At 43.2% G+C, this 53109-nt stretch overlaps 1 protein-coding gene and 1 pseudogene across 1 annotated transcript; both read right to left on the bottom strand.

Moving 5' to 3' along the window:
* Window positions 1-7800: 7800 nt before the first annotated feature.
* Window positions 7801-34680, bottom strand: HDAC10 (histone deacetylase 10). The gene is made up of 21 exons (XM_063134087.1): window positions 34620-34680; window positions 31915-31986; window positions 30433-30567; window positions 28296-28392; window positions 27332-27429; window positions 27130-27234; window positions 26971-27039; window positions 25769-25895; window positions 25135-25200; window positions 23134-23193; window positions 22912-23001; window positions 21352-21458; window positions 18853-18920; window positions 16473-16758; window positions 14004-14094; window positions 12341-12426; window positions 11325-11378; window positions 10773-10854; window positions 9819-10004; window positions 8794-8953; window positions 7801-8584 (listed from the first exon to the last, which is right to left on the bottom strand). Exons 2-21 carry the CDS (start codon window positions 31977-31979, stop codon window positions 8559-8561), a joined length of 2058 nt encoding a protein of 685 aa, XP_062990157.1. The 5' UTR covers window positions 31980-31986; window positions 34620-34680; the 3' UTR covers window positions 7801-8558.
* Window positions 34681-41875: 7195 nt separating this feature from the next.
* Window positions 41876-51621, bottom strand: LOC134404295 (phospholipase A2 inhibitor and Ly6/PLAUR domain-containing protein-like; annotated as a pseudogene).
* Between the last annotated feature and the right edge of the window lie 1488 nt (window positions 51622-53109).

Below are 53109 nucleotides of genomic sequence, written 5' to 3'. Positions count from 1 at the left end.
CCATATGCAAAAGAGTACAGGGCTCCTGTATCTTTAACAGTTGCATAGAAAAGGGAATTTCAGCAGAGGGGAACCTGGTGAAGTTCCCTCTTCATCACACCAGTTAAAGGTGCAGGAGAAAAATATATTTTTTACTTAATTAACATTAAAGAATGCACAATGGTGCATTGTGCATTCTTTAATGTTAATTAAGTAAAAAATATAATTTTTTTACAGTTATATTTATAAATATAAATTTCAGCAGATATCATTTGTATATATGGAGAACCTGGTGAAATCCCCTCTTCGTCACAACAGTTAAAGCTGCAGGAACCCTGCCATCTTGACCAGATACAAAAGAGGCAAGGCTCCTGCGACTTTAAATGTTGTGATGAAGAGAGAATTTCACCAGGTGCTACATGCATACAAATGACACCTGCTGAAATTCCCTTTTCTATGCAACTATTAAGCATACAGGAGCCCTGTACTCTTTTGCATATGGCCTCCCTAGCCACATGAAAAGGAAGACAGGGCTCCTGCATTTTTAACAGTTGCCTAGAAAAGGGGATTTCAGCAGGTGTCATTTGTATATATGGAGAACCTGGTGAAATTCCCTCTTCGTCACAACAGTTAAAGCTGCAGGAACCCTGCCATCTTGACCAGATACAAAAGAGGCAAGGCTCCTGTGACTTTAAACATTGTGATGAAGAGAGAATTTCACCAGGTGCTACATGCATACAAATGACACCTGCTGAAATTCCCTTTTCTATGCAACTATTAAAAATACAGGAGCCCTGTACTCCTTTGCATATGGTCACAAGGTGGGGCTGGTGACTCCGATGTCAGTGGGTCTATGAATCTGTGGGTATTTGCATAGAATTGTAGGATTTTATGTCTAACCTTGCATAGGATTGTAGGATTTATGTACCCACAGATTCATAGCCCCACCCACATCGGAGTCACCAGCCCCCTGCCCCTGTGACCATATGAAAAGGAGCACAGGGCTCCTGTATCTTTAACAGTTGCATAGAAAAGGGAATTTCAGCAGAGGGGAACCTGGTGAAGTTCCCTCTTCATCACACCAGTTAAAGGTGCAGGAGAAAAAAATATTTTTTACTTAATTAACATTAAAGAATGCACAATGGTGCATTGTGCATTCTTTAATGTTAATTAAGTAAAAAATATAAATTTTTTACAGTTATATTTATAAATATAAATTTCAGCAGATATCATTTGTATATATGGAGAACCTGGTGAAATCCCCTCTTCGTCACAACAGTTAAAGCTGCAGGAACCCTGCCATCTTGACCAGATACAAAAGAGGCAAGGCTCCTGCGACTTTAAATGTTGTGATGAAGAGAGAATTTCACCAGGTGCTACATGCATACAAATGACAGCTGCTGAAATTCCCTTTTCTATGCAACTATTAAAGATACAGGAGCCCTGTACTCTTTTGCATATGGTCTCCCTAGCCACATGAAAAGGAACACAGGGCTCCTGCATTTTTAACAGTTGCCTAGAAAAGGGGATTTCAGCAGGTGTCATTTGTATATATGGAGAACCTGGTGAAATCCCCTCTTCGTCACAACAGTTAAAGCTGCAGGAACCCTGCCATCTTGACCAGATACAAAAGAGGCAAGGCTCCTGTGACTTTAAACATTGTGATGAAGAGAGAATTTCACCAGGTGCTACATGCATACAAATGACACCTGCTGAAATTCCCTTTTCTATGCAACTATTAAAAATACAGGAGCCCTGTACTCCTTTGCATATGGTCACAAGGTGGGGCTGGTGACTCCGATGTCAGTGGGTCTATGAATCTGTGGGTATTTGCATAGAATTGTAGGATTTTATGTCTAACCTTGCATAGGATTGTAGGATTTATGTACCCACAGATTCATAGCCCCACCGACATCGGAGTCACCAGCCCCCTGCCCCTGTGACCATATGAAAAGGAGCACAGGGCTCCTGTATCTTTAACAGTTGCATAGAAAAGGGAATTTCAGCAGAGGGGAACCTGGTGAAGTTCCCTCTTCATCACACCAGTTAAAGGTGCAGGAGAAAAAAATATTTTTTACTTAATTAACATTAAAGAATGCACAATGGTGCATTGTGCATTCTTTAATGTTAATTAAGTAAAAAATATAATTTTTTTACAGTTATATTTATAAATATAAATTTCAGCAGATATCATTTGTATATATGGAGAACCTGGTGAAATCCCCTCTTCGTCACAACAGTTAAAGCTGCAGGAACCCTGCCATCTTGACCAGATACAAAAGAGGCAAGGCTCCTGCGACTTTAAATGTTGTGTTGAAGAGAGAATTTCACCAGGTGCTACATGCATACAAATGACACCTGCTGAAATTCCCTTTTCTATGCAACTATTAAGCATACAGGAGCCCTGTACTCTTTTGCATATGGCCTCCCTAGCCACATGAAAAGGAAGACAGGGCTCCTGCATTTTTAACAGTTGCCTAGAAAAGGGGATTTCAGCAGGTGTCATTTGTATATATGGAGAACCTGGTGAAATTCCCTCTTCGTCACAACAGTTAAAGCTGCAGGAACCCTGCCATCTTGACCAGATACAAAAGAGGCAAGGCTCCTGTGACTTTAAACATTGTGATGAAGAGAGAATTTCACCAGGTGCTACATGCATACAAATGACACCTGCTGAAATTCCCTTTTCTATGCAACTATTAAAAATATAGGAGCCCTGTACTCCTTTGCATATGGTCACAAGGTGGGGCTGGTGACTCCGATGTCAGTGGGTCTATGAATCTGTGGGTATTTGCATAGAATTGTAGGATTTTATGTCTAACCTTGCATAGGATTGTAGGATTTATGTACCCACAGATTCATAGCCCCACCGACATCGGAGTCACCAGCCCCCTGCCCCTGTGACCATATGAAAAGGAGCACAGGGCTCCTGTATCTTTAACAGTTGCATAGAAAAGGGAATTTCAGCAGGTGTCATTTGTATGCATGTAGCACCTGGTGAAATTCTCTCTTCATCACAATGTTTAAAGTCACAGGAGCCTTGCCTCTTTTGTATCTGGTCAAGATGGCAGGGTTCCTGCAGCTTTAACTGTTGTGACGAAGAGGGAATTTCACCAGGTTCTCCATATATACAAATGACACCTGCTGAAATCCCCTTTTCTAGGCAACTGTTAAAAATGCAGGAGCCCTGTCTTCCTTTTCATGTGGCTAGGGAGGCCATATGCAAAAGAGTACAGGGCTCCTGTTTGCTTAATAGTTGCATAGAAAAGGGAATTTCAGCAGGTGTCATTTGTATGCATGTAGCACCTGGTGAAATTCTCTCTTCAACACAACATTTAAAGTCGCAGGAGCCTTGCCTCTTTTGTACCTGGTCAAGATAGCAGGGTTCCTGCAGCTTTAACTGTTGTGAGGAAGAGGGGATTTCACCAGGTTCTCCACACACCCCACCCACCCACACACTCCACACACACACACACCCCACCCACCCACACACACACCTCCACCCACACACACCACACACACCACCCCCCCACATCCCCCCCCACACCCGCACATCCACCCCCCCACACCCCACCCCCCCACCCCACCCCACACCCACCCACACCCACACCCCACACACCCACCCACACCCACACCCACCCCACCCACACACACCCACACACCCCACCCCCACACCCCACACCCCCACCCACACCCCACACCCACACACACCACACACCCACACCCCCCACCCACACCCACCACCCACCCACACACACACTCCACACACACACACACCCCACCCACCCCCCCACCTCCACCCACACACACACTCCACACACACACACACCCCACCCCCCCACCTCCACCCACATACACCCCACCCCCCCACATCCCCCACCCACACCCACACATCCACCCCCCCACACCCCACCCCACCCCACACACACCTCCACCCACACACACACACACCCCACACCTCCCCAACCCCCACCCCCCCACACACACCCCACCCCCCCACCCACACCCCACCCACCCCCACACACACAACACCCCCAACACCCCCCCACACCCCCCCACACACACTCCACACACACACACACACCCCCACACCCCCACACCACACCCACACACACCACACACACCACCCCCCACACCCCCCACCCACCCACACCCCACACCCACACCCACACTCCACCCACACACACCCCACCCACCCACACACCTCCACCCACACACACCACACACCCCACCCCCCCACATCCCCCACCCACACCCACACACCCCCACCCCCCCACACACACCTCCACCCACCCACACACACCCCACACACCTCCCCACCCCCCCACCCCCCCACCCCCCCCACACACACACTCCACCCCCCACCCACCCACACACACACAACACCCCCAACACCCCCCCACACCCCCCCCACACACACTCCACACACACACACACACACACACACACCACCCCCACCCCCCACCCCCACCCCCCACCCACACACACACTCCACACACACACACACCCCACCCACCCACACACCTCCACCCACACACACCACACACCCCACCCCCCACATCCCCCACCCACACCCACACATCCACCCCCCCACACCCCACCCCACACACCCACACCCCACCCCCCCCACCCCCACCCCACCCCCCCACACACACACACACGCCACACACCCACCCCCACACCCCACCCACCCCCACACCCCCCACCCACACACCCACTCCACACACACACACACACCACCCCCCCCACACACACACCTCCACCCACACACACCACACACACCACCCCCCCACATCCCCCACACACACCCACACATCCACCCCCCCCACCCCACACACACACACACCCCACACACCTCCCCACCCACACACACACCCCCACCCACCCCCACACACACTCCACCCCCCACACACACCCCACCCACCCACAACACCCCCAACACACCCCACACACCCACACCCCACACACCCACACACACGCACGCGCGCGCGCGCGCCATGGGAGAGGAAGGACTTCCCTTACCTTCCTCTTGCTGCTCTGGTGGAGAAATGGGCTTCCCTGCTGGAAACAGAAGTGACGTCACTTCTGTTTCCGTCAGGGAAGCCCATTTCCCCACCAGAGCAGCAACGAGGAAGGTAAGGGAAGTCCTTCCTCTTCTTCCCCCTCTCCCCCGCCCAAGTCGGCTGCAAGCCGGCTGTGTGTGTGTGTGTGTGTGTGTGAGTGAGTGAGTGAGTGAGTGAGTGATTGACTCCCTAGCCTCCGGCCGCTGCCGCGGTTGGCAGCAGCAGAGACCAGGGAATCAATCTCTCTCTCTCTCTCTCTCTCTCACACACACACACACACACACACCAGCGGCGCGGCTCTTCCCTGCCCTCGCCGCCGCAGTTCGAGCTGCGGCGAGGCTAGGGAAGGTCCCCCCGCACCCCCACCCCAGCGACGCGGGCCCCCCTCTCCTCCCCCCCCTCCGCCCAAGTCGACTGCAGCCCGGGGTTTCAAGTGAGCGCCCGGCTTGCTTTCGGGTGCAGCCGGGCGCTCAATTGAAACCCCGGGCTGCAGCCGACGGACAAGGTGAAACCGGGGGGTGGGGGGCGACTTCCCCCCCCCGATTTCCCCCCCCCGCTACGCCTGGGCCCGCCGCTGCACGAATGCAGCAGCGGCTCCAGGCAAGCTCCCCTAACCCCACTTACCTGGCCCATCGCGCTCTCCCTGCTCTCCGTTTCCCTCTGGGGATTCTGGTGCTCACGCGCATGCGTGAGCTTATCAGATTCCCCATTGAGAAACATGGGGATTTTAAAAATTAATTAAAAATTGATGGAACGGTCTTTTGAAAAAAGAAAGGCCATTCCATCAATCGGATGGATAGGGGAATTTAATCCTGTTTTTGGATTCCACCGGGAGGCTTCCCCTTTTGCGCTACGAGTGCGCAAAAAAAAAGTCGCCACCCCCCCGAGAAAAACAAAGCAGATTGTGACGGACAGAGTTTCTCTCCCTTTTTCTCCTTTAAACTCCCACCCAGACCTCAATATTTCAGGAATCTCCCTGAAACGCGCAGGGAATGTAAAGCCAGCATTTCTTTCTGGCAGTACCCGCGTTTCAGAAAGATTCCTGAAATATTTTTCATTTTAGGGTCCTAGGTTCCCCTCCCCCCCCCGCTAAATAAATATAATGGTGGAATGCTCAACTTACTCATCAGCCTTAACAACAGGAATCACTACAGTGATTCCTGTAATATAAGCCATGCTGAATCAGGCCAAAGGCTCACTGAGTCTAGCATTTTATTTCCCAAAGTGGTCAAACAAATGACTATGGGAAGCTTATCAACAGGATGTGCAGGTTCTCTCCTGTTGTTCCCCAGTATTCAGAGGCATGCATTGCTGCATGTAGCAAATAGCCACCAAAACTACTAGCCATTGATAGCCTTAGGGTGCAATCTTGTGCATTTTTAAACAGAAAAAGTCCTACAACTATGCTGGCTGGGGCATGCTGGGAGTTGTAGGACTTCCACTACTTTGTCTTATGCCCTTTTAAAGCCATCCAAATTGGTGACTATCACCACATCTTGTGGAAGCAGATTCCGCAGTTTAACTATGCGCTGTGTGAAGAAGTGTTTCCTTTTGTCTGTTCTGAATCTCCCACCAAACAGCTTCATGGGATGGCCTTGGGTTTCTAGTTTTGTGTATCCACTTCCTCTACACCATGCATAATTTTATACACCTCTATCATGTCTCCTCATTACTTGCCCTGTTCTCTAAAATTAACTGCCTGAAACATATCCTTTCCACATAGAGGAGTTGCTCTTTTGCCCCTTTCTGCACCTTGAGATCATAGAAGTCACTGCCTAACTCTGGCCTCCATCACTACAGGCTAGGTTAAACCTCAATAAATTGTAGTCTCAAATAACCAGCGAATGGTTTCAGAACTACCTCAGACCTGTCCCTGGGAGCCTTCAGTAAGCTTACATCCAAAATATAATAAGTTCCAATATTAATGTGGTAACATAAATTTCATATGAACATAGGAAACTGCATTATACTAAGTGAGACCATTGGTCCATCTAGCCCAGTATTGTTGAGGCTGACTGGCAAGATTTTTCCAGCGCTAACTGGAGATGCTGGGGATTAAACCTGGGACTTTCTGCATGCAAAGCATGTGCTCTACCACTGAGCCACCACTCTTCCATTTTCATCCTTTGCTTGATCAGTATCTGGACACATCTGGCCCTTCTACAGCCATAGCTATCTCCAGTATTCGAGGCAGAAGCCTCTGTGCACCGGTTGCTGGGGAACATGGGTGGGAGGGTGCTGTTGCACCATGTCCTGCTTTGTTGGTCCGTGGTCGACAGCCGGTTGGCCACTGTGTGAACAGACTGCTGGACTAGATGGACCCTTGGTCTGATCCAGCATGGCACATACGTTCTTATAGCCAAATATTTATTTATTTTTATTTATTTATTTAAGCATTTTTTTATCCCGCCATTCAGCCATTCTCATGGCGGCTTACAAAAATATTTCTTGACAGTCCCTGCCCACAGGCTTACAATCTAAAAGACATGACACAAAAGGAAAAGGGATTGGGAGGGGGGGGAAGGAAAGCAAATTCAGGCACCACATTCTTAGTTTCAAAGTTCAGCAGTGACAGTTGACAATTGGCAGCAGGAGGGAGGGGGCTCTCAGCTGGAGCTGGACCCAGGCACGATGGAGAGGTGCCTGGCTGCTGCTTCCTCCCCCACTGGTGGCCTCTGCAGAGACAGTTGGCAGCAGGAGGGAGGGGGCTGGAGCTGGACCCAGGCACGATGGAGAGGTGCCTGGCTGCTTCCTCCCTCATTGGTGGCCTCCGCAGAGACAGTTGGTAGCAGGAGGGAGGGGGCTCTCAGCTGGAGCTGGACCCAGGCACGATGGAGAGGTGCCTGGCTGCTGCTTCCTCCCCCTATTACTTGCAACCACTGTTTTCTTAGGTGCTGTCAAAACAATATGTAAATATGATGGTGTAACATCACATTTCTTTTTGAGAGGCTGTCTAATAAAAATAGGTGACTTGAACATTTTCATATTTCCAACCTCCACTTTCTTTTTTAACCACAATCAAAATTACATTTGGCTACTCTGAGAATAATTAAATGGCTGAAAACTGTGCCAGGCAGCAACAACAGGGATGAATGAACCTGTTTTGGCAGCATCTTCACTGCAAGTATAACATGTAAATTGGCCCCAACCATCAGCATTGCTCTGTTAAGGGATTTCATGAAGTTATCTGGCTGGGATGGGGGTGGGTGGGTCTCTCTACAATTTCCAATTCAAAGACAAAGCTGCACATTTGAGGCAAGACAGCACCATTTCTACAAACTCGATGTAATCAGCTATATATACCAAAATACTAAGTATATATATACACGCACAGTTTAACAACATATTCATATCTAAAAATAATATAGTTCTAAATGAATCTTGTAGTGCCATTCCTGATGTGTAGCTTCACACGTTATTCTATTTGTTGATTTTCCAGACAGTTTAATTTCCTTCACCTTTTTGTTCTATGCGTGTAGGTCAAAGGAGAGCACCAAAATGGCAGCCAAATGAATTTCATCTTTCAGCAATGGAGACCTTTGCTACACGAAGCAAGGGGAAAAAATGGAATAGGATTAGTCAGATTTTACTGCTGAAGCCCCCCCCCCCCCCAATAATCCCTTTTCTCCTGAGCTTCTCTGTTGGTAGATAATTCAACAACAGCAAACATGTTAAAAAGAGCAGGACTTAATTTAGTGACCGTTTTTCATTTTGTTTTCCTCCTATAATCGATACATATCTGATTACTTGCCTGAACACTGGAGCATTTTCCATTCCTGCTGAAGTTGCTGTCTTAATTCTTTTAGCATTTGTATGTTCTGTCTTAAAACTGGTGCGTGAGTTCCAAAGTAAGGTGTAAAGTCACCTACCAGGGTTTTGGCTATATCTTGCAATAGTGTTACCTCTGTTTCCTTTAAAAGGCAAGACAAGATATGACAAAGAACACAGTGTTTTGATAAATCTGTGCTGAATAGTTTCAAAAATATAGTGTGTTACTTTAAAATATCGTTCAGTAATCGGCCCAAGCATGTAAGTGACATCTATGAGGATCTTCCTGCAGTGTAGTCTTTTCTGCGGTCATTTCCCTCAAATATCAACTGTATGTGAAAGTTACACATCCTGATCACCGCAACAGGCTGGCTCACTTTGGTTTCACCAGTATGAGGATAGGGAAAGCTAGATAGCACTTGCTGACAAATAGACATCCTCTAGTCTGAGGGTCAAATTCAATTTTGGAGGTGGATTTCAGTGGTGCATAGGCCAAAGGCAAAAGGGGTGGAGCCAAAATATATCCATCCCACCCAGCATATTGTCGCTCTCACTGCCAGTAACTAGGCCTTAGGAGAGATATTTCAACCATTTAGAATGGAGAAAAACTGCACAGAAGCTGGGAAAGCACCAAAGAAATAGGGATGGGGCCAGGGGAAGGGAACATGGCTATTTGGGGAACTCTGGGTATTTGGGGAACTCCTGGGGCTGAGGTTGCTATCCCCTGTCCCCCAGTGAATGTGGAAATGTGAAAAGATGTAGTCATACCCCAGAAGAAAAGTAGCACCATTCCAGGGGACACACGCTTTAATATGAAAGTATAGTTTTGCACTGGGAACAGACAAGTGGACTAAGTAGTGAATAAAAACTTTGTTCACCATTTTATCCAATGTAAAGTTGTAGCAAAAGTAAAATACGGGGAAAGACACAATGAGGCATGTTCTCTCTCGATTGCTTATAATTGAAAACCTACTTTTATATTGACATAAATTCAGTGCAATCCTTTACCTGAATCAGAACAAGAATTTGAGACTGTGCCAGCCCTTGTAGTAAACTGACAAGCAAGGAAATCCCGTTTTTGCCAAGGCTCTGATTTGGTCCAGCTACTACAACGGTTAGGTCAGGCTGATAGCTGTATGCTACTGGAAGGATGAATCCAAGGACAGCGGAGAAGAAGTTGTTTGTTTCAACATCCTTCAATTAAAAAAAATCAAAAATCAAAAGTTTCCTAAAAGTCATACATCTATAACAATCAATTCATTTTTGTTTTTAAAAATCTACACTTAGCAACCACTAGATACAAGAGCAGCTGCACATGCATGGGGTGGTGGTGGTGAAGTGTGTAAAAAAGAGCTGCAGAGTCATGCCCATATAGCCATGCCTCCAATAACGTGCAGCTCCTTTCAGCCCAACCCTGCCATTCATGGCTTCTGAGACAGACACATCTACCCATGCAGATGTCTACATTTTCCTGGAACCCGGAATCTGAGTAACCTTCTTTGCATAGATGTGGATGGGATAGTGGTGTGGGAGGATCCGTGCATAGTTGGGGGCCTGGTTACAATCCTGCCCCCACAATCCTTTTCTATGTGTAACATGTGAAGGGATAAGGTTGCATACTAAATTCAATGCGACACTCCCAGACAGTAATTTTTCAAACACTTTTACACCTGTTATCCCACATGTTTTACATGTCAGATGTGCTCGCAGCACATATATTGGGATTTCCTGCAGCAAACAAGTAAAATGCAGATTGCATACATGCATGTCCTTAAAAACATAGACACATATTTGGGATCCCTGATTGATTCAGAGTTCCCAAATGCATGTATGTCATCATCCACACTTTAATTTAGGGGATCTTGCTGCATTCATGTATAGCTCAGCTCCAAGCTTGGGCTCTTTCATCATCAATAAAACATGCCTGGGGTTGAAAAAGGATCAGAAAAATATTCAGCGTACCTCTTTCCAGTTTAGAGATATATTGTATTTGGTGTTAGTTTCTTCAGGTTGTTTAGTAGAGATATTGATCAAGAGGACTTTGCTGTAAAATAAAAGTCATTTCAAAACATTGAAGAAGGTAAATTGGACTAGCTGCCAAAATAAATACTTTATCAATCATAGTAATATCAAAATCAAGCAAATGGGGATGTCACATTTGGGGAAGAAATAAGAGAAACTGGCCATAAAGAATTGCTATAACAACTGGTTTCTTTCTTTTATTTTTAGTAGAACTGTTTTCAAGGTATGTTGTAGAAAGCAGCTATTCTGACAGCAGTAAAACAAGCTTACAGTTCAACCCCATGCACATTTACCAAGAAGTCTCATTGATTTTAATAGGACTTACTCCCAGGTAACACTGGACAAGATTACAGCCTTAGTAATGGGCCTATCTATGTTCTCCTAAATGTCCTTCCAAAACTGTCCTAACTCACCAGCAGCAGCTCAGCTCTAGATTCATTAGGTTTGTAGTTTGCAAATTTAAAGCAAATAGACAAAGGAGGGGACCCTTACCCATCATCCAAGTCAATTTTCATATCCCTGTCACCAGCAAATACACACAGGACTCTAGGAGAAAAAAAACACTATAAATGTTATAACTTGATAGGCTCATTAAAAGATATGGATCATTTAAAGCAAGCAGCATACCATACATGAAATGGGTTGAAATATCTGTCTGAGCTACACATTAAAATTTGATATAGTAGGCAGTACAAGAAAATTAACAAAATATAGCCAGCTAATAATAATTCCCTAGGAAAACAATGTGCCAGAACACATGGGGAATAAACTGCTAGCAGATGCCAATTAATTAGGCGGTGCCTTTATATTCTAGGACACATATCCAAAGTTATACTTTTAAATAGCAATCTAGTCTACAGAAAACAATTTTTAGGAATGCAATGTCTAAAGCAAAAAGTTTTTCAGTCCATGGAATGCTCTCCAGAATTATTGTGCATCAAGCACATGAGAAGTGCCAAATGTGAAATGTGTGTGCACCAAAGTAACATAGCGAGGGCCTCTTCACACATTTCTCAACACGTCTAATCTTGTCCCCTGAACCCATCAAACCTCACACATACCTCTGAAAAATACACATTTGTCGTCATGCACATGACAGCAAAGTTTGTTCCTAGTAGAACACCACATGTTAACTGCCAGTGCAACCTTATGCATCTCTGCTTAGATGGAAGACCTATTATGTTCAATTGGAGTTACCTAATGCAACTTTACAGTACAATCCTATACATGTCAGAAATAGGTCCCTTTGAACTCGTGGGGCTTACTTCTGAGTAGATGTGGATAGGATTACACTGATAAAAATATTAACATGTGAATGGCGTAAATCAGGACAGGTATTGTCAAGAATTATCCCAAGTCAAAGAATAGAAGACATCACTTCCTTCAGTTTTATTGCAAACATTCACAGTAAACAGAAATAAAGAGTTATAGAAGTTAGCCTTTAATTGTAACTGCACCACATGAATTGCACACACAAATGGTACTGGATATAAAATACTTTTACCCACTTTGGTACCTTCAGGTTATTACAGTGTTTTAAAGCAATGGCACACGAAAGTGAAGCTATAGACGATACTGCAAGACCATTGGTCACCTAAAAACAAAACAAAAAATACTTTAACTGTCATTTTTATCATGACCAAGTCAAGGTATATTTATAAGCAAAGGTAAAGGGAGAGGCGGGTAAGAAATAAATTTATTATTATTATTATTATTATTATTATTATTAATTATTATTATTATTATTCTTATTATTATAAGTTACCCTCATAGCCATTTACCACATGAGTATCTAGATTGATTCCCCCCACCCAAATCTTTCTGCTGAAGGAGCAATAAAACCATCTTTTCCATTAGAAATATGCCCCTATTTGGAAGCATGAACACAATTTTCTGTAGATTTGTCCGGAAGTCAAAATAAGTAGGAAGCTGGGATAGAAATGTAGCTATTGCCTCCTACTAAACAAAGTGCTGAAATGAAATGGGAAATGTCTTTCACAATGGCCATACTTGAACTACTGCAACATTTATCTCAGAACAAAGTGTTTTGAAGTGAATGCTATATAGCTAGGGCTCTCTATTTTCTACTATCTCTGGCACACAAGGGCTCATTTACCCATTACTGCATTCATTTCAGAGTATTCCAAAATGGAGAATAAGGCAAGGAGGTGAAAATGGAGGGATCAGGACTCGGACATCAGGACATCACTGCTCCTGAAAAAACAACTTTCCTGAAATGAACAGACCATGAAAAATAAAAAAGCTAACCTCAGTGGCCCTCAGGAATCAGCTCAACATAAAGGTGGGACATTGGTGATATAGTTCTGAGGTACATATATTTTAGGGACCAATCCACTACATGCAAACATTGGCCTGCGAGGATCAGGAAGAGACAGGAGCTTCCTTTAGTAACTATGTGTGCTTCTTTAGAAAAGGGACACCTCCCATTTTGAAAACCCTGGTCCTATGTCCATTGCAGCTATAAACAGTGATGCATCTATATCAGCAACTGAATTAAGTCCAGAAAAATTACTAGTAGAAAGAGGTGTTACTGGCCTGGTGGCCCAGGCATACCCATTTAGTTCATTTGGGGCACACTAACAGCCTCAAAAAGTATGGGGAGAAAAGTACCATTTAGAAAAACCATCAGTATTTTCTTAGATGATCCCTTTCAACTCCATGATCCTATTCTTTTGCAGTCCTCTTCAACTCTATGATCCTGTCTTATCAGGGATAATTAGCAGCAGTTTTCCTGCACTGGCATGGATTTGGACTAGATGAACTTTGAGATTTCTTCCAACTTTATGATTCCCCACAAGTGAGTAGGTAGGATGTACAAACCTGCTGTACACTAATGAAATATTTAATGCTGGAACTCAAGAAGTTTGTAACACTGGTTATAAATAACAGTGATTCTCTGTTATGAGAAAATAGCTCTTATTGCAGCCTAAGCTTGCCTTCTCTCCATGTGGTTGTTTATGAAATACAGTGGAATATTATTATTTATTACAGTTAAAAGGATTTACATCCTGCTGTTCAACTGCAGAACAATGTCCAAGGCAGGAATACACATTCAACCAGATTTGAGCATAACAAAGTAAAGCGGAATAATTGCTAGACTGCGGAAGGATCAGAAAGCCTAAGTTGCACAATAATGATTGCAGATATTACCTCCTTTTTAATTATTTTGTCAAGAACAGCCAACATGTTCATAAGCGATTTAAAAATCTTTTCTTCTTTCACAAGCTCAGCATCAAATCCACTGTAAAACATATTTTTTGAATGCTGGTTATAAATTAGAAAGTTTGGAAGAACTATACATATGCTGATCAACACGTAGAGCTTTTCGGCTATAATCCTCTACCCACAAGTAAGGGTAGTAAGTCCCATGGAACTCACTGGTACTCCAAGTACACATGTATAAGATTATTACACTGTTAATCATATACCAGGATATACAACCTGTTTATGTTGTTCCTCCTCCTCAATAAGCAGCCTGATTTTAATTACAGAATGTTAAGCACCATTTGGGCCCATTTTACAAACTGAGAAAAAAATCAAGCCTGAGAGATGTTAAGCAGTCCTGAGAAGTAGTGAGCATGTGTTCTACAACTGCACATTGCATGTCAATAGCAGGGAAACCGCCAATGACGTTTGTTACATGTGCTGCCTTAACTCCCGACCCAGATTAGGTATATTGTGAGAAAACCAAAAATGCATTGCTGAGAACTTGTGGCCAGTCTGAGACTCTAATGTATGATGGCGTTGTCAAAAAGTGGGGGCTTTCCAGCCAATGGTGATAAAAGAGATGGAGAATGTCCTGATCTATACATACAACAGGGCGAGGTGGTGTAGTAGGTGGGACCACTTCAGATAGTAGATGGGCAATAGCACCTTGAAAAGTTCTCCCATGTGAACAGAAAACTAGCACATCAGGAAGGAAAGGTAACTGGAGGTAATACAATATTCTCTTTGCTGTGCTGATTTTCTATTTGAAGAGAGTTTAGTTACGATAGACTATTATCCATTGCTTTTACTGAATGAACCATAGAGCTTGACAAAATGTTGTAGTGTGAAGTGCAGCCACTGCATCTCCCTGACACCCCCCCCTCTGCCCCAGTTTCTAGGTTCCTTCCTCCAAATAGCCAGCCAGCATTATGTGGCTGTTGAGCATCCTCAATCTCCATAAGGCTATAGGGGAGGTGGGTGGGTGGGTTAGAAGCTTTCCACCTAAAGACTTCTTGTACTTTGAGGTTCCCCCAAACTTGCAGGTACCTCCCTCCTCTGCGTGGGTGTTGCCATTTTAGCTACATAAGCAACGACACTCAGTGCCTTGACATCAGAACTAGAGAGACTATTAAAGACAAACTAGGTATGTCAGTGACAGAAACCCAGAATGCAGGGGCGGATGGTCTGACACAAGGAGCAAAAAGGATGTGCAGGTGAGAGAAACTGAACACACACACCTGCTTGAGACACACACACAGCTCCCCAAGTGCTTTTCTCTGAGCTAGGCTCAGATCTGGCGTCAGAACTCCCAACTGGAAAATGGGTCTGGGGAGAGGGGCTATGGAAATATACATGGCAGGTGAATCGATCTATACTCCTCACCCACAAGGTCCTTAAATCAGACACAATACACAAATGCACACACAACACACTTTCTGCATGACTGTTATGTCTAGTTTGGCCATTACTTATTATTGCAAACATGGCTTTTAGCTTTAAAATGGGCATCGCTTACCTAAAGCCAGTGGTACGAAATAATACTGGAAGGCGGGGCTAGCCTGGGATATGATGTCAGGGTGGGGCCAACAGTCCAGCGTGCTTCTGCTCTTTACACACACATAGTGAGTGAATAGGTGTATGGCCTGGTGGCTTGCAAAACCATGGCTGCCTGCAAAGGCTTCTGGGTGAATGGCTGCTTCTGCCTTTAAGCTAGCAAGCTGTTATTATGCTTCTGTACCAGTCAGCAACATTCCTTTGTGTTATGGGAAAGATGAATCAAAGTACAGATACAGTGATCTCATGAGAACAGCAAGATGTTTATCTGTGTAGGCTGGAAAGCTCTAACGAGCTGACATTCCAGCCCATTCATCCAATTAGTAAGTGCAACTGGGTGAAGAGAAGAGCCTTATGTGTGCCAAGGAAATGTCAAGTGATGACAACAGCATAGACTAATGCCATAGTCTAGTATTATGAGAAGAGTTGCTTTGTTATGAATCCACATGTATGATTGATCACTCTTTGAAGTTGGCAGCAATGCCATACTGTAACTAAACTTGTGCCCAGAGGGTGGGTGTCTAGATTTCGCTGAAGGGTCTTCTGTGCAGGAAGCTTTTGCAGCCTAGTCCACCTTTATGTAGAATATGCCTGTAATGTGCTGAAATATTCTAGTAAAGACTGTCTCCTTGTGAGTAAACCCTGAGTCTGAAATACTTTCATCGCCCTGGCAACCCTGAAAAAGCCTAAAACTCACGGCCGGAGTTTGAAGGCTTGTTACAAGGGAAACAATAGGTGGTTAGAGCTTCTACTCATTTCAACGGGGAGTGGGTTGAGCATATGAAGTGTGGTATGTACAAATAGTGTTAACTACTTCATGGAAAGCTCCGTGGTTGTCCTGGTGAAAGTATGGCTAACCTGATTGTGCTTTTGAGCTCTTTCGTATCCATTCCTTTCTCAGTCTGAACGGATGCTGGTAGCATGTGTGAATCATTTTCATCAACAGCTACTACCGTTTTAACAGGAGGCCTCGGAAGCATAATGTTTTTCATATGCAGCTCCAAAAACCTGTCTGTTCTGACGACTTCCTCACTATTCGCTTTTCCAGCAACCTGTGGAGATAGGAGCTGTGTACCAGTTGATGTAGTCTCGGTGTCTCCCATCTGGTTGGATCTGGTACTGAGGTCTTGCAATGGAGATGAGTCTGGGGGAAAAGAACAAAATCTGAGCAACACAAAACACAGCTTGTATCATAACAGAAGACATTCTATGCTATGAACACTGCTTATATCTGCCGAACTGAGGCTGGACGTTGTGACTTTTCCAAGACAACTAGATGCCTTCAAGACTGAGCTGCTTTCTGAAATCCAGCACTTTAGCCGAATATCATATTAGTTTAGACAGCTCGGCAGAAAGAAACACATAGAATCATCGAATAGCAGAGTTGGAAGGGGCCTACAAGGCCATTGAGTCCAACCCCCTGCTCAATGCAGGAATCCACCCTAAAGCATCCCTGACAGATGGTTGTCCAGCTGCCTCTTGAAGGCTCTAGTGTGGGAGAGCCCACAACCTCCCTAGCTAACTGATTCCATTGACATACTGCTCTAACAGTCAGGAAGTTTTTCCTGATGTCCATCTGGAATCTGGCTTCCTGTAACTTGAGCCCGTTATTCCGTGTCCTGCACTCTGGGAGGATCGAGAAGAGATCCTGGCCCTCTGTGTGACAACCTTTTAAGTATTTGAAGAATGCTATCACGTCTCCCCTCAATCTTCTCTTCTCCAGGCTAAACATGCCCAGTTCTTTCAGTCTCTCTTCACAGGGCTTTGTTTCCAGACCCCTGATCATCCTGGTTGCCCTCCTGTGAACATGCTCCAGCTTGTCTGCGCCCTTCTTGAATTGTGGAGCCCAGAACTGGACGCAATACTCTAGATGAGGCCTAACCAGGGCTGAATAGAGAGAAACCAGTACTTCACGTGATTTGGAAGCTATACTTCTATTAATGCAGTCCAAAATAGCATTTGCCTTTCTTGCAGCCATATCGCACTGTTGGCTCATATTCAGCTTGCAATTTACAACAATTCCAAGATCCTTCTCATTTGTAGTATTGCTGAGCCAAGTATCCCCCATCTTGTAACTGTGCATTTGGTTTCTATTTCCTAAATGTAGAACTTGGCATTTATGCCTATTAAATTTCATTCTGTTGTTTTCAGCCCAGCACTCCAGCCTATCAAGATCACTTTGAAGTTTGTTTCTGTCTTCCAGGGTATTAGCTATCCCACCCAATTTTGTGTCATCTGCAAATTTGATCAGCGTTCCCTGCACCTCCTCGTCCAAATCGTTAATAAAAATGTTGAAGAGCACTGGGCCCAGGACTGAGCCCTGCGGTACCCCACTCATTGCCTCTCCCCAGTTTGAGAAGGTTCCATTGATAAGTACTCTTTGAGTCCGATTCTGTAGCCAACTCTGAATCCACCTAATAGTTGTTCCATCTAGCCTACTTTTGGCTAGTTTGTTAATCAGAATGTCATGTGGTACTTTGTCAAAAGCTTTGCTGAAGTCAAGATATATGACGTAGTCTTCCACAAAGTAGTCTTCCACAAAGAATAAATTAAACATTATGTACGTTTTGCTCAGAGTTCTGTTGTAGCCTTACCTTTAAAAATCTGAAGCCATATCCTATGATCTACAAGCCTCATGAAATGTACTTATTAAACTTATTTAGCCCCAATGATTTTAATCCAAGTATGGGTTTAGCCCATTTTTTTAGATTAAGCTATCCATCGTAACATGGTGTTCATTTCCTTTGTACCTTAAATCATCCGTTTGAGTACTGAACAGGGAGGTGAGAAATAACAAATTGAGAACAATTCTTGTTCACTCAGTCAATTATATTGTCTTATAAACAATGGCAACTACATCCTGTGACATCAGAGTCTAGCCAAGAGTTCAACTGTTCCACCTAAATTGATGAAAGAGCTTAAGAATTTACTCCAATTAAGGATCTACTCCAGAATATCTAAGCCTGACAACATTTCTGTGAGTTAGGCTGCAATCCTGTACATGTCTAGACAAAATAAAGTCCTACAATTCCCAGCATATCCCAGCCACCATGGCTGATTGGAGAATACTGGGAGTTGTAGGACTCCCCCCCCGCCCCCCGTTTAAACATGTATAGGATTGTTCCTTAATAAATACAACAGTTTTGCTTTTAATCTGGAAATGGTTTAAACACCTTTTCTGCATCCATGTTATCAATTGTATTATATCTGAGAATAAAATAGAGAAGTCTGCCATTACCTTCATACTTTAAACACTTCCAGTATGGTTTGTGTGCAGCTCTCACATTGTGGATTGATTCTACCGCACTACAGAAAACAGAGCACAGGAAATGTTATCTATAAAAATGCAATAAAATAAAAATTCTAACTGCCAGGGGAAAAAAAGATAATAATCTGCAAAGATGTTGCATTAGTGACTTGTAGTGGCACAGGATGGAAAAGCAGAAGACAGCTGAAACAAGAAATAGTCTTGTGGCACTTAGTGATCCTTGTTTTTGGGACCTTGTGCTATTTCAGGGTGGGTGTGTGTGTGTGTGTGTGTGTGTGTGTGTGTGTGTGTGTGTGAGAGAGAGAGAGAGAGAGAGAGAGAGAGAGAGAGAGAGAGAGAGAGAGAGAGAGAGACTGTGACGTTTTCTGTGATATCTGAACGGGCCTGTCTTGCATAGCACAATTGTGCTCCCCTTTGCGTCACTTCATTTCTGGTCAGTATAGTACAAGCACAGCTGTATCCCCCTCATTTTTTTTACCTTGGTAACACAATGCTTGCACACTTTTGGAGTTACCTCCTTTCAAAAATGCACATTTGCAAACTTCCACTAAAACAGTCTTGCACAATTCTTCCTCATTTTTGTGTGTGCACACCAATGACTTGACTCACCTGCACACATGCCCACAGAGGGAGTGGAGGGGTGGGGAAGAGATGGCAATGGGAAGGATGAAAGGTAGGTGTATGAATGGGTGATTGCACTAGATACCATTGGGCAGGAGAAAAGCTTTGCCAGCCTGATAAATACCATGACATTTCTGTAGTTAAAGAAAAAACGAAATATAACAAGCTGTGCCCGCAAGAAGGCTACTGTATGATCAGACAAGGTTATTATGGCATAATAAGCTAGGCATTTTAGCATGTAGCGTAGCTACCTAGGATTGCAGTGACTCTTTGCACCTGTAATGTTCAGGATTCGCTTTCTAACTTGCTCAGAAACATCTCTGCAAAAACCTCTGCAGTGGTTGAAATGCCTCCCCTAAGGCTTAATTACTAACAGTAAGAGTTGTAAACCAAAATATACTGGTATTTCAGCCCCTCCCCTTTTGCCCTTGGCCCCACACATCACTGGAATTGGCCCTCAAGAATTCCTTTGAAATTGAATTCACCCCTGAACTAGACTTACAACACTGCAGTTTTGATTTAACTGGATTACATTAATTAAGGGATGCAATCTGATGCATATTTAGACAGAAAAAATCCTACAAGTCCCAGCATTCTCCAGCCAACACACTAAATAACCAGGAAACTCCATTCAGTGAAGAGGAGGACTCACCATATCTAAGGTGGAGTCCCAATTGGGTGTGTGCTTCCTTCACTCCCCGGATGGAGCCATTATGGAACTCTACCACATTGGGAAAGATTACATACTTGGTTGATTAACTATGGCCACAAGCAAAACTGTGCACTAACAAAAAGACCCCCATATTTGTCATTTGCTCAGAATAAGCTGTGTTCACATTTTTCTTTTTGAGGCGTCATTCGACTACCTGCAGCTGGTACATCTATTTGTGTGCTGGACTGATTAGAGTGTTCACTGTAAGCATACCAAGTGTAAGAGCTTCCTTATTGGCTCTTCTTTCCAAGACGCAGATTTTCAGAAAATTTGCCAGGGCGGAACAAAATAAAGACAAGGACAAATGACAAAAGAGGGAGAGGTAGAGATACTGGTGGTGGGAGAAGAATAGGATTTGAGGTCTCTCCGAATGCTGCCCACATTTTTAAGCCATTTGGTGATTGAGGGGGACGGATGGGAGAAAGAAATCACTAGAAACCTCAGTTCTCAGGAACAGTGAACTTTGCATCTTACATGAATTTCTGCATTTGGGTTGCAAAACCCAGGGGTGCAGAAACCCTAGTACACTAGCATGCCAGAATTTGCACTGGCTTTCTGTCTCCTCTTTGTGACACAAACTAAGCTAAATTGGCTGTAAGCTAGGAAACCTGAAACAGTTTGGGCCCTACGTATGCTACAGACTACCTTATTTTATGTATTCCATCCTAATCCTTTACTAGAATGGCCCTCCTGTCTCTACCTAATATGGATATCCCTTTTGACTACCATATACAACATATTTGATTCATATGCAAGGGACAAGCAGGTAAACATGCATACAGACACACACATACACCCCTCATCTCATGCAGGTTAGAGTTTGGTTTCAGTATAGGCAATACTTGATTTATGTCATTAAGTCTAGATTTGAAAAGAAGCTTTCATTTCAACTTCTTCATTAAATAATGAGTATAAAATTCCAAATCTCTTCCAAAAAGAGAAGCCCCAGACATGAATATCGCATACAACCCAGCCAACTTTAAGCACAAGTCTTGCTGATTTCACTTGGAAACAGCTACGCACGTGATGAGCATCTTCATTGAAATCAGTGGGACTTAAAAGTGCAGACATTTGGTGCCATTAAATTTGGCACATATGTAGATCAGGTTTACACATTCACATATACATGCATATACCTTAAGCATGGTGCCATTGCTCCAGACAAACAGGGTAAAGGATCTCCAAGCAAAGTTTTTATAGTCATGCACACTGATTCAGACAGTGACCTCAAATGATATCCACCCTAAGTGTGAACAAACAGATGTAAAGCACAACGAAGCATATCAAACACAAAAATACAGATAAAGGAAGATGTTGCAATGTCAGAGTGTTGGGCGTTATGTAATAAAAGAACTTGTATTCACAAGGCAACCAACGCATAATGGTCTCAAGGCATTGTCTGAAGGCACATGATGTGAGTCTAGTCAGGATGGGGGACTAACTTGGAAACCCAGTGTAAACCACTTTAAGTTCTATGAAGGAAGAGCAGAGTGATATAAATGTTGTTGTTGTTGATGATAATGATGTTGTTGATGATAATGATGTTGTTGATGATGATATCATCATCATCAAGAGTTGGCATTTAATGATAAACACAATGCTGAGTGTAGAACTGACAACCATCTTCATGCAATACTGCAATCACATGGCCACTGACAACAGGCACATGATGGTAGTGTGCAAAACAGACTGCCAGCAGTGGCCCTGAGCATGTGGTCACGAGCACCCACTACTAGGGGTAGTGAGAACATTTTGCCCTCACTGGACTACTGTACCCAAGATCAGCAGTTTATTCTGATTAGGTGGGAATGGCAGCCACTGAATTATGGTAGAGAAGGGGAAAAAGGGTGCACTTGGCAGCACAGTTGGGCTAGGGGTGCATCTTGCCCCCTCTGTTACCCCTTTCAGTGGTGTCCCAGACTGACACCCTGTAACGCTCACCAGGAATTGCTTAGAATTGAGCTGACTCCAAGCTGCGTAGCCCCATCCCTTCAAAGGCTTATCTCCCCTGGGTTCCATTTCTTAGCATGATGCTAGAATTCAGTGGACACCTAAGGGCTGGCTTATTTTTATTTATAGTGAACAGTGGAAGTTTGGCGAATGTCGAGAGTCACGTGCAAATGTCGACCTAGACAAATCTGGCAAATGTTGAAAAATCATCCAGGAAAGTTAAAATGGTCAGCTTCACTTCATGCCATAACTATGGGCAGAGCATAGAAGGAGGGGGGAAATAGAATAAAAAAGGCCAGAAAAGCTCAGAATAATGCAGCGTAGCACCCACAAAATGCCTGCGTCTTGAGCAGGTATGGCCAAAACTGAAGCTTCCTTCCAACCAACACGTTAAAGTTGCCTGATTTGCACAAGTCCTGCCATATGAATTAGTGGCACAAGATAACCCACTCAAGATTCCCTTCTCCACTCACCGAGGAAAACTGACGAATGTTGACAAACACCACAGCATTCACTGGTACCCTTTAAAAGTGGAGAATTATATATACGTTCATACATTTGTCTGGGATTGTTTGTCAGCATTCACATGGGAATGTCAACTTATGCCAAAACCTTGGATCTTTATTGGGACATATATATGCTAGCCTGTGCACTTCTAAAGTGTTGCTGTTAGTAGCCAGATAAGCTTACTAAATAAGCATACTATAGCGAAATGCATATAGACCCTCATATTATTCAAAACTTACCTCTAGAACCAGGCATAACTTTCCTTTAGCTAAACGCATTAGAAAATTAGTAAGATGGGAAAAACACTCCGGTGTAGCACTCATATGACCCTAAAAAAATTGAAAAATAAAGAAATGAACACTTTGTCTTTCACGCTTCCCTGTGTATTCTTGTATGACATCAGATTTTAATATTAAAATAGGGGAAAAGATACAGAAAAAAATCCTACAGGACTTACTTACCTCTGGGTCACCAATGCCAGAGTCATAACCAGCAGAAACCAAAACAAGTTCTGGATCAAACTGCAGTTAAAAACAAATAAATAAATTCCAGACAAAACTTTCAGTGCATTATAGTTTTATTCAGTTTTATTTACTGAATAAATTTATATACTGCTCTTTATAACAAACCTTCCAAATAAAAACAACAATAGAGAACACAAACACTAATAAAGCAATTCTACAAAACTCTAAATGTACTTGGATGAAGTTATAGATTTGTAATTTTGCATTGCTGCTGTTTTTATCTGGTTGAGCTTTTATATTGTATTTTATACTATGGTTTTATACTGTTGTTTTATACTTTGAATGTTTTTAATTTTTGTGAACCGCCCAGAGAGCTCCAGCTATTGGGCGGTATAGAAATGTAATAAATAAATAAATAAATAAATAAATAAATTAAATATAGAAATCTTCTATAAATTCAGTTCTTTAATGCACTCTGATTATAGAAAGTTATAGAAATCTTCCAGTAATGCATCGAGGGAGGCTTCACAAATGCCATATTAGTACATTATTATAGAAGATCCATTGAACTGGACTGAGTATTCTGCTATGTCTCTCAGTGGAGTTCCCTTATTCAAGCTCTGTAGATCTATGCTATTCCAGAAACAATCATTTCCATTCATTTCAGGCTACCCTGGAAATGCTAAATCGCTGCTCCACAAGCGACGGGAGCTGATCACAGAACAGAATTGGCAGACTGGCTGTACACACAAGGGCAGTGTTGGATTCTGCCCCAGGTGTGGGCAACTTGTTATCTTCCGACTGTTTTTGCTTCTAACTCCAATAGGCAGAATAGCCCATGGTGAGGGATCATGGAAATTGTAGGCATTGGGAGGGCCACCAGTTCCCCATTTGTGCTTTAAACTGTGCAGAACATATAAACACACAAAGCTGCCTTGCACAGGCTGAAGCTTTCCCCAGCCCTGCTGTCTGCAGTCCTTTTGACTCAGTGGAGAGGAACATTTTTTTTCTGCCAAGGATTGCATTTCACTGGGGCTGGTCTTTCGGAAGAGGGGGATACATGCTGGTGTTGATTATCTTAACTTAAGTTCATCTTCACCCCACACTTTCTCTTTCACATCCCTTCATCCCGCCCTTCCCTCGGTGTGCCACATCCATCCAAAGGAAATCGCAGGGATTGAATGTAGGACCTTAATAATACAAAGTATGTACTCTTCAGCTAACCTATGACATCACCCTTAAAAAATGATCCTCAAATTATTACCACCTCAATTTATTTCCATCTGGGCCAGTTAATAATAGTTATATATTCGTATAAACTCCTGAACTAGTATATAGAAGAGTGCTATCATGTCTCATGAAGAGTGCTATCATGTCTCCCTTCAACCTTCTCTTATCCGGGCTAAACTGGGCATGTTTAGCCTGGTTAAGAGAAGATTGAGGGAAGACATGATAGCACTCTTCAAATATTTAAAAGGTTGTCACACAGAGGAGGGCCAGGATCTCTTCTTGATCATCCCAGAGTGCAGGACACAGAATAATGGGCTCAAGTTACAGGAAGCCAGATTCCATCTGGACATCAGGGAAAACTTCCTGACTATTAGAGCAGTATGACAATGGAACCAGTTACCTAGGGAGGTTGTGGGCTCTTCCACACTTGAGGCATTCAAGAGGCAGCTGGACAACCATCTGTCAAGTATGCTTTAGGGTGGATTCCTGCATTGAGCAGGGGGTTGGACTTGATGGCCTTATAGGCCCCTTCCAACTCTAGTATTCTATGACTCTATATCTGACAACTATCATCACCCACACAGATATTTTTTTCCTAGAAACAACCACATAAACTTTTAAAATAGGCACTTGTTTTTCTATAGCTGAAGATTATTTTTGACGTTGCCAGTATGAGGAATACCTTGCAATTGCTTTGAGATACTTTCTAGTCATGCAAGTGCTATTTTAAAATCTATATCTATATATCAGATTTTTTAAAAAAATTACCTCAAAAGCCAATGGAAGCAACACATGAAGAAATACGGCTATATAATCTGAATTTCCCATTCCAACCTGCAAAGCCAATGCATAAAACAAAATAAAGAGTTACTTTTAAAACTGCCAAGTAGGCCTATGATCCCATTAAGATCTATGTGTAAATGATATGAAACTTTGAATAGAGAGGCAGAGTTGTAATTCATACAATTACTGATAGGATCAACCCTAAAGTTGCATACTGAATGGGAAAAGCGTATGCACCTGTTTAGTGCTGGGCTGCGTTCCAGCTGACAGGTAGAAGAATGTGAATCCGTGATTCAGACACGGGAGTAGTTTTGTTTGTCTTCATTGCATCATCTCTACGGAAGTCATGTTTTCTCAGCGTACAATTTCTTAGCCTACGTGGGAAGTGCCTGTCTCTGCTAATTATGAGTGGGATCTGTGCTAAGTACTAAATAAATATGTAATGAGGATTTTATGTTAAAGAAAAAGAAATTGCACCCAATGCACACCTGATAGACCTTATTGCAGCTGTGCAGACTGGAGCATGCTGGGATTTGTAGTCCAACATGTTTGGAGGACACTAGCTCAGGGAAAGCTGCTTAACTGGATTTGTATTATTAAGCTTCCAAGTGACATTTACCTTGTTCCAAGGTACATTTATGTTGAATCCTCTCCCTTTCCCTTGACCAACGGCATCGTAATTAGACTCACTGAGGGACGGCCAGAATTGCTGGTGTTCAAACCGATGCCAGGAAAAATAGAGAACACTGACAACACGAACAAAGTACGACAAATGACGTTATTATAGTTCACCTGAAACTTTTGTACTGTGCACAATTGCCTTGTTCAGAACTCCAGAGAGAATTGGGAACATTACAACGTTGCACATTTATAACATGTATCAAGCTTGTTGTCACAACACCGACAACCATAAGTCATTCATCATTATTATAGCAAACAGGCAAGCCACTCTCAGCCTTGGCTCTCCAAATTCAGCCAGCAAGTTTACAGCTGAGTTGGGATTTCAATCCCAGGGTTTCGAAGCGTAGCATTCTATCCACTGGCTATACACACCCCAACCAGAAAAAGGGCTTTAATTTTTAATACCCCATACAGTTTATATAAGAGAGTGATTCCCAGAAGAATTACAAGATATGTTGGAAGACTGAATCAACATGATAAAAAATGATGAATTCCAACAGTAGGTACCAAGTATACAAAAAATAAAGCATGATGCAAGATATGTAAGGATAAATAATTATTTTATTACTGAACATCATTCTAAAGGTGTGTTATCTCTCTCACGTGCACACATGTGTATGTATGCGTGTCTATGTCTGTCTGTTTGTAAGACCCCCTGACTTGAACACCGCAATTCGTACAGTGACTGTTGAGATGTCCAAAGCATTGTCTTGTGCTGTTTTGTGGGATCGGTTTTACTTTAGTTTTTATTGTAATGTTTATTTTTTATATTGTTTTTACATTATTTTTATTGTGTTACATATGCATTTTACTGAAAACTGCTTAGAGATGTTATTCTATTAAGCAGTATTATATATGTATTATACATAATGATATACATACATACAGAAATATACTCTCTCTCTCTCTCTCTCTCTCTCTCTCTATATATATATATATATATATATAAGAATGATGTTCAGTTTTAATGGTTTGTGCATTTTCAGTTTAAGAATATCCCCTTGTGAAAAGAACCAAAATGCACTTTTCTATTAAATGCCATTCTCTGTGAAAGATACTTGAGGACTCACTTCCAGAAGAATTACAAGCATATTAAAAACAAATATGCAAAAACTCCAAATAAGCAAGTGAACAACAAACCTTGGATCTTCGTCGAATTGATACTGAATTCCTTGTCCATGGTGCACATCCCAGTCAACAATGAGAACTCTGCATGAACCAACAATAACGATATTCACCAGAGAACCAAGAAATTTTCAAGGCAAGAAGGTAATAAATAGAGACAAATATATACTCAACCTTTGCAGGCCATATTTTCTTTGGGCATATTTTGCTGCAATGGCAACATTGTTGAATATGCAAAAACCATTGGCTGCATTCCTCTGGCTGTGATGTCCTGGAGGCCTGTAACCAAGCATAACGTGTCACGTAGCCATTAGCTGAACTGGAGAATTCCCAGGGTTGTTTTTTTTTCTGTCAAGAAACGTTTCCACATTGTTACCTTACAAGAGCCATCCCATTGCGTGTTTTCCCTGACATCACAGCATCCACCAGTTCCAATGCTGCTCCAACAGCCAGTTTGGCACAACGATATGTGGTCTGAGGAACAGGAGATGTCACAATTCAAATTCTACGCTGCAGTTTCTGAGAGGAATGAGCATTTGGAAGCACACAAATGGGACCTGCAACAAAATGTTGCACTGAGGAGTGCTCTTGTTCATGGCTTGGATCCTGCTCTCTTCCAGGATACTCCATTCCATTCCCCCCCCTCTTGGTTTTCCATTTACTCCCTCCAACAGCCAGTCAGCTAGTGTAGTGTAGTGGTTAGAGTGTTGGACTGGGACTTGGGCGGTGGAGGCTAGTGACACCGATTTCAGAGGGGCTGTGATTCCCTTCTGGGCTTTAGTCAGAACTGTCCAGGCCAATAAAGGAGCTGTGCAAAGTGCTGAGCCTATTTTGGGGATAGAATTCAGCACCTTCGATAGCAGTTTTAGAGTACTGACTGAAACCCAGAGTGGATTCATAGCCCCACTGAAATCGAAGCTACCAGCCTCCACTGGGCTCAGGCAATCTGGGTTCTAGTCCCCATTTGCCCATAAAGCTCACTGGGTGACTTTGGGCCAGTCACTGACTCTCAGCCTAACTGATCTCACAAAGTTGTTGGGAGGATAAAATGGAGAGGAGAGTCATGTAAGTTGCCTGTTGCTGAAGGAGATGCAGCTTCTGCAACGTGATGAGTTACTCCTGGGATAACTTGCCTACAGCTTTAATCTGGCCCAGCGACAGGGCCTGCATGTGGATCTGTGGAACTTGCATTTGGCCCACAACCTGCCGCGGCTGCCACCACCACTGAAGCTGGACGTGAGCAGAGGTGATAGTCTTTCCTGAAAGCTGCATGATTTATAAAGCAATTAATGAAAGTGGAACATTATATATAGGAAATGACCATGATCGTGCCTACATACCGGATGAAAGTAAACAGAATCATAATCAGCGGAGGTTTTTTTGAGTTCTTCTTCCATCATTACCTGAGTCCTCTTTACAACTTCCAAGTAATCCAAACTGGAAACAACAACAAAACCCTTGTCAGACCTTTTAAGAGTGACCTGGCCTGCCAGCTGGTTTGGCTAAGGCTGCAGTCCCATGGAAGTTAGCGCCTTGAACACAGGGAGACTTGCTACGAAGGAAACATTCATACTGGACTGTAAGCACCCATCGGTTTTTGTGGCCAATCATTCTCACAGGCAGCCACCTACCGAAAGCTCAAATGAGACCCAGTCCGACACAGTGAACCTGTGTGGAGAAACTGGACTGCATGTGTCCCAAGACTGAAACAATATGAATGGGTCTGATTCTCTGTCAGAAACCTATAGCTCAGTCAGTTGAACTTAAATTTGAATTTTTAGTAAGGTAAGTGGTTTGGGGCCTTAGCTCAAAGTCACATTTCGGTTAAACCCTGTTGAGACACACGAAGCATTTTGAACTAAACATTATGGCTTAGAGTGTTGTGTGAACGATTTCTAACCATGGTGGCTACATAACTACTGTTTAAACATGCTCACTAACCACTTGCTGCAAAAGGGTTTAGTGTGTTGTCTTAACAGGCCCAGTGACATATCAAAATACCATTCTTTATTGGTACATTGTTCTTGAGAATCACTACTATTGGTCAGTGCAGACACAGGAACTCCTACCTACAATTAGGAGCCATGGGGGGCAGGCCTCGGGTTATACTCATCCCCTTTCTTTTCCACATGCAGATTGCCCTCTCCCATCCCCCTTTCGCAGCTAACCATGGTGCAGTCTACCATCGAGGTATTAAACCTCAGGCCCTGACCCTCGATCATATTTGGTGGTTTCCCAGCTTTTCCTCATTCTAAAAGGTTGTGATGCCCCCCTCTAAGGCTTAATTACAGTCAGTAAGATCTTTAAGCCAAAAGATGTTGGTATTTTTGGCCCCACCCCCTTTGCCTTGGCCCTGCTCACTATTGGAATGTGGCTCCCAAGAGCTCCTCCAAAATTGAATTCGGACCTCGGGCTGAAAGAGGTTCAACACCCCTGGTCTAGAACAACATTAGTGCTAATCCTGGTTAGGTTTAAGCAGGGTTTGCTACTATGGTTAGAAATGGGTTTGCAATTAACTCCAAAAATGGGAAAGGAAGGGAGAGTTATGTAAGAGTGGCAAAGGAGCTGTGGAAGGTGTACCCACTGTAAACTAGGTGTGAACCAAGGTCACCCAGTGAGCTTCATGGCTGTGCTGGGAAACGGAGGGGCCTAAAAAAAAGATGAGGGCCTGAATTAGCCTTATTAATCTAATGGTTAATCCAACCCTGTTTCCATCATTCCAATGAAAGAATTTCAAGATGGGATTTAGGCTAACTTGTATTGGGATTGGGTTGCCACCAGCATCTTTCCCATGAACCCGATCAGCAAGATGTATTCCCAATATTTCACTCTGGACCTCATCTACTTTTCACAGTTAAGGAGGGATTGCATTTCCCATCTAGAGTCATAGAACTATAGAATAGTAGAGTTGGAAGGGGCCTATAAGGCCATCGAGTCCAACCCCCTACTCAATGCAGGAATCCACCTTAAAGCATACCTGACAGATGGCTGTCCAGCTGCCTTTTGAATGCCGCTAGTGTGGGAGAGCCCACAACCTCCCTAAGTAATTAGTTCCAATGTCGTACTGCTCTAACCATCAGGAGGCTTTTCCTGATATCCAGACGGAATCTGACTTCCAGTAACTTGAGCCCATTATTCCGTGTCCTGCACTCTGGGATGATCGAGAAGAGATCCTGGACCTCCTCTGTGTGACAACCTTTCAAGTACTTGAAGAGTGCTATCATGTCCCCCATCAGTCTTCTCTACTCCAGACTAAACATGCTCAGTTCTTTCAGGCTCTCCTCAAAGGGCTTTGTTTCCAGACCCCTGATCATCCTCGTTGCCCACCTTTGAATCTAAGGGGATTAGCTCTTAGCTTGGGCTTTTTCATTATAGGAACAAATTGTATGTGTAACGTTCAAGAAAAATATCAAGGACTGAAGGCCTTTTGTATTATTTCTCTAATGGGGACAGGGATGGAAATACACTACAGCAGACCTGTGAACCAGCATGATCTCATCCTCAGTTCCTTCTCTGACAGGCAGAGTTATGCATCTTTCAACCAGATTATAGTGTAGAAGTTGCTCAAAGCAGGAAGACAGCCTCTCAGGGACTTCAATATTACAGATTGGGCTAAAAAACAGACAAAATATTTACTTTTTGCAGTAGAAATATCAAGAAACAATCCATATTTCTTTCTTTCCTAGAAGGAAAAACTAAAATATATATGTGTGTGTACATATAGTGTATACCTTTCATCACATGATCTGGAGTCCCTAATGAGTTGGGGTTTTTTTATTAACTTTTAAAATGCTTTCAAACTGGGGTTCCCAACACAGCATCTGTGAGTGCTGAGGTACCAGTGGCCAGGTCTTACAGCACCCATGAAGACCCTACCCCCACTTTTTACACTTTTTAAAGGAATCAACCTGATGGCCAAGGCACACTGGGAAGCCACCATCTTCATTTCGCCAGAATGCTAGGTAGGCTGTAGCAGAGGCAAATTTAAAACACCTCCTCTCAGCCATAACTGTTAACATTAGCCAGTGTGGTGTAGTGGCTGAAGTGTTGGACTGGGAGTCAAAAGATGCGGGTTCTAGTCCCTACTCGGCCATGGAAACCCACTGGGTGACTTTGGGCCAGTCACAGACTCTCAGCCCAACCTACTTCACAGGGTTGTTGTTGCGAGGATAAAATGGAGAGGAGGAGGATTATATACGCTGCCTTGGGTTCGTTGGAGGAAAAAGGCATTATATAAATGCAATAAATAATAATAACAACAACATTTTCAGTATAATTCACAACTGACAAGACAGGGAATTCACAGAATTATGCTTTGCAATGGTAAGTTACGTGGGGACGGAGGCATGCTCCCTGATGAAAGACTAGAAATGTAAGGGCAAAGTAAGCAACCTCTAGCTTATGCAAGACTAGGCTACTGACTAAGAACACTGCGCAGAGCGGTGGTAGTGGGCAACCTAGATGGGTGTAGAAATGCAGGACTGTATTTAATGTGCACATTTTTTAAAAAATGTAAACAGCAGTGCTCATCATGGGAAGGGAGCAGGACTGAGTCCACAGCTGGCAGGGAGTGGGAGTTTAATTCTTCCTTCACCATGATCCTGATGATAAATCAGCTTTCCCCCCCTCCCCACAGACACAACATTTGCACTGGAAAGAAAGCTCCCGTTGATTTCATCAAGAGATATCAGTTCAGAGTTAATTCTGGACTGACGCTAATACTCCCTCCCTGCAGCTCTAAGCCTGGATTTATTAGAGAATGGTTTATTAGAGGACCTCTATCCCACATCTTTCCAGTTCTAAAGAAGCACACACGATGGTTCACAGAAATGATAACACTGGAGAACTGCTATCAGTCATGGGTTGCTTAGCAAGAAACAGGATCACCCATGTGATTCTCTTTCATTTTTAAAACGTTAGTGGCTGTTGAAAATGACATCTTAAACATAATGAACTTACTCATCCCAAAGTAGCTTATGACTTGTCATTTCCTCATCATAAACCAGTGCTGTTCCAGAAGCCATGGCTCTTCTTAAGAGAAATATAGAAACATATCACAGAACATTTGCACATGTTTCAAGCAGAACCAGAAAGTGTTTCCAAAATGGAAGAGGCAAAAGAAAATCAGATGTCCATAATTATTCTGTGTAGTACAGCCTAAAGCGATGTGGAAGACCACAGGCACAAGGAGAACAATAGTTACATTATCCCTGTTTGGACATTAATGCTAAACCAGCTTCCCCAACTTGGTGCCCTCCAGATGTATGGGACTCAACTTTTCTCATTCCCAGCCAGCATAGGGTATGGGAAGGCTGTGCTAAAGCATACTTTAGCCTTGGAGGAACAAGTCTGCTTGATCCTCAGCTCAAGCGCTCCTCTCTGCCCTTTCCTCTTCTGGCATGTGCCAGAGGAGGAGACTGGAAGCATCCTCTTTCAAACTAGCCACGGCTTTGTTGTTACATCTGATAAAGGACAAACTATGGCTAGCTGAACTATGGTTTATAGAACAATCCAAGATCAACCCATAATTTCTGATAGTGGCTTGATTCAATAAACTATAGTTTAAACTTACCTCATTTCCAGCATTGGAAGTAACTTATTAGATTGTAAGCCTATGCGGCAGGGTCTTGCTATTTACTGTTTTACTCTGTACAGCACCATGTACATTGATGGTGCTATATAAATAAATAATAATAATAATACAAATAGCCATTAATTTAAACCAGGAAATGTATGCTTTCAATTTCCTTATCTGCCATGTGTCTGAAGTGGGAAAGGGGGCAGGAAAGCTTGAACAAGTTCATTCCTATAACCCTAAAGTATGGTTTAGCACAGGGGTAAGTAATGTGGTGCCCTCTGAATGTATTGGACTCCAACTCCCATAAGCCCCAGCCAGCATAGCTAATGGTCAGGGACTAGGGGAGTTATAGTCCAAAGCATCTGGTGGGCATTATATCTGAACCAAGCCCCTGGTTTAGTATTATGTACAAAATGGGCCATAGAAATGGAAGAGTATGAAATTTGGGACCTGCCCATACAAGCCCCCCACATACGAATGATATTGCTGTAAAATGATGTGTGGAAAAAGGCGTAAGAAAATATCCATGGATTATTGAGGTGCAACAATTCACTATAGGATTTCAATGAGGGAAGGACTTCATACAAATTACTGATACTAGCCGGAATGCAGAGCAGGAATAAAAAGTTATTCTTTCTTTTAAATAATTATTAAAGGCGAAGCACCCTAGAATGAGCACAGGGCAGTGGTTTCTCAAGCCCTTGCATCAGTATCCAGCCATGCTGACTCCTAACATTTCTCAGCATTCTCTTTCCTGTCAGGGGCGATGCACACGGCCAGAAACTGATTTCAGTACCACAGCCAGGTAGCCCAGAATATAGGAAGGACTAATACAAAAGAGTACCTCTGAACATGTCTGGAACATTTCCCCCTTGCCACTGAGAGACTACAACATGTGTCCCAGTTGTTTTAGGTTTCTACCAGCGCAGAATGCATAATTTAAGAGCCAGCATCTCTGAAATGTCTATGCATTCTACAGCAAGGGTTGGGAGAAGATAGATCTCCAAACGTTTTGGACTTCAGCTCCCAGCATTCTGGACCGATGGCCATGCTGGAAGGGGCTTATTGGAGTTGAAGTCCAAAACATTTGCAGAGCTTCCTTCTGCCCACCCCTGTTCTACAGGGCCGGCCCTACCATTAGGCAGAATGAGGTGGCAGCCTCAGGCAGTAGAATTTTGGTGCCATGAAAAGGCAAGAATTGGTTAGTTATTAATATTGTGGTTATATTTTTTACTGGGATGGGGAAAAGGTGCTTGTGGGACTTTCTGCTTCAGGTGCCAAAATAACTTAGTTTGCTTTGGGAACAATTCACTTTGTCAGGCACAGGGGTGGTGGGGAGGGCAACCGTTTGCTGTTCTGCCCTAGGCAACAAAACGTCTTGGGGCAGAGCAGGCATTCTATAAGCGAAAGCATGAGAAGGGGCCCTAGATACAAGGATCTCCACGCACGTACATCGGTACTTGCACAATATGGCTTGCACAGAATGCAAAGTGGCAACATTCTCTTTGGGTTGAAACAGTCACATGAAGGATCGCCCCAAATATGACACCCAGCCCCTCACTAAAGGGGCTTTAAAGGCTAGGAAAAGGATACAAAAGATGACAAGGACTGCACTTATGGACACGTTTCATGTATTTCTTAGGGCTTCCCAGAACTTTTCCTCCCCTTTTCTCAGGTAAGGCTAAGAGCCTGGAATGTGCGATGGTAATCAAAAGAGAGACGTGCCTCTGAGCACATGCAGAGAGCAATCTCCCCCCTCCTCCAGTAACCTCAAGTAACCTATTATTAATTAATTAATATAGCACCAATGTACATGGTGCTGTATATAGTAAAAGAATAAAACAGCAACACCCTGCCACATAGTCTTACATTCTGTCCCGAAATATTTGAGATTAGGAGCTCAGAGTTACCGTTGCTCTAGCATTTCTCTTTGCATGCCCCTGATTTTATTCCAAACTTAACTTCCACCGGCCTAAGAGTGGCAAAGACCGAGCCTGTTCTCTGGTCCCAACGAAAGCGATACAATGTTAATCGACAAGCGCCGATTAAGAGTTCTAGATACATATACACATACATGCATACATACCCAATATGGGTCCTCTGCTAACCCTCGAAGAGACTTTCCCCCCTTGCAGCGCGGGGTGGGACGGGACAGCTTGAAGGGCGGAGAGGAAAACCTACAGTTCTTGATTGGTTTGGGGAGAGCATAAAGTATGCTTAGCTGGACCAATCAGAATCAGCAATGCAAAGAAGAAACGGAGATGGGAAACAGGGAGCGACAATCTACAGAAAAGAAAGGAGTCACAGTCCCGCCTCTCCCTATGCTCCACTGTCCTGATTGGGCCAGAGGACTGCCAACCAAACCAACTTTTTGCTTATGGAAGAGGGAGAGACAATGGGAAAGGAAAGTAGTACTTTGCTCCCTGACGGCAAAGGATCTAAGGTTAGGGAAGCTGCAGAATTAACTGTATTTGCTGCATTTATTTCCTGCCTTTTCCAGCAAGGAGGCCTGGGCGGTGTACATGATCCTCCTCCTCTCCATTTTATCCTCACAACAACCCTGTAAGGTAGGTTAGACTGAGAGTCATGGCCAAGTGGGGATTTGAACCCAGGTCTTCCCAGTTCTAGTTCAACACTCTAATCACTACACCGTTATAACCATCATGTGATCTGGAGTTCCTAAACTTTTCTTGCCTCATTGTCTTGGGACTCTGAACATGCCGGCAGGTCGATGCTAGGCATGGTCGGACACCTCCCAAAGGCTTACAACCCACCAGGAGCCACTGAAAAACCCACGGTGTGGTCGAAAGGTGTGTGATGCTGCAACCTTGATGAAGCTAAGCTGGTCTAGGCATGGTCAGTAACTCGAAGGGTGACTACCTGGGAACCCCATGTACATTTCCTGCAATGAGCAGGGGGTTGGACTTGATGGCCTTGTAGGCCCCTTCCAGCTCTACTATTCTATGATTCTATGACAAGAGCCCCCTGGACTTGCGCATCCTCTTCACCTTTGCAAACTGCTTCTTCACCTACCTCTTGTTCTAACCCAGACAATGATGGTGGTCAGAAGGGGAGGAGTAGATAATGCTGGTCTTGTTCAGAAGACACCTTAAACCACGGCTTTAACCATGGTGAATAAGGCAGAAAGCCTTATTCACTGTGGTTAAAGCCATGGTTTAGGTGTCTTCTGAACAGGGCCACTGCCTACTTGCTCCCTGGCTCTCTTCTTGTCAAGCAAGGAAACAGTAGCAATGATGAGAAAGAGGTGAAGAGCAAGAGAAAAAGGTGTTAATAGTTGTTAGAAGGTAGGTTCACTAAGGGAGAGGGGCCCATTGACGCTACCTTGCCCCCAGCTTGGGGCACTATGACTTCACCATCAAGTCAGATTTGCCCCCTCCTTTATTCCCCACCTCAAAACCTGCTTTTTCTAACATCTTGCCTAATGAAGAGATCTAGAGATCTTGAAAGCTTGCACATGTTTTGTGATCTTTTCGTGGGTTTAATAAAGGTATGTCCCTAGTACAGATTTTGGATTTTTTCTTACAATCAAATATAGCTACACTTCTTTGTGTGTTTTTTTCTCGTAATATACGTTCTTTCTTTATGAGGTGTGTCATTTTTCGTTAGAATTGGTTCATGTGCCACCTTTGGCTCAAGGCTTTTCTGGATATTTGTCCTAATCCAGCTAAGAAAGTTGAGAACCACAAGTAAAAATTGAATGCAAGAGCATATCCTCTGAATATCTGGGTACTTCCACATGGAGGACTCCTAGCACTGACCCTGTTCAGATGACACGCTAAGCCATGGTGGTTAAGCATTTTGAGCTAAACATTATGGCTTAGCGCAGAGCTTTCCAAACTGTGTGTCAGCTGCAGTGTGTAGGTGTGTCACGCGAACGTAACGAGAAACCTCTGAGTCTATGTGAAATAAGCAATACCGACTTGCATGCATTTTTACGCAGCAAAGGTGCCGATTAGTATGGTGCACTAGTATATTCCCCTTCCGTCGTATCAGTGTATGCACACCACGGTCGAGGGATCATACAGGTACTGCACATGTGCAGTATGCATAATCGAGTCAAAACAGCTGATTCCGCGTCACTTCCGGTGTCGTGGCTGCACCTGAAGTGACGCATTCGAGAAATTCCATGGGTCCAGTTTTTTTGATAGAACACCGTCTCAATCGCCGCTCGATCGCAGCTCGACAAAATTGGTTCAATGTGAAAAGTCTTGAAAATGTATGTTATTATCTTGCAAATCATATATTTTAAAAAATATAAATGAAAGGTTTTCATGAGATATGTTGTGTCCCCATACATTTCGTTATTACAATTTATGTATGTGTCCGTATCTCTTATAAGGGGTTAGTTTAACCTCCGGTTTGCTAGTGAAACTGAATTACTGTGTCGCGAAAAGATGCATTTCTAAAAAGTGTGTCACCAACATGAAACATTTGGAAAGCTCTGGCTTAGCGTGTCATGTGAACCATTCCTAACTATGGTGGCTTCATAACAACGGTTTAAACATGCTTGCTAAACATTTCCTGCAAAAAGGTTAGCATCCTAACCATGGCTTAATATGTTGACTGAACAGACCTACTACCAATTAAAAGGCATTGTGCAGCTATACCATCTTTCCCTCCTTAACAGAGGGACTCCTTAGTGGTACAAAAAATGATGGTAGAAGCAGTGGGAAAACATGGGAAGGTTACAAATGGGTGTCTTTGTCTCACTCTCACTCTCTCTCTCTCTAACACACACACACACACACTCTCACACACACATGAGATCTATGCCTTTTATGTGGGAAGAGATCTTAATTGTGCCTCTAATTTTTAATATCCACAATTTTATTAATAAAAAATAAACAAGGCCAATATACATCTGTAGGTTTGAGTGTTAATATATATATTTAAAGTTTTGAATTTCAGTGTATATAATATTATTCTGCTTTGATAAAGATGCCTGAAGTTACTTTGGTTTCTGGCTTACATAGAAATGGAAGTCACCACAAGACATGTCAACATTTAATCTGTTCTGACGCTTTACATTTTTTAAGTTTACGTTTTTACATGATGTTTTGTGTTACATCAATGCAAAGGCAACATTGCTCATTTGAGCAAATATTGCTCATTATGGAGAACATGTACTCTGTATAGCTAGCACTAACGGGCACTGACATTTTGTACTGCACAGCTTTCTAAAGGTTAGGTAGGTAGAATCATCTCAACACTTTTCACAGACTAGTCTTTCTCAGCCTATCTTCACATCAATTTTCAGTTATAATTATAATGGCCATCACTTAAAAACACCCCCCCCAAAAAAAAACACACACCTCAGAATCAAACCATGAATAGAACATATCCTACAAGAAATTTGCTCCACGTTCATTACTACCAAGAGATGACTGGTGCAAAGAGATTTCACAGTCAATTTTGGAGACGTTTTTACAATGCAGATCAGCTGTGAAGGGCAGCATCAGGGATTTGGTAGACAAGCGTCATCACACAGGGAAAATCACGTTTGCTTACTGTCGCTTCTCCACCCGCGTTTGTCCCTCATTACTTCCTCTTTTGAAAGAGGAAGTAAACAACATGCACGTGGCCAGTTCAGTGGGCCTTTTGATCGGGCTGCTTCTCCTGCACAGAGCAGGAGATAGAGGCAACTTCCATCTTTAAAAATTAGTCGGACTTACTGGGGTGATTTTATGTGACACGAAGGAGGCTTGAAGGGGCGGGAGGCAGACGAGAGGGACCAATAAATATCTGTCAGTGCCCTGTAATGAGTGTGCAATAAAATGCTTGTCTGAGGGAGCTGAGATGGAACCATGTCTGTACGGATCATTTCAGTTTCTCAGTTTCTCTGCTCCCCAGGTTACTAGGTGGGGCAATACAGAGGGGTAGGTGAAAAAACACATCCTGGATTTTGAGCCCTTGGACCTACATCCAACATAGAACTTCAATTCCTGAATGGTCTCAGTGGAACACAGAGAGGAGGCCATTGTAATGTGAACCCAAATATGAAAGATCAAGTGAGAATTGGCACTAAAGCCAATGAACAAATCTCTCAAAAGCTGAAGTGAATGAAGCTGTAGCAATTCCAGAATAATTGGTTGTATAAATAGGTAATGGAAAATACTTTGTTTTTATTGTAGGTTGTAACCAATGTTAATCCTACATAGAATAGATGCATTGAAATGACTGAGACTTAAGTTAGTCATGACTAGTTTAAGTCCCATTAATTTTACAGGTCTACTCTATTCTACTTAGAGTAGACCTAATGAAATTATTCATTTCAATGGGTCTACTCTAAGTAGGACTAACATTGGATACAGCTCTGTGGTCTTGCCACACTTATTGAAATCTCATATAGTGAACTTCAAAGTGGAGACTTAAAAATAGATTATAGGTTGTTTTTCCCACAGCCCCAGTACTGTATCACAGAGTTTTACAGATTACAGTGCCAGATCTACACGTCGTTGCGAAGGCGCTTCCGTGCTCCTTTTTTAAAGACGTACCTAAAAGAAGCGTCTCTTTCTTTACTGTGTGTACTGTGAGCTAGGCAGCGCCGCCTGCGGAAGAATCTCTACCCCATTCAAAGGCGCTGCTCTGCTCTGGCCGCTTCCCCCTCGCGTGTTCTTCCATTCGAATAATCCCCCCTCCCACCCGGCGATTCTTCTGGCGCGTCCCAGTGACAGCGGCTCCTCCTGCAAAACATTTTTCTCCCTCGGTGTGTTTGTATTTGCGTTTGCGTGCGCACAGCGGACGAGTTCAGCTCCTGCCTCTCGCTCTCCCCCACGGTGTCATCTCCCCAGGACTCTCTTCGGTGTGTGCTCACACACGCGCACACAAACGCAAATACAAACACACCGAGGGAGAAAAGTGTTTTGCAGAAGGAGCCGCCGCCGCCGCCGGGATGCGCCAGAAGAGCCGCCGGGTGGGAGGGGGGATTATTCGAATGGAAGAACACGCGAGGGGGAAGCAGCCAGAGCAGAGCAGCATCTTTGAATGGGGTAGAGATTCTTCTGCAGGCGGCACTGCCTAGCTCACAGTACACACAGTAAAGAAAGAGGCACTTCTTTTAGGTACGTCTTTAAGAAAGGCGCCTTCGCAACGACGTGTAGATCTGGCCCAGGAGAAGGTGATACAAACATACCCAAGTAAGTCTTATTTCATCCAAACATTTTATATATTTATTTACAATATTTGTATACTGCTCCCCATCCAAAAGATTTTGGAGTGCTGAACTGCAAATATATGATGTGGGAGTGAGCCAACCTGATGTTTGACCCCACCGGCTATGAGTGACTGGAAGCCTTCAAACTTTTAATGTCAAGCTGGGAATTAAAAAGCAGGACTCTGTTAAAAACAACAAGCATTTTAAGATTGGATTCATTAAGCATCTTTCATAAAGTTAATGGAAGGCGCAATGTTTTAAAAGTCCATGTAGTTAATATGAATGCTCTTGCCTATGTTTCAGCTTAGAATAGCTAAAATGCAAAGCAGAATTGAAAGCCATCATTGATTATCGTTGCAATCTGTCAAACAATGCATTGATCAGAAATTCAAGAAGAGGCTGTAAAGCACACATAGAAGCAATACAACCTCCCCAAAGCTTAAATAAATAGGAAACAAATCAATGCCCCTTCTTTTGATTCCTGTTATTGATTTTACTATTTAACAAATCAGTTAGCTATAAAGAAAAATAGTCAGAAGCCAAATGTTATTCAATCAAACGTTTAATCAGTTTCTTACACTAGTTTAATGTCAATTAGATATAGGCAAATTCCTTTAGAAAAAGCTGGTGTAGAGGGAGGCCTTATGTTGGCTTCAGTGTTTAGTACCAATATGTGTAAGACCAGCTCAGCTGGTCTTCAGCAATATAGCCTGGTCAAAATCCAGAGTTGCTGCAGGCTGAAAGGATTGAATAAACTGGTACTGATTAAATGAATACTGTTGTTTTATACTGTTGTTTTTATATTTTTGATGGTTTTAAATTTTGTATACTTTCTAATGTTCATTGTTTTAAACTTTTGTAAACCACCCAGAGAGCTTTGGCTAAGGAATGGTATATAAATTTAATAAATAAAATAAATAAATACTCAGTGGAAAGGAAAGCACTCTGCACAGATTTATATTCACTTCCTATTAGTTCCTATTGGCCAGGCAAGAGCCATGGCATTTTAAGGTGATTCCCCTCAGCACTGAATAACTAGAGCCACTGTACATCTTAGATCAGGGTTGCAGAACCTCAGGCCTGAGGGCCAAAGTCGGCCCTCTGAGGATTCCCAGAAGGCCATGCTCCCTTCCCTGGGCCCCACCACCTTTCTTCCAACCACCAGTTGTTTGGTGTTTTCCCGGCTTTTCTGCAGCTTTCCCCTACTCTAAATGGTTTTGTTAATGGCAGTAAGAGCTTTACGCTAAAAGATGCTAGGGTCTTGTTTTTGTTTTTTGAAATAAGGCTCCTCAGAGCTCTGAAATGGACTTTGGGCTGACAGAGGCTCTGCACTCATCTTAGATTATGGGCAAAAGCCCTCCAGACACTCTGAAAGCCCTGTGGTGAGTGCACGGTGGTGCTGCATCAGTTATACGACGCAGCAGCCACCTTGCAGTCATTACAGGGCTTCCCCACAAAGCTGCAAGCTAAAAAAGTCAGGGACTTACCCAACTTTTTCACCTGAGTGAGGCAAATATGGTGCATCCACTGTTTAACCTTGCTCTGGTGTTGTGGCAGAGGTGCTCCCAGGTGGATGGCGAGCCCTGATTGGTCACCGTCTGCCTGGGCAGAGGGTGGAACCAATGAGTGAAATGGCTGCTGGAAAGCCCGCGGTCTCCCTCTGCATTGGGATTAGCTGCTGCCACCCTGAAGTAGAGAAAGAGCCGGGGGGGGGGGAGGGTTAAACGTGGCAGCAAAGCCACGAAGTGTAGCTTTTAAACAGTCTTGGCCTTTGGCACCTCTCTTTCTAAGCAAATAGCTATACAGATACAAACAAAAGCAAAAGCTAAATAAAATAATATGACAGATGTGACCACATTCAATAAGCAAAAGGTAGATTCTTTGACCGAGATCATCAGGTACATCACACTGCTATATCAATATGATATCAATTGCTATGACCATGAAGTCTGATCCTATGGTCATTGTGATATCGTTGTGGTTAACTCAAGCCATACATAAATAAAACTTGTGGCTAAGTCAAAGCTTTCCTTAATTTGTGCCTAAGACTTTAAGCAACCACAAACATCATTCCTTGGTCCTTGACAAACAAAAGAGTGAATGCTCTGGTCATCTCGTTTGTCCAGTTATGCTAAGAGAGAGCGCTGAAGTTTAGCACAAGCCTTGCCTTAGCAGCTCCACTTGTTAATGAATATAGTCAATACTTGGGATCAGAGCTGAAGCAGCAGGAACCCGACAATGGCTGCAAGGAAGTGTCCAGTTGGTCCAGGAGGTAGGCTGGCTATGTTGGTGGCTGCTCTGCATTCAAGCTTTGTAATTGCTGAGCTGGCTCCTGTAAATGTCGCTGCACCACCAACAGTAGCAGCACAGACAGCCTGGGTAGCACAACCCTTCATGGCAATTTTCTCAGATGCTTCATCTGGTATCAGGAAAGAAAATGGCAAGATGTGAGATGGAGGCAAGTTGCATAAGAACATAAGCGCATAAGAAGGGCCATGCTAGATCGGACCAAGGGTCCATCTAGTCCAGCATTCTGTGGCTCATAGGAGACCCACAAGTAGGACATGAGTGCAACAGCACCCTCATGACCATGTTCCCCCTGAGGCACACTACCTCTGATACTGAAGATAGCGTAGCCATCAGGACTGGAAGCCATGGATCTGAGTTTTGAGTAGCAGCTGGATTTTTTATTTTCAAAAATGGGTTATTTCTTTTTGTTTCAAGTGCTCGGGGTGGGGGGAGTTCCAAATGAAACCTGAAACCATCACATTGCCCGGTAGAGTCCATTTGAATGTATGCAAATGCTCCTCCCCAGGTAACGTTAGGACTCTGAACATCCAGACTTCATGATCAACATCAAGTCAGACTTTCCCCCCTCGTATTCCAGCTCACCCTGCCCCCGATCTGCTTTTTGTTACATCTTGCCTATGAGGAGGCTCATCAGACGGGTGGATTTTCGCATTTCCCTACCGCCACTATTTATTTATTTATTTATTTATTTTATTACATTTATATAGCGCCCCCCAGCCGAAGCTCTCTGGGCGGTTTACAACAATTAAAAATAGTAAACATTAAAAGTATACAAAATTTTTAAAAAACATAAAAACAGTATAAAAACAACAACAGTATCCATTTAAAACAACAATTCTGGGGTCCATTAAAACAAACTTAACGTTATTAAATGCTGTTAAAATGCCTGGGAGAAGAGAAAGGTCTTGACCTATGGCCTCCTGCTGCTGTCCCATGATAGCAACGGTCTCTTTACATGAGGAGAGAAAGAGGAAGCAGCAACGACTAAGTGGCCCATTCAGGGGGCTGTTTATATTGCGCCACTTTTCCTGCACACAGCAGGAAATGGCGGCACATTCCATTAAAAGAAACGCAGATGGATTAAGAGGTTCATTGATGAGCATTTTATCACACGCTCGCTACTGCCCATTTACGAATGTGCACATGTCCTTTAGGCAACGTCTGCCTCCTGTGTGCCTCCTGCTCGTTTTTCCATCGCAAAATAGACCTTTTTTTATCCAACTTCTTTTTAAAAATGGAATGTGCCATGATCTGGTGTGTGCAGGAAAAGCCGCATGATAAAAACAGTCTCTGATTGGACCATGTGGTCTTTGTTTGCTTTCCTGTTCCCCTCCAGAAAGAATGAGTATGTGCAGAGAAGTGACGGTAAGGAAACACAGTTTCCCCCCATGTGATGATGCTCACAAAGGGGTCTATTTTGTGAAGGAAAAATGACCAGAAGGAGTGGGAGGCACGTGGGAGGCGGATAACGTCATTTAAAGGATGCACAATTATCCGTAAGTAGGCAGTAGTGAGCGTGCAATAAAACACTCGTCTGATGACGCTTGAGGTCTCGACAACTTGCACATTTTTGGTGACCTTTGTGTTGGCCTAATAAAGATATGACACGAATACGGATTTTGGAACAAGATGGTGTTCGCCACAAGGGGGCAATAGTTAATCGTCTATCTATTTCTCAAATGCCAACTAAAGATTATTCTGCCCACTCTTCCCAGATGACCTTCTACTTTCAGAAGGGACAAATTTGCTCTTCTATTTTGATTGATTTGTAGCCACTTTGGATTTTTTCCTTTGTAAAAAGGCAAGATAACTTTCGAATATAATACAACAGAATACATTTTTTTAAAAATGCATCAGCCAGCAGAATTAACTAGGACAGAAACAAACTAGGAAACAAAAACTTTTTTGCCTTGTTTAACATACTTGGTATTTAAAGTTAGAAATGTATTCATATAATAACCAAACGGTAACATTACAGTGAGGATAAATTCACATGGAAAGCTGCCGGCCATATGTTCTATCTGCCATTAGGATGATAAGAATTTTACCACTTCTTTGCTCCCCTAGATTTCTGATCCAGTGAAGCAGAGGTGTTGCAAAGTTTGAGGAGGTCCTGGGCAAATTGTATTTTGGTAGACCTCTTCTCTGTTGGTGGGCCCTGACTGGCTTACCTGGTGGCAGTGGTGGGCATCAACAGTTAGGGTGACCATATGAAAAGGAGGACAGGGCTCCTGTATCTTTAACAGTTGTATTGAAAAGGGAATTTCAGCAGGTGTCATTTGTATATATGGGGAACCTGGTGAAATTTCCTCTTCATCACACCAGTTAATGCTGCAGGTACCCTGCCCTCTTTTAAATCTGGTCACTCTAGTATAGCTCCTGCAGCATTAACTGTTGTGATGAAGAGGAAATTTCACCAGGTTCCCTATATATACAAATGACACTTGCTGAAATTTCCTTTTCAATACAACCATTAAAAGATACAGGAGCCCTGTCCTCCTTTTCATATGGTCATCCTAATCAACAGCAGCTCTCCAAGCAGCACCAGATGGCTGGTTAGCTGCCATTCTAATTTCCTACCATGGCCCCCATATTGCATCGCCACAGGATATTGCGGGAAATTAAAATGGTGGTTAGGTGGAGCCTCCTGACAGGATGAGGAACCACAAATCAACACTGAAGGCCAGGCCAGAGTGTTTAAAAAATAAATAAAATTTGGACAGGTATCAGGTGCTGTCGACAGGCCCTGAAGTGATGAAATTCTCTGCCCCAAGAAAGATGCTGGTAGATTACCAACTCCCTAAGCCTGCCTTCTCCAACCTGATGCTCTCCAGATGTTTTGGACTACAGCTCCCACCCGTCCGAGCCAGCATGGTTAATGGGCAGGGAATATGGGAGTTAGAGCCCAGAACATCTGGAAAGCACCAGGTTAGGAAATGCTGTCCTAAGTGAATTCTCTGTTCATTGCAATAAATTATCACTTGATAAATGGCTATATATGCCCACAGAACAGGCTGACCATATGAAAAGGAGGACAGGGCTCCTGAACCTTTAACAGTTGCATAGAAAAGGGGATTTCAGCAGGTGTTATTTGTATGCATGTCATACCTGGTGAAATTTCCTCTTTATCATAACAGTTAAAGCTGCAGGAGCTATACTGCAGCTATACTGTGACCAGATTTAAAAGAGGGCAGGGCACCTGCAACTTTAACTGTTGTGATGAATAAGAAATTTCACCAGATTCCGCATATATACAAATGACACCTGCTGAAATTCCTTTTTCTTTGCAACTGTTAAAGATGCAGGAGCCCTGTCCTCCTTTTCATATGGTCAACCTACCACAGAATAACTAATAATGAAAAGAGACAAAATGTTCTACTTTATAAATATTGCGCTAGAAAAAAGTGCCCCAATCCTGCAATTGCTTTGGAACGCAGGACTTCTGCTGCATAAATGCATCATGATTTGGGTTCTCATTGGAGTGTACCGTCCATGCATGTACAGCTGTATGTGTGCATGCCTCCCCCTTGCTAACATTCTACTCAATAAGTGGATGTGGAACAGCAGCATCAGGAGACATGTGTTGGCTCTATGTGTGTGGAGGGGGCTCTTGTGAATGCCCTTATAATTAATTAAATGTAAAATTATGGTTTATGTGTGTGTGTGTGATGTATATGAGATGGATCCGGCTTTACACTGGATTAATTGCACTGATGGAAGTGGACTTCCTCACCCCTTCTTCCCATGGCAGCCCTTCCAGTGCCCTGAAAATGCTACGCTGAGAATCAAGAACTCTATTGAATGGGGTGAGCTGTGGTGTGTGTGTGGGGAGATGGAGGACATCTGAAAGGGGGCCTTCTTCTTATGGAATGCAGACCCTGGATCCAGCCCTGTGAGTGTGTGTGCGTGCACACTCACACACATGAGTGCCAGACCCCCTCCAACTTGACCAAAACATTTTCTTGCTCTTTAGTGAAGTTTAGCAAGCTGCTCCTTAAGAGTTGCTTGCGAACATTCAGACTCAGGTTGCTGTAGGATACTTTGGTGGCTACAAGATCCAAAAGCCATTTGTCCTGATTTCTTCCATGATTTAGGATCTCTGAATACTTTTATTTTTATTTTTTTAAAAAACACCTGGGTTTCTGATATGGAGATAATTGCTGAAACCTATAAGAACAGAAATCAAAAGCATGAATGAATGAATGAATTACCGAAATGTACGTATCCAGCCAAATCGATGCACTGAGTCTCCGATCCAGCACAATCGACAATGTCATCACTGCACGATTCAGAAAGTGAAGCATAGCAGGCTGGGCATCGCAGGCCATTGAGTGTGGTATTTAATTGTGGCACTGAAAAAAACGGAAAGGAAAATCAGCTTCTTGGAAGGATATTGTGTGTTAAGAACATAACTATCTTGCAGAGTAGGATCTCTTTGGGCTAAATTTTAAGTGTGTTTGTATGGGGAGGGGGAGATATTTGCTCCCTGAGTTAACCCACAGGGACTTTGCCTTCTGAGATGGAAGGGCATGCCCAGTTTCAGGGCATGGTTACTCATTATTTAGCCCGGGAGTAGAAGTTTAAACCTTCTCTCACATTTGGTTCCCAAAATCCCACTCCCTACACACAAAGATGGAGATTTAAAAAGTGGAGGTGAGGGGGGCCTCTATTGACTCCAATGGATGATAGCTTCTCCATCCTGCTCCATGCCACTTGCTGCCACTGGTGGGGTGCGGTCAAGGGTGATGATACGATGTCTTGCTTCACATGCTAGGGCTCTCCTTCGGGTGTACAATAAAGATGCAGGTAGTGGGCAGTAGCAGGCTCCATCTCCTGCTATCCATGCATTGGAATACATGTCTGCAATGTGCAAAGTATGTTGCAGATATATGTTGGAGACTCTTCTGCTGCTTGCAATCCACATATTCATTGCATGTGCAGAGAAGAGCCATGCTCTGTGAAGAAGACTTACTCCAGCTCTACGTTCTTGCAACAGGAAGGGGAGAACTTGCAAAGGGGGCACCATTTTAAATCCCATCCTTGTGGCAGGTGCAACAGGCAACCTGGATCCCAGAGATGGCTTCATAGTGGAGAACTTGTTGTACTCCAGATGTTTTGGCCTACAACTCCCATCAGCCCTAGCCAGTATAGTCAATGGTGTGGAATGATGGGGGACCACAAGTTCCTCACCCCTGGTATACGCAATCCAAGTAATCTCTTAGGATAGTAATATTTATAGGGGTATCAATGAAGTACTGAGCAAACAGAGAGCACCAGCATCCTATGAGACATTGAAACGGCACCTGGGCTGTATATCTCAGTTCATGTAATGCTGTTGCTTGGGGAGGCAAAGTGTGTTGGGCTAACCCTGGCCACACCTTCTTTAATAAAAGCTCCCAGACATTTGTGCAGAGGGATGTGCAAAAGGACCATGAAGTACAATGGATACCTACATTTGACAATAGAGGCTGTATTGCAGGCATTGCCCTTACAGCAGAAAACACTTGTCCTTGATCTTCCTTTTGTACCGAAGTTAATATCAGCAGAACCAGCTTCACAGACACTAGATGGAATACAGTTCTTAACAATGCCTTGAACCTTTAATTCTTCTGCAGGGGGAAAAGAGTTAGGAATTTTAAGCAGATAATAATGATGGACAGATGTTCATAGAATCATAGAATAGTAGAGTAGGAAGGGCCTTATAAGGCCATTGAGTACAACCCCCTACTCAATGCAGGAATCCACTTTAAAGCATACCTGACAGATGGCTACATCTTGAATGCCTCAAGTGTGGAAGAGCACACAACCTCCCTAGGTAACTGGTTCCATTGTCGTACTGCTCTAAGAGGAAGTTTTTCCTGATGTCCAGATGGAATCTGGCTTCCTGTAACTTGAGCTCATTATTCTGTGTCCTGCACTCTGGGATGATCGGGAAGAAATCCTGGCCTTCCTCTGTTTGATAACCTTTCAAGTATTTGAAAAGTGCTATCATGTCTCCCCTCAGTCTTCTCTTCTCAAGGCTAAACATGCCCAGTATTTTTAGTCTCTCTTCATAGGGCTTTGTTTCCAGACTCCTGATCATCCTCATTTCCCTCCTCTGAACCTCTCCATTTTGTCTGCATCCTTCTTGAAGTATGGTGCCCAGAACTGGACACAGTACTCAAGTTGAGGCATAACCAGGGCTGAATAGAGAGGAACCAGTATCTCATGTGATTTGGAAACTCAAAAGTGAATAATTTCTTTAAGGGCCTATACTGTAAGCCAGCTGTCACACTGATGCAATCACAATGCATTTCAATTTTATTTCATTTTTAAAATTATTATTATTATTATTATTATTATTATTATTATTATTATTATTATATTTATTTTATTTTATTTTATTTATTACATTTTTATACCGCCCAATAGACGAAGCTCTCTGGGTGGTTCACAAAAATTAAAATCATAGTAAAACAATCAACAGGTTAAAAGCACAAATACACAATACAATATAAAAAGCACAACCAGAATAAAAACCACGCAGCAAAATTGATATAAAATTAAAATACAGAGTTAAAACAGTAAAATTTAAATTTAAGTTAAAATTAAGTGTTAAAATTCTGGGAGAATAAAAAGGTCTTCAGCTGGCGACGAAAGGAGTACAGTGTAGGCGCCAGGCGGACCTCTCTGTACAATAACATTTGTAATATTACAAAATATACCCTAATATACATAAATAAAATACAGAACAACAAAATACTTACTTAGTGCATAAAACAAAAGCATGAATGTTAAAAGTCCATGCTAAGTTTGAGTTGCCAGATACAACTGGTGTGGCATGCTTAAAAAAGGAATAGCCTTTACCCCCTGGCTAGCTAGGCGGAGAATGCATTAAAAAGCTGCCACCACAGATAAATCTTTTAACAAGATGGACACCTAAAACACTTCCAATGGCAGAGAAACCTGTATCGGGCCTTCTTCAATCTGCAGCAACAAAACATGAGTACCACATTCTAAATTCTGACAATCACTATTGGAAAACACATTCTTTGGTGCTGCTTACCCCGTTGACTTTCAAACATCGTGAGGCCACAAAAATCATGCTCTGGGGGACAAGTCTCTATTTCGCCAGTACAGTTGTGGCCTAGACCTGAGCAAACTTCACATTGCAGAGCAGCCCCTGGAAGAAAAAGAAGGAAAAAGGGAGAGGGAAGAGGAAAAGTATTGCTTTAATTGGCTTTACCAATTGTCTGTCGTTTCTGTCATCTGAGCTACTTTTCAGGGAAGGCATGATGAGACCTAAGGCACTCTCCGGATGGAAGTTTCCCCTTAGGCCTCACATCAATTTAACTGATGCAGAAGTACTTGCCTGACAGGGTCAAAAACTGTCTTCATGGTTAACTTAGAGGAGTTAGTTGTATGTTTACAAAGACTGGGAAGAAAAGTAGAGCACATGCCACACATTCCTAGCATTTAGATTAGTGTCAAACTAAACTGTACTAGCTCAAGGTTTCTGAGGCCCTTGGATAAGGCAACCACCATGGGTCCCCTTCCCTCAGTGTGTCTACCTTCTCATCAGCATCGTTGCTAGCTGTCTGTGCCTCATCATTGCTACCAATGAACAAGCAGGCAGTGGTAGTTCCTGCTCCTCCTTCACTGTACCACTATTGTCTGGACCAGACAAAGAGGTGGGCCAGATCTACACTGAGCAGGATATAACACTTTGAAAACGGGTTGAAAATTATATGGAGTGTGGCATGAGCCCCAGCGGTTGTCAATACTGTTATAAGCCGTTTTAAAGCAGTAGTGTAGATCCTGCCCAGGTTACAGTGGTCAAGTGGAGCAGCAGGTCCAAGGGGCTTTTGTCAGTAGGCTCCTGCTGGGGTGTGGGCCTTGGTCCCAGTCATGCCAGCCTGCAAAACATGTCCAAAGGGCCTCATGTAGGTAAACATCTTGAGATGTTTACTCTTGATTTTCATCAGTATAGGAGACTAAGGCTGTTTCTAAACCTGCCTTTTTTCCTGGGATCATCCTGGGATCATCGCTGTGCATGCAAATGATACACAGGGGATCCCGGGAGCAGGCAGGGACGATCCTTCCATTTTCCTGGGATAATCCTTAGTTGTAGAAAGGGCCTCTGAATGAGTCCTAGCACCTGTTTGATGAAGTTCTTGCTAAGATGAGGCAATATTAGCAATAGATATAACCTGTTGCTCTGGTTCATGTACCTGCTCATACTCAGCTAAATTTTTTTTTGACTGGCTTTGGATGAGTCATTCTTTCTACGCTTAAGTTACTTCACAATATCGTTGTCACACACACACACACACAAAGAGAGAGAGGCCTTTAAAAAATCTAACTTCTGCAGCAAATAAATGGTATCCTGACCCTGGCAATATTATGTAAATTAGTCAGATTTGTACAATTCTGCATAATCTATTCTGCTTTTCCTAGTGGCAAGAGATACAAAACCTATGCAGAACAGTGAAGCCCCAGGTCCAGCTTCTGAAATTTTGTTAGGCATTGCTCACACACTTTCAAGTTTATCTTTGCAGCTCTATAGCCTAGAAACTCACTTTCAGACAGACAGACTCTCAGCTGCTGATTTCTGTGTCCAGTACCAAAACCATATGATCACAGTTCAAATGTCTTCACTTGCAGAACCATGGACAACACACAGCCCTGGTTCTTGGTGAGACTTAAACATAAGGAAGGATATATAGAAGAATGTATTTGAGCAAGTCACTCATTCTTTGGCCATGAGCAAGCTACTGAAATTAAACTCAAGTCTACCATATTAGAATTTAGTTGAACTAGGGATGTTGTCAAAATCTAGAATTATCTGTATTTCAGCAGCAGACTCTTGAGGCCAGCCCCCAGCCAAAGACTTTCCCCAGAAATTATGCAGGATTACTATATATGTCTTCTCAGAAGTGTCCCATTGCATTCAATAGGATTTTCCTCCAGGTAAATTAGTATAAGATGGGAGCCTTATTTTTATGAATAGAATGATGCTAGTTATATCTCATGCATTTCTACAAAAGGCTGTATAGTTGTGATCAGTAGAATGCAAGAACAATGTGTTAAAAATGAGGAACATACAAATATTTTATTTATTATTAATTTATTTATACAAAAATGTATCTAGTGCTTACATGTCCCTCAACATGGCTAGCAACAATTAAAAACAATCATAAAACACAATAAAATTCCAGAAGACAACAACGAAGAACGTATGATGCAATAAAAACAGAGTGTGAATAAAAAACAGGCATTGGATAGAAACTTATTTGTCCAATATAATGCACAGCTACCAGAATGGGAAGGAATTTGCGAACCATCATAAGAGAGAGGGAGGACCAAGCAAAGAGTTCCACAATTCTGTACCGTAGACGTATAATATTCTAAAATATCATAGTTCTACAGATATACAGTAGCTGACATGCATAGTAGAGATCCCTTTATAGTAAGGGATATCAGTGAATCGTGTTCTCTAATTGGTTCTATGGATGCAGTGCACCAGTCCCCCCAATCCATATCTATATTGCCACCAGCATAGAATGAGATACTCACCTCTGGCTATGAGTGCTGAGAGGAGGCAAAAGCCGAGGGAGGCCTGCATTGTTGCCAGGTGAGAATTGAGTTAAGCCTGTGATGTGGCCAGCTCTTCAGCTAGGAATTATAGTCATATAAACAATTACTGCAAAGGAGGGAGGAGCATTCCAAAGCATCCTTCCTCCTCAAAGCCACATTAGAGAGGAAGTTGTGCAACAATGGCTTATTTATTACATTATTATTATTATTATTATTATTATTATTATTATTATTATTTATTGCATTTGTATACTGCCCCATAGCCGAAGCTCTCTGGGCAGTTCACTTAAGATAAAACACTTAAAAACAATATACAAAGATTAAAAACCACAAAAAACAAGCAAAATACACCTACATTTAAAACCACTATAACAACTTTAAAAACGATGAGCCAAGAAACAGACCCAGGGTCATTATATATTGCTAAATGCCTGGGAGAAGAGAAAAGTCTTGACATGGCGCCGAAAAGATGACAATGTCGGCGCCAGGCGGGCCTCGTCAGGGAGATTGTTCCACAGTTGGGGGACCACCACAGAGAAGGCCCTCTCTCTTGTTGCCACCCTCCGAGCTTCCCTCGGAGTAGGCACCTGGAGGAGGACCCTAGATGTTGAACATAGTGTTCGGGTAGGTTCATGTTGGGAAAGGCGTTCCGTCATTTTTATCTCGTCGTTCCTCTAAGGAAGCATGCATTTCCCCAAACCAATTTATTTTCACAACAACCCTGTGAGGGAGCTTAAACTGAGAAATAGTGACTAGCCCTAGGTCACCCAGTGAGCTCCATGGTTGAACTGGGATTTTGAACTTGTTCCCCTTAACCTCTCCACACAGCATGGTCCATGAAAATATCAATGCCGGATTCTATGGTAGGTTTTGTCAGAGAAAGTTTTTGATATGCTCATCAGTAAGGATATTAATATTAACAAAACCTGGTCGTCACCAGTGATCTTTTCATACAAAGGAAGTAAAAACCAGGTAAAGGCCTGGAACCAGTCACTGCTAAGGGAAGTAGATTGCAAATAACAATACTGTAGACCAAGGTGGGCAATTTGTGGCCCTCCAGATGTTTTGCCCTAAAATTCCCATCATCCCTCACCATTGGCTATGCTGTCTAGGGCATTGTGAGGGCCTTAAGTTGCCCACCCATGCTAACAGCGGAGGTTGGTGGCTCTGATTTTGGTAGGGCTGTGAATCCATTCTGGGTTTCAGTCAGAAGCAGCCAAGACTAAAGGAGAGGTTCTGAACCTATTTTGGAGATCCAGTTCACCACCTGGTCAGAGGGCAGGAGTTTAATTTCTTCCCCCATACTGCTGCCACCACCACCACCACCTAAAGTATTTTCTCCCCCCCCCCAGCTGCCACCGCCACCTCCTCCTAAAATAATTTCTCCCCCCACCCCCAAGCTGCTGCTGCCTCCTCCTCCTCTTCACCCTAGTCTCAGGGAGGGGTGGGGGAGCGGATGACAGCCATAAACCCCGCACTTGCTCCTTGGCATGGGGATTATCTGGCGCAGTCCCGC

This window comes from Elgaria multicarinata, chromosome 9 (assembly GCF_023053635.1).
Source record: "Elgaria multicarinata webbii isolate HBS135686 ecotype San Diego chromosome 9, rElgMul1.1.pri, whole genome shotgun sequence".
Classification (NCBI taxonomy): Eukaryota; Metazoa; Chordata; class Lepidosauria; order Squamata; family Anguidae; genus Elgaria; species Elgaria multicarinata.
Note: the sequence above shows the minus strand (reverse complement) of the source record. Positions and strands in the feature narration are given on the sequence as shown.

Bases quoted from the DNA above. Each gene is read 5' to 3' on its own strand.
- HDAC10 (XM_063134087.1), bottom strand. From the start codon at position 31,979: ATGGCTTCTGGAACAGCACTGGTTTATGATGAGGAAATGACAAGTCAT. The intron at 27,235-27,331 runs GTAACAATGTGG...GCTTGGTTACAG, and splicing joins AATGGGATGGCTCTTGTAAG to GCCTCCAGGACATCACAGCC. The intron at 25,201-25,768 runs GTAAATGTCACT...TTGGCTTTGCAG, and splicing joins TAAATGTACCTTGGAACAAG to GTTGGAATGGGAAATTCAGA.